This window comes from Prunus mume, linkage group LG2 (genome assembly GCF_029339155.1).
Source record: "Prunus mume cultivar Tortuosa linkage group LG2, ASM2933915v1, whole genome shotgun sequence".
Lineage (NCBI taxonomy): Eukaryota > Viridiplantae > Streptophyta > Magnoliopsida > Rosales > Rosaceae > Prunus > Prunus mume.
The window spans coordinates 36,826,758-36,898,846 of NC_142699.1; the positions used below are offsets into that span (position 1 = coordinate 36,826,758).

General features: G+C 35.7%; 3 long non-coding RNA genes and 2 pseudogenes across 13 annotated transcripts; 3 read left to right on the plus strand and 2 right to left on the minus strand.

Moving 5' to 3' along the window:
• Positions 1 to 4,377: 4,377 nt before the first annotated feature.
• On the plus strand, positions 4,378 to 19,801 carry LOC148920200 (uncharacterized). 8 transcript variants are annotated; one of them, XR_016124400.1, is made up of 6 exons: positions 4,380 to 4,863; positions 5,624 to 5,670; positions 5,814 to 6,155; positions 8,749 to 8,875; positions 8,943 to 9,005; positions 19,787 to 19,801. It is a non-coding gene; the product is annotated as an uncharacterized LOC148920200 (long non-coding RNA). The 8 variants fall into 8 exon arrangements; XR_016124399.1 differs by lacking the exon at positions 19,787 to 19,801 and adding an exon at positions 13,789 to 13,935; XR_016124398.1 differs by lacking the exon at positions 19,787 to 19,801 and adding an exon at positions 13,493 to 13,749.
• Positions 19,802 to 21,277: 1,476 nt separating this feature from the next.
• LOC103336953 (uncharacterized) lies at positions 21,278 to 24,183 on the minus strand (annotated as a pseudogene).
• A 5,050-nt stretch (positions 24,184 to 29,233) lies between these two features.
• Positions 29,234 to 33,746, plus strand: LOC148920201 (uncharacterized). 4 transcript variants are annotated; one of them, XR_016124616.1, is made up of 5 exons: positions 29,234 to 29,719; positions 30,480 to 30,526; positions 30,670 to 31,011; positions 33,172 to 33,247; positions 33,594 to 33,608. It is a non-coding gene; the product is annotated as an uncharacterized LOC148920201 (long non-coding RNA). The 4 variants fall into 4 exon arrangements; XR_016124614.1 differs by lacking the exon at positions 33,172 to 33,247 and having other exon boundaries at positions 29,238 to 29,719; positions 33,594 to 33,746; XR_016124617.1 differs by lacking the exons at positions 33,172 to 33,247; positions 33,594 to 33,608 and adding an exon at positions 33,620 to 33,725 and having other exon boundaries at positions 29,238 to 29,719.
• Positions 33,747 to 38,057: 4,311 nt separating this feature from the next.
• LOC148920202 (uncharacterized) lies at positions 38,058 to 38,933 on the minus strand. Its single transcript, XR_016124476.1, has 3 exons — positions 38,756 to 38,933; positions 38,239 to 38,670; positions 38,058 to 38,095 (listed from the first exon to the last, which is right to left on the minus strand). It is a non-coding gene; the product is annotated as an uncharacterized LOC148920202 (long non-coding RNA).
• An 18,467-nt stretch (positions 38,934 to 57,400) lies between these two features.
• Positions 57,401 to 59,179, plus strand: LOC103340283 (AAA-ATPase At2g18193-like; annotated as a pseudogene).
• The last annotated feature ends 12,910 nt before the right edge of the window (positions 59,180 to 72,089 follow it).

The window sequence follows — 72,089 nt, forward strand, 5'->3', positions numbered from 1 at the left end:
ACCCGTAATTGCATTTAGGTCATTGAACTCAATTATTAGTTGCAGAGATCACTCAACTATGTGTTTCGTTGCACCAACAGTCCTTCCGTCAAGTCCGTTAGTTTTTTCCGTTTAAAATGATGACGTGGCAAGATCTATCCAATTATTGATGGGCAAATGTGATTTTTCGGTTAGGATTATTTGTAGCAATGATCCCTCAACTATACTCGGAGTTACATTTTGATCACTTAACTCCAAAAAATAGTTATAGAGGGCACTCAATTAGGTGTTGTGTTGCACCATTAGTCCCTTCCGTTAGAGAGACTTGACGGTAGGGACTAACGGTGCAACGAAACACATAGTTGAGTGACCTCTGCAACTAATAATTGAGTTCAGTGACCCAAATGCAATTACGGGTATAGTTGAGGGACCATAGCTGCGAAAAACACAATAAATTGGCTACTTCGAAGTTGGGCCACACTAGGTAATTGGAAGTTGGCCCACACAAGGCAATTGAAGTTGGGCCAAGTGGAAGCTAATTGGGCTTCAAATTCAACTTGAGCATTGGATATATAATATTTCATATTTAATTATCAAGAAGATCGCCTTGGGACTTTGGGCACTTGGGCATTTAAGATTTAAATAAATTATTTAGTTTCGAATTAATAAATCATTTTTTTCTTTTTTCATGTTTAATACACGTGTTCTTACAAAATTGTCAAAAATACACGCAAAATACGCATTATACACACAATTTTACATATTATTGAATAAAAATAATATATATCGAAATATTATATAGTGGCCGAACTTTTTGACCGTTAATTCATACGGTAGGTAGTAAGGTAAATTAGCCTTAGGAAAAAGAAGAAATCGATTCATACCCACTCTTGCAGGAGTTTTTTAAAATTTTCTTTTACAAATAGTATAGCCGGATGGCAACACCATTGAATATAACATATTTCAAGGGTATAGCCGGCCGGCTATACTGTATATATATAACCTTTTTGTTTTTCCGAAACCGTAATCTTGCAAATTTTATTATAATAAATAGTATAGCCACACGGCTATACTGGGTTTTCTGAAAATTTCTTTGAAAAATAGTACTGCCGCATGGCTATACTATTAAAATAAATTGGCTACTTGGGAGTTGGGTCACACTAGGTAATTGGAAATTGGCCCGCACAAGGCAATTGGAAGTTAAGTGGAAGCCAATTGGGCTTCAAATTCAACTTGGGCATGGGATATATAATATATAATATTTAATATTTAATTATCAAAAAGATGGCCTTGGGCCTTTGGGCACTTAGGCGTTTAAGATTTAAATAAATTATTTAGTTTCGAATTAATAAATCATTTTTTTCTTTTTTCAAGTTTAATACACGTGTTCTTACAAAATTGTCAAAAATACACGCAAAATTTACGTATTATACACACAATTTTATAAATTATTGAATAAAAATAATATATATAGAAATATTATATACTGGCCGGACATTATGATCACTCATATGGTTGGTAGTAAGGTAAGTTAGCCTTAGGAAAAAGAAGAAATCGATTCATACCCACTCTGGCAGGGGTTTTTTTAAAATTTCCATTTACAAATAGTATAGCCGGACGGCTATACTATTGAATATAACATATTTCAAGCGTATAGCCGGCAGGCTATACTGTATATATATATATATTTTGAACTTTTTGCTTTTCCGAAACAGTACTCTTGCTAATTTTATTTTAATAAATAGTGTAGCCGCATGGCTATACTGGGTTTTCTAAAAATTTCTTTGCAAAATAGTATAGCCGCGCGGCTATACTATTAAAATAAATTGGCTACTTGGAAGTTGGCCCACACAAGGCAATTGGAAGTTGGGCAAGTGGAAGCCAATTGGGCTTCAAATTCAACTTGGGTATGGGATATATAATATATAATATTTAATTATCAAAAAGATGCCCTTAAGCCTTTGGGCACTTGGGCGTTTAAGATTTAAACAAATTATTTAGTTTCGAATTAATAAATCATTTTTTTTATTTTTTCTTGTTTAATACACGTGTTCTTACAAAATTGTCAACAATACACACAAAATTCAAGTATTATACACACAATTTTACATATTATCGAATAAAAATAATATATATCGAAATATTATATAGTGGCCGTACTTTATGATAATTCATATGGTAGGTAGTAAGGTAAGTTAGCCTTAGGAAAAAGAAGAAATCGATTCATACCCACTCTTGCAGGGGTTTTTTTCAAATTTCATTTTACAAATAGTATAGCCGGTCGGCTATACTGTATACATATATTTTTTAACCTTTTTGTTTTTCTGGAACAGTAATCATGCTAATTTTATTTTAATAAATAGTGCAGCCGCACGGCTATACTGGATTTTCTGAAAATTTCTTTGAAAATATATAACAAGATGCTATTAAAATAAAATGACTACTTGGAAGTTACCACACAAGGCAATTGGAAGTTAAGCCAATTGGGCTTCAAATTCAACTTGGGCATTGGATATATAATATTTAATATTTAATTATCAAAAAGATGGTCTTGGGCCTTTGGGCACTTGGGCATTTAAGATTTAAATAAATTATTTAGTTTCGAATTAATAAATTATTTTTTTCTTTTTTCGTGTTTAATACACGTGTTCTTACAAAATTGTCAACAATACACACAAAATTCACGTATTATACACACAATTTTACATATTCTTGAATAAAAATAATATATATCGAAATATTATATAGTGGCCGAACTTTAGTAAGGTAAGTTAGCCTTAGAAAAAAGAAGAAATCGATTCATACCCACTCCTGCAGTGGTTTTTTTAAAATTTTCTTTTAGAAATAGTATAGCCGGACGGCTATACTATTGAATATAACATAGTACACTATATTTTGTATATATATATATATATATTTTTTTTCACCTTTTATTTTTCCAAACAGTAGTCTTGCTAATTTTATTTTAATAAATAGTATACCCACGGCTATACTAGGTTTTCTGAAAATTTCTTTGAAAAATAGTATAGCCGCACACTATTAAAATAAATTGGCTACTTGGAAGTTGGGCCACACTATGTAATTGGAAGTTGGCTCACACCAGAAATTGGAAGTTGAGCCAAGTGGAAGCCAATTGGGCTTTAAATTCAACTGGGCAATACAATGACAACAATAAGACAATAAAAAACTTATGAATTTCATATTTATTCCATGTATATTGCAATAAACATGCTCAGCAAGCTAACTGTAATACAATCTCTCTCCCTTCATGTACATTGCTTGTCTATTGTGTATGTATTGCTTGTTTATTGTGTATATATTGCTTGTATATGTATATATATATATATATATATATATTTTTTCACCTTTTGTTTTTCCGAAACAAGATTTTGCAATTTTATTTTAATAAATAGTGTTGCCGCACGACTATACTAGGTTTTCTGAAAATTTTTTGAAAAATAGTATAGCCATACTATTAAAATAAATTGGCTACAACACAAGGCAATTGGAAGTTTCAAATTCAACTTGGGCATTGGATATATAATATATAATACTTAATTATCAAAAAGATGGCCTTGGGCCTTTGGGCATTTAAGATTTAAATAAATTATTTAGTTTTGAATTAATAAATCATTTTTTTCTTTTTTCATGTTTAATACACGTGTTCTTACAAAATTGTCAACAATACACACAAAATTCACGTATTATACTCACAATTTTACATATTATTGAATAAAAATAATATATATCGAAATATTAAGGTAAGTTAGCCTTAGGAAAAAGAAGAAATCGATTCATACCCACTCACGCAGGGGTTTTTTCAAAATTTTCTTTTACAAATAGTATAGTCGGACGGCTATACTATTGAATATAACATATTTCAAGAGTATAGGCAGCCATCTATACTGTATATATATATATATATATATATATATATTTGACCTTTTTGTTTTTCCGAAACAGTACTCTTGCTAATTTTATTATAATAAATAGTATAGCCGAACGGCTATACTGGGTTTTGAATTGTGAGAGAGAGAGAGAGAGAGAGAGAGAGAGAGAGAGAGGAGGAGGAGGAGGAGAGATCGACGCAGAAATACTGAAAAGGAGTTTCAAAGGAGAGAGGGAGCGTGAAAAGTGAACAAGTTGAACAAATTGTTTAGGAAGGAGGGAGGAGAGAGAACAAGTTGAGGGACTCATTCTAGTACAACCTAGTACAACTGTTTCATTTACAATTGCTTTTCATGGAGTCGTTGGATTATATTCAACGGTGTTCTCACATAAGCGTTCTCACTAGATAATCGCCATTTCTAAAGTACTTAGCCCAATTCTACTTAACCCAAGAAAATAGCCCAACTTCGAAGCCCGTTAATGCTGTTTCCTTCGACAGAACCTTACACCTCTCCCATCTCTCACTTTTCATCATATTCTCAAGTCGCCTCTTCTTTTCTCTCTTATCCCTTCTCTCTCTCATTATCTGCGTTCATCGCTCATCGCCCCTCTCTCCTCTCTTCTTCTCTCATTATCTTTCAGTTGGTTTAATTGCTGAGTTTTTTTTTGAACTTTTCATCATTCTCCTCCTAAAATTCTTTACTTTTACCCTTTTAACTCTTTCGTTTTCTCTTCGTAACACTTTTTCAGGGCACCTTTCTTCTTCATCCACAATCTTTTTTTTTTCTCCTTTCACAAAGTGACTTCCTCTCTGCCTTTTTTCTGTGTCCACATTGTCTCACGGTTCAAAATGGCCTCTTTTGCTCCCTCTTCTTCTCTGAATCCAAAAAACCCATTTCAGCTCCATCATTTTCTTCTCCGGATATTATTGATGACAGCTATGAAGACTCCTGCAGCATCTGCCTTGAGCCTTTCAACTGCGATGACCCAGCCACTGTATGATCCTGTAAAAACTGAGAAGTTTTTGTATTTTTGTAGTACTCAGTATTTTATGCATACCCAACTGACAGTCTTACTGGATCAGTCTTATAATGTTGAAATTTAAATTACATGTGGTACTGGTACAGTGGAAAACACTCTGATTTTATGTTCTTATAGCTGTTTTTGGATTATTGATTGTTTGCGTCTTTCTGGTAGCCGAAATAAACTGTGATCGATCTATTGTTAGTTTTGGTGGATGCGTTTTTAAATAGAAATTTAAGCTCCATCGGTTTCTCTAGAGAATGTTTCATGGGGTAATCTGTAATATTGTGTTTCATTGAAATTCTTTTCTGGATGCATGGATTATGATAAAGCATTTGAAATTTAGTCTTCACCTCCCCTGCTTGAGTAAAATAGATTAATTTTTAACGCAATCTTTAGAATGCTTTCGTGGGATTAAAGGGAAATGAACGGGTGGGGATGCACTTAGTTTTGGAATGTGTTTTTGAGAACCCAATTGCACTTTCATCTTTTCGCTAATTGTTTGGCAACGATATGAAAATGTGCTCTGATGATTGTGATAATTCTATTTCGCAAAAACTGGATATCGTGTATGGGATCACTGAAGCATAGGATGGATTTTTTTCTTGTTTGGTTGAGATATGCCTTGTTGCAAAATATTTGCTTTGTCTGCTAGTTTTGTAGCTAGCTTGAACTGACTGTAGGTTCAGACGTTAAACCGAGTATTAACTCTTAGAATTTCTTCTTGTTTCAGATTACCAGCTGCAAACACGAATACCATCTTCACTGTATTTTAGAATGGTAACCCCAATTTACTCTATGTGTGGGTTATGCTTTATTTATCTTGCAGTAATACATCAATTCTGTCATCTAACCTCGAAATGTGATTCAGTATTTCTTTAGTGAGAATGATATTTTTCTTATTGATCTTGATCTTCATTTAGGTAACAAAGGAGTAAAGGATGACTCTTTCTCAGATGACTCTTATTTGGATGAGCGTATTATTCAGCATCTGGCTGCTGCTTCAAGTAGAGCTTGTTACATTCGCACAAAGGAAAAACAGAGATTTTCTGGCCTAGGTCCTTCCCATGTTTTTGCTTTCTCCCCTCATGGAAATGCGAGTGGTATGCAGCAAACATACCCAACTTCACCAGAAGAATGCCAAAGTCTAGGTTATGGGTCGCCGGCGGGGATTCACCAACTTCTCAAAGACCGCATGTTATTGAACCTCCATCGTCCTTCATCTGCAGCACCACTGTCAATAGTGATGCCCCTTACAAACCAAGGTATGCACCTAGGGCCAAAAATATATCCCCCACGTGGAAGTGCATGAATTGTTTTTATTTTTCTGCCACATACTCTAGAAGTGGATATATGTTCCACAAAGCTCGCGAACTTAAAATTAATAGTCACAGCAATAAACTGCTTTGTCTTGATCACCTGGAAGGCTTTTTGCACCAGTAAAGGCGTTCTTGCTTATGGCACACGTATATGATTTAAACGCGTTTCGTCTTCTTCATTGTCTACAGCATTCATTTCTTCTTTTTATCTTCCTGTGGCTGACCACTTCTTGGTCATTCCAGAGTGCTTTGTTGCTTAGTATTAAAGGGATTCTGGGGGAATTCCCTTCTGCCCCAGTTGCCTCAGACGCTCAACTTATTAAAACTTATTTTTATTATAATATGGGTTAATTTCAGTTCGGCACCCTACAGTTGTGCTCTTGAGGCATGTTTGTCCTGGCACGTTCACATTTGTTTAAGGTCGGTCACATAAAACCAGGAAAGGGTCACTGTCTTTCATTGCTGAGTTCATCTTTGCATGTGCGGATTGTCTTTTCAATTTTTAAGTGGAAATTGTAGTAATAAATTGCTTTATCGTTCTTATATTTTTAGATGGAACATTTTCATGCTCTACTATTACATAGATATTTTTAGATGAAACTATAAACTGCATAAAATATGTCTTTTCATTTTGTATTTCTTGCTAGATTTAATTTTGTAGCTATGACATATTAGATCAGGCATTTTCAAACAATTTATGCCAGAATAATGCTTTGTTTGCTCAATGGAGCCTGAATTATCTGGGAGTTCAATAGTATATACTGCATGCATGTGTTCAGCTGGACATATGTAAGGTAGTGCACTGTTAAATTTATGCTTGTGTTTAGATTGATCTGTGTAAGTAGCATGCACACTAGACTATTAAATAGGAGAGTACTCCCTAATGGAGTTGAGCAAGCTCGGATAGCTCGGGTGTGGCACGAATGACACGTTCCAAACAATTTGGCACCAAATCCAATTGGCACACGCGTGCCAAGGGGCTAGTTTATTTAAAAATATTAGTATAAACGGACACTTATATGTTTATGTTCAATAATAAGTTATCAATGTCATCCTCTCAATGATTTCTAAAAGATACTAATGTAATCCAACCTAGGTAATTATATGTTGGGAGCTTCACTATTATGCCAAATATAAGGGCTAAAATTTAAATAATAAAAAAACCTACATGAAATGAACTTTAGAAACATAAGGGCCTCAATATCCAGAGGCATTAATAGTGATTAGTGATGGGATCAACTAAGAAGCCTGTGATTTACTTTTGAATACTTTGTTCCTACCAAAATGAAAGGTAGGTAAGTCCCCAATGGGTTCCCACCACTGTGCGGTGGATTCTCCCTCCCCCATGGCACCGAGATTCGAAACCCCAACGGTTTCTTTGCTCCAATGTAACTAAAAATAAAAGGGTCGGTAAGCCCATGCCTCAATCTTAATCTAAATGGGAGCTTAAAATGACACGCACTATATTACAAATAGGTAAGAGCCCAACAATATTTCTATGTTATATATGGGCCAGCGGCTCAGGTGGGAACTCCTTTTTGCAAACCAGTGATCTCAACGGCTGGAGAGAAAAAGAAAGCTTACAATAGAAATGGGTACACTGCACTTCCCTTAAGGCACATATCCTGGCAAGCCTTTTCTAATCCCGCCTATGTTTTTCAGACTTCCTCTTTTTCCTCTCAAACAAATTCTCCTCTCTCTCTCTCTCTCTCACCTGTTTATTCTCTGTGTTAGTGGCGATTAGGTTAGGGTTGATAATAGTTACTGTTCACGTTTTTCTCATCTCCTTCACCTCCTCCACGCACATAGTTCCCAAACACCGACATCGCCTCCCTTAGACATCTATGAATCCCAAGAAAATCTTTTAAGTTTTTCGAATTCTGACCTTCAAATACCTTTCTTCTTCATCCTAATTTTAATTTTTAATTATTTTAATTTTTTGTGTTCATTCTCTCTCACGACTGCCTTCCTTGCCCGCCAGTGTAGGAGGTGGAGTGAGGGGCCTTGGCTCTGTCTTGGGCCTGTTTCCCTGTTACTTGGATCTGTTACTCTATTTTGCTGTTTCAGTGTTTCAGCTTTTGTTGTTGTTTGGGATCGTGATATGTTTTTCCGTAGACTAGTTTTGGCCTTGACGGCTTTCTCTCTCGCCGGCGCTCTCTCTCTGGTTCGCTCGGTCTCGTGCTCTCTCTCTGTGAGTGCCTCCCTTCCTCCATGGATCCATAGGAAACAACTGTCCTTCCTTCTCTTATTATTATTTTCTATGTTTTTTGAGAAATCAATTTCTATGTCCCTAATTTGATTTAGGGTTAAAATGTTTGGGTATTTAATTGTAAATTATCTGTGAAAATCATTATTTTTTTTGTGTATATATTTTCGGTATTTAATTGTATAATTATCTGTAAATTATGACTGTCAAATTCCCTTGAAGTTCCATTTTTTGGGCCAAATTTTTGATCAAATTAGGCACTTTTCAATTCAGTTGTTGGTTTTTTACTGCGAACCTACACTGAGTTTTGCCCGTGCTTTCCATTCTGGTGAGGTTTATGCTAGAGGTTGCAAATGCAGAGCTCGAGGAAGCCATGCGCAGCAAGGAAACTACTGAGCAAGATCTTAAAGATACGAAGTTGAATTGGCTATGAATGAAGCTACGATTCAAACGCTAAGAGGTTTGTTATTTTTGCACAATATTTATGTTCTTAATTTGCTTAGGCTTTAATTGAATCTTCAATGCAGTCAAGGATTTCTCTGACTCAAGATGAGATTTCCACAGTCGGATTGGATTTGGATGCTCTTAAGGTATTTTTACTTTATGTTTCTAGTAATTTAATTAAATATTTGTATACTGATCCTCATTTTATGTTATTTTTGCTTGGCCCTTGAAAAAGAACAAAAAATGGGCTTCACGGTACTAAATTTTCATCTCAATCGTTTGTTAATTATTTTCAATTGCTGGCCTTTTAATTATTTGCCATAATTTTCTATGCAAAGATGAGTTTATTAGCCAAATGGTTGAGATCAACACTCAGATATGGTTAGCCTCATTTGAAAAGCATTTTTTGTTCAGCTTAGAGATTTTATTGAGAGCAACTTTCTGACTGAGCAGGTGAAAAGCATTTTTTGTTCAGCTTTAGACATACATAATATCTGTTGTGCGGAAGCATCAACCAACTGTGAGTGAAAAATAAAACATCTCGCAAGAGATAAAAAAACAACAAAAAATAACACCAACAAGAACACCAAGACTTATACTGGTTCGGCAATGCCTACATCCTGTTTGGAGACGACGGAGTATTCCACTATAATCAAATGAGATAATACAATATTGTTTAACACTCATAACCTAGATAATTCTCTCCTTAATTACTTATTGCTGTTAGCAAACTGTCACAGCAACCTGGGTCTTCTCCAAATCCCCTGATAAAAAACTCTTGCAACCTTCAGACGATGATAAAAAGCCTTATCTATAAAAATTCACCAAAATTTCATAAAAATTAAAAAACATACCCTGAAATTTCTACAAACTCCTTGCTATATTATCTTCGAATATATAGTCCGAAAATCTAAATTTGAGTTTGGGAAATTTAAAGCAATAATTGGAGGACATGAATCATTTATACCCGTTTCCGTTCTGCGAGTATCACCCCACCAAAACAAGTTTCATAAAAGTGTCATTTACAAATGCACTAGACATCCCTGGTGCATCATTCTAGGTAATAGAATAAATATTACTACACTGTACATTTTGTAATACATATACAAATTAAAAGAATTCTCAAAATTTTGTAGGAACCCTTTACGATGTTTTCTTTGTACATAAAGCTCCACAAATGTCATTTTTCTTGTCAAAATATGCTTCTTAAAAGCATCACGAAGATGTCATTAGCGCTTCAATACTTATTAAAATTTGAGAAAGTTAATAAGAAAATTTGTACAAAAGAATGCAGGCTATGCAAAAATGAAGCGCAAAACCAAAATATTATAATAATTGGAATTCTTATTGAACCCAAAACTTAAATTTGAATAAAAACAAGAATTAAAGACCCAAACTAAGAATTTCAAATGAAACCCACTCGTTGGATGGCAGGCTTCAACAATATGAATATAAGAATTCAATCAAACACCTGAACAAGAATATCAAAATGAACCCATAGCAACTCTAAGCAGCACTAAACCTTTCATTTTGAAGTATTTACAAAGCATATTTTGGTGATAAATACAATATATTTCAATATCTACATCAGAATAGCCAGCAAGTAGAATACTAAAATATAAAAACTACAAGATAATTAAATGTTGGTTCAAATTCAGATTCGTGATGATTTCCTGCATTTGACAAACTGGTCATAAAGAAATAGTGGACATTCTAGGCAATTAGCATCATGCATACCACATCTGTCAATGAGAACATATGATGATATATCCTCCAAGCAACTTCGAATGGAATATCCAACTTTTACTACCTTGTCATATACTTCTTTACAAACAAAAAGAATTAGTTCGAAAGCAAGCTTTATGATTCTACAAAAGGGAAGGAAATTGCATTGAAAAGGAAAAACTTCCAACTTTTAAGGCAATGAAATATGCTAAAAGAGATAATCATTCAAATTGGTAAAAACCAAAAGGTCAACTAAAAACCTATGTACCTGACCATCGTACCAACCAGAGTCTTCACCTATAAACAGAAAGAAGAAGAGCAGAAAATTAATTACATGTTTAGGATGATGAAACTTACAAGAAGTGCTAAATTTGCAAGTCCCTCTCCTCATATAATACTACCACCAAAGAATCACAGCACATCCTATCCCCAAAAAAAAATAAATTCACAACATAGTCAAACAAAGGAGATTCACAAACTTTCAAGGACTATCAAGATCTGCTACTTTTTCTACCATTAATCTATACAATTACCCTGCTTAGGATGGTTGAAAATGTATCAAAACCGAGAACTAGATAGAATGAACCAACAACAAAATACCCATTTTTTTCAGAACCAATACAGAAAAATTAATTAGGAAACATATTTAAAGAAAAAACAAATTGGCGTTTAGGAATTGATACAAAACTCTGCCATGTGTCAATCTAATATATTTCATATTATTTATCTATAATTTAATTTCTAAAATTCATAATAAATAAATTAAAAATCATAAAAATACACAGAAAATTCCTATGAATATCTTGTGATATTCCTATGTATTAGTGTGACAAGTACGTAGGTATTGTTTTGTTATTGTATTTTTCTCATGCAATTAATTATTTCTTTTTACTTCACACCTTATTTAAAATTTGTTCATAATTCAAACAATTCCAAAAAAAAATAGTGTCGGGATCGGTATGACATTTCCTTCGATCACATGCTTCAAATTTTGATCCCGTCCTTATGTGATCAAACAAACAATTGCTTAGGGGTTACAAAGTGTGGTTATGTTTTCATTTGCATCATTCACATTTAGGGATGCCCTCCAAATTGTAATTTTAAAACAATTGTAAACCACTTTTTGGACTTGGGATACGATGTATTGGTGCTAAGAAATACGTATATATTATAGGGTGCGGCATAGAGGAATGCTATTCACAATCGCTCAAAAGCGATTGTCCCATTACTTGTTAGCCCAATGGAGGAATGCTATTTATATTAGGGATGAGTCCCTAATTCTAATTTTTAAGGTAAATAACTATATAATAATAATTTAAGGTGAATAACAATATAATAAACAAAATGACATGTGGTGCAAACACACAACGCCACCTTTCGAAAACAATGACTGCTCTCCTTTCAGTTGCACCACGTGTGATTCTCTATAATTTAATATTATTTTTCTTCTATTTCACTTCTAAAATTCATTAAAAAAATACTTAAAAATCAAGAAAATACATCGAAAATTGATACAAACTCCTTACAACATTGTCTTTGACTGTGGAGGTCTAAAATCATGATTCCACATATTTATGTTCACGGTTATTGTTGAATCAAAGAACATGAGTGTTATGTTATAAAACATAATTTAGTGTTTTGGTTTGTTTTGAAACAAAGTTGAGTTTTTGTTAAAAATTTCAAATTTTATAAGTCAAAATTATATTTTTGAAGTTTGAGGGCGTAGAGAATGTCACAAGAAGTTCGTACCAGTTTTCAGTGTATTTTTTGGATTTGTATTTAATTTATTATCAATTTTATAAGTTAAATCCTAGAAAAATAATATTAAATCATATGGGGCGACACATGGCGGAAGCTGAATGGGGCGTAGTCATGTGTCGATGACTGTCCTCCTGTCATTGCGCCACGTGTCAGTTTGTTAGTTTTATCAAATTTATGTTTAAAAATTCATAAAAAATTAATTAAATATCAGAAAAATACACCGAAAATTGCTACAAACTCCTGATAACATTATCTTTGATTATAAAGGTCTAAAATCATGATTCCACATATTTGAGCTCGTGGTAAGCGTTAAAATCAAAGAACACAAGTGTTACGTTATATAACATAATTTAGTGTTTTCGTTTGTTTTGAAACAAAGTTGAGTTTTTGTTATCATTTTCAAATTTTATAAGTCAAAATTATATTTTTGGAGTTTGAGGGCGTAGAGAATGTCACAAGAAGTTCGTACCAATTTTCGGTGTATTTTTTGGATATGTATTTAATTTATTATCAATTTTATAAGTTAAATCCTAGAAAAATAGTATTAAATTGTATGGGGCGACACATGGCGGAAGCTGAATGGGGCACAGTAAATGTGTCTATTGCTGTCCTCCTATCATTGCATCACGTGTCAGTTTTGATACTTTTATCAAATTTATGTTTAAAATTCATAAAAAATTAATTAAATATCAGAAAAATACACTGAAAATTGCTACACCGAAAATGGGTCATTTATGTATCATCATGCACCCTACGGCACATATGCAAAATCTCTGTTGAATTTACTTTTGAATATCAGCTTTGTTCTTTATATGTATTTTTTAATGCCCCTTCCGATTTGGTTTAAAATTCAGGACCTTGATAAACCACCTCTTACGTGAGAAACTTTTTTCTATCCTGACATCATTGTGTATCATGCTTGTTGCATATTTCAAGCTGTCTATGGGGATAATGGGTCATTTATGTATCATCATGGATATTGTTATGCACCCTACGACACATGCCACATCTCTATTAAATTTACTTTTGAATGTCAATGTCCCTTCCAATTTTGTTTAAAATCCAAGACCTTGAGATACCACCTCTTACGTGGGAAACTTTTTTCTATCCTGACATCATTGTGTATCATGTTTGTTGCATATTTCAGGCTGTCTATGGGGATAATGGGTTATTTATGTATCATTTCAAGTGTATATGGGGTAACTTTACTTCATCTTTCTTTTTTTCTTTTCCTGTTCCTCACTCCTCTGCCTCCCCTTTTATTCAAAACAAGGGCAACCATTATCCCATTTCCACCTCTCACAACTAGAGCTAAGCTAAAGCACAAGGGAATTTTGCAAGGAGATATATTTAATATGTGCAACATATTTTAATTTCAGCTATTTAATTTGGGAATTTTAGGAACTTAGTTTGATTTGTATTGTGTTTATTTAATTTGTGCAGCCTTCGTTTAAAGCTTTGGTTGCCTTTGCGATTAGACGAGGACTGATTTCGTGATTGCTGTGAAAGTAATCAAATATAGAAAGAAATAAGGTGCAAAAATTTAATGTGGCTTTCTCCGTGGGAGCCGCAGGTTAGTTTGGAATTTTAGCAGCTTGGTTTTATTTTTATTATGTTCATTTAATTTGTGCAGGCCCTTGTTTAAAGCTTTGGTTCCCTAGACAATTCAAATATGAAGAGTCGTTCCCAGGAACTTATAGTAATTTTACCTATATTTTTATAATAATAGAGAAATGACACAAGTCATAATTGCAATGCTGCATCATTACTTGTTTGCCATTAAAATATCTTTCGTAAACGCTTCAAAAGTTTTCATTAGTACTTTTATGAATGTTTTAAGATGAACTCAAAAGACATGGAAAGTGTCACATTGAGTTTGTAGAATTTTTTGGTGTGTATTTTTATGCTATTTAATGAATTATTATGATTTTTGGAAGAGTGCATCATTAGTGCCTCTGACAAACGTCATTTTGCATAGCGCCACGTGTCATCAGAGTTTTGTTGTGTCTGTTTATCTTTAAAAATTCACAAACATTTAATTACAATTCGAAAAAATACATCCTTATTTTCTACAAATTTCATGCGACATTATCTTCGACTATGATGCGTGAAAATCAAAATTTGACTTTGAAAAAGTTGAATTAATAATTGGAAGAAAAGTTATAGTGAGGAAGAGGAATGATCTTAAACTTTGTGTGTAATTACAATAGAAACAAACTTGAGTTTGAGAACTTATTTGAATTTTTTTATATCTCATAATAAATCTGAAAAATTCACTAGAAAAATACCCGAAATCATTGCAACATATCTAACATCTTTTAGGACTTAAAATTTAATTTTGACTAAAAGAAAAATTCAAATAATTTCACAAAGTCAAATTTGTTTCCATACTAACAATAATACTAAGTTGAAGATCACTAGTCTTCATCACTACAACTCTTTCTCCAATTATTACTTCAAATTTTTCCAAGTCAAATTTTGATTTTCAAGTATCATAGTCAAAGATAATGTCGCAAGGAATATGTAGAAATTTTCGGTGTATTTTTCTGATTTTTAATGAATTTTTGTGAATTTTTGAAGACAAAATCACAAAAATGAAATATTAACAAAACGTGGCGCTATGAGATAATGACACCCGTTGGAAAAGCTGACGATGCACCCATCAGGCGCTGCCATGTGTCATTTTCTTCCATTTATTACTATTTTCTAATATTTTAACTTCCAAAAATCTTAACAAATTCATAATAAATCTGAAAAATTCACCAAAAAATACCCCGGACTACTTGCGACATTTCCAACATCTTTTGAGACTTAAAATATAATTTTGACAAAGAGAAAAATTCAAATAATTTCACAAAGTCAAGTTTGCTTCCATACTACAACTTTTCCTCAAATTAATACTTCCAATTTTTTAACGTCAAAATTTTATTTTTGAGTATCATAGTCGAAGATAATGTCGCATGGAATATGTAGAAATTTTCGGTGTATTTTTCTGATTTTTTAATGATTTTTCGGGAACTTTTTAAGATAAACTCACAAAAATGAAACACCAATGACACGTGGCGCTATGAGATCCTCGACACCGTTGGAAAAGTGACGACGCACCCATCAGGCGCTGCCATGTGTCATTCTCTTCAATTTATTACTATTTTCCAATATTTTGACTTCCAAAAATCATAATAAATTCATAATAAATCTGAAAAATTAACCAAAAATTCCTCCGGACTCCTTGCGACATTTCCAACATCTTTTAGGACTTAAAATATTATTTTGACAAAGAGAAAAATTCAAATAATTTCACAAAATCAAGTTTGCTTCCATACTAACAATAACACTAAATTGAAGATCACTACTCTTCATCACTACAACTCTTCCTCCAATTAATACTTCAAATTTTTTAATGTCGAATTTTGATTTCCGTGTATCATAGTCGAAGATAATGTCACACGAAATATGTAGAAATTTTTTGTGTATTTTTCTGATTTTTCGTGAATTTTTAAGATAAACTCACAAAAATGAAACAATAATGACGCGTGGCGCTAGGAGATACTGACACCAATTGGAAAAGCGACGACCCATCAGGCGCTGCCATGTGTCATTCTCTTCCATTTATTACTATGTTCCAATATTTTGACTTCCAAAAATCATAATAAATTCATAATAAATCTGAAAAATTCACCAAAAAATACCTCGGACTCCTTGCGACAATTCCAACATCTTTTGAAACTTAAAATATAACTTTGACTAAGTGAAAAATTCAAATAATTTCACAAAGTCAAGTTTGCTTCCATACTAACAATAACACTAAGTTGAAGATTACTAGTCTTCGTCACTACAACTCTTCCTCAAATTAATACTTCAAATTTTTTAATGTCGAATTTTGATTTTCGAGTATCACAGTCGAAGATAATGTCTCAAGGAATATGTAGAAATTTTCGGTGTATTTTTCTGATTTTTTAATTGTTTTTCGTGAATTTTTGAAGATAAATTCACAAAAATGAAACATTAATGACACGTGGCGCTATGAGATATCGACACCCTTTGGAAAAGCTGACGACGCACCCATCAGGTGCTGCCATGTGTCATTCTCTTCAATTTATTACTATTTTCCAATATTTTGACTTCCAAAAATCATAATAAATTCATAATAAATCTGAAAAATTCACCAAAAAATATCCCCGGTATCCTTGCGACATTTCCAACATCTTTTGAGACTTAAAATATAATTTTGACTAAGAGAAAAATTCAAATAACTTCACAAAATCAAGTTTGCTTCCACACTAACAATAACACTAAGTTGAAGATCACTAGTCTTCAAGTGTACAACTCTTCCTCCAATTATTACTTCAAATTTTTCAAAGTCAAATTTTAATTTTTGAGTACCATAGTCGAAGATAATGTTTGCAAGGAATATGTAGAAATTTTCGGCGTATTTTTTTATTTTTTGAAATTTTTTGAAATTTTTGAAGATAAACTCACAAAAATGAGACATTAATGACACGTGGCGCTATGAGATACTGACACCCATTGGAAAGCTGGCGACACACCCATCAGGTGCTGCCATATGTCATTTTCTTTCATTTATTACTATTTCCCAATATTTTGACTTCCAAAAATCATAATAAATTCATAATAAGTCTGAAAATTTCACCAAAAAATACCCCGGACTCCTTGCGACATTTCCAACATATTTTGAGACTTAAAATATAATTTTGACTAAGAGAAAAATTCAAATAATTTCACAAAATCAAGTTTGCTTCCATACTAACAATAACACTAAGTTGAAGATCACTAGTATTCAGTAGTACAACTCTTCCTCCAATTATTACTTCAAATTTTTCAAATTCAAATTTTGATTTTCAAGTATCATAGTCGAAGATAATGTTGCAAGGAATATGTAGAAATTTTCGATGTATTTTTATGATTTTTTTATGATTTTTCATAATTTTTTAAAGATAAACTCACAAAAATGAAAATTAATGACACGTGGCGCTATGAGATACTGACACCCGTTGGAAAAACTGACGATGCATCCATCAGGCGCTGCCATGTGTCATTCTCTTCCATTTTTTACTATTTTACAATGTTTTGACTTCCAAAAATCATAGTTAATTCTTAAAAAATCTGAAAAAGTCACCGAAAATTGCCACAAACTTCTTGCGACATTTTCTTCATCTTTTCAGTTGTAAAATATAAATTTGACTTAGAGAAAAATTCAAATAATTTCTTAAACTCAAGTTTGCTTCCATACTAACAATAACACTAAGTTGAAAATCGCTGGTCTTCATTACTATAACTCTTTCTCCAATTATTCTTTCAAATTTTCCAAAGTCAATTTTCAATTTTCACACATCAGAGTCGAAGATCATCCAACAAGGAATTTTTAGAAATTTTTGGTGTATTTTTCTAATTTTTTAATGATTTTTCATGAATTTTTTAAATATAAACTCATAAAAATGAAACATTAATGACACGTGGAGCTATGGAATAATGATGCATGTTGGAAACTCTGATGATGCACTACACTCAAAAATCATAATAAATTCATAAAAATCTCAAATAATTTATCAAAGTCAATTTTACTTCGATAGTAACAATAACACTATGTTGGAGATCATTACTCTTATGTATTACAACTATCCCTCCAATTATTACTTTAAATTTCCCAAATTCAAGTTTGGATTTGTCTTGCATGATAGTCAAAGATAATGTCACAAGAAGCTTGTTGTTGGTGTAATTTTTTGACTTTTTTTTTGGGTCAATTTTTTAAGGTAAAGACATAAAAATGAACATCTCATGACACATGGCGCTACGCGAGAATGACACTCGTTAGAAGCACTAACGATGCATTATTCAAGTGCTGCCACTTGTCAATCTCTTTCGTTTATTACTATTTTTAAATGCTTTAACTTTCAAAAATCATAATAATTCATTAAATAGCATAAAAATACACACCAAAAAAATTCTACAAACTCAACCTGATGCCAAAAATAAGAAAGTAAACCAAATTGAGAATTTGTTTTCTCTAAACTCATGAGTAAACAGAGAATATTAGTTTATTACGATGTAGAAATAACAAAGGAAAATTGTGACAAATGTCAACATTACATTGGAAGACCAAGTAGCATGTATGTACATTGTATACCTCCTCCAAGTAATAGAATTTGGATAAAAATAAAAATTTCAAAATTTTTTTTATACATCAAGAAGTTGAAACAAGGCAATAAAGAACTTAAAATTCAAGAGAAGAATTGAACTCAAAATAAACATAATCAACGAACTTCATTCTTAAAAACAATAAACTCAAACATTTGTTCTCAGCTTAATAATTTTGCAATGCAAATTGGAGGGGAAAAACAACCTGCATAGAGAACGAAGGAAAGCATTAGAAAGCCAAATAGTAGGCAAAAATCCATAATTAAAAAACCAATTGGGTGGGGTTATCTATTTTCTCATTTACTAGCCAAAGACATTTAGTTGCACATATTTTTTCAGCAATCACAGCAACCATAGCAATTAAGGCAATCACAACAACCAATACCAATCATAATCATCCATTTGAACCATACCAAACAGACCAAATTAATTAATGAAGAAAAGAAATTGAAAAACAAGTAATCAAAAATGAAAAAAACAAGTCATAATTAAAGATATTGATGCAGATAGAGAACGGCAGGAACAACCAGATGGGTAGCAGTAAAAATCCAATCTTTGAGCACCAGCATGACTTTGCGAGATTACTACCTTTTCCTCCATCACCACGACAAGAGAGGGACACAACGAAGAGGAAAATGAAAGAGATATCAAATGAGAGTAGTAAATAGGGCTTTTGGGCCTCGATTTTTGAATTGTGAGAGAGAGAGAGAGAGAGAGAGAGAGATGAGGAGGAGGAGGAGGGAGATCGACGCAGAGAAACTGAGAGAGAAATACAGAAAATGAGTTTGAAAGGAGAGAAACTGAGAGGGCAGAGAAAGAAGAGAGGGAGCGTGAAAAAATTGGGAGGGAGTGAAAAAGTTGAACAGCTGTTTAGGAAGGAGGGAGGAGAGAGAACAAGTTGAGGGACTCATTCTAGTACAACCTAGTACAACTGTTTCATTTACAATTGCTTTTCACGGAGTCGTTGGATTATATCCAACGGTGTTCTCACATAAGATTCTCACATAAGCGTTCTCACTAGATAACCCCCCAAAGAGAACAAAATATCATTATTGGTAATTAAAAAATTGACACACACAGTTTTGGATAAAAGCCCAACTTCTGAAAAATGCAGACCACTTGATCTCTACCCCAAAAAAGGCAAGTCAGTAGATCTTTTTCTCAAGAGAGCCCTCACGTGACTTTCTAACTTTGGAAAAGTCAAAATTTTCAACTATCACAGAGGAGGTGATAGGGAGTTAATGAAGGTAGGTCTCACATGATGACTTTTCCATTTTTTTTGCAGCCAAGGAAAGAAGATCAAATCCCATTTTCACATATAGAGAAGCTCTGCACCAAAGAAGGTTACCTTCCCAAGAGATAAGCAGACTACGTTTTCAAGAGATAAGAAGGGAGCAAGGAGTTGTTCATCAAGAAAAGCAAACTGACCATCATGCCAGATTGTGTTTTTGTTTACAAGGAACAACAAAGAACAAAAGGAGTTGGTTCTCTTTCAAAAAAAGCAAGGAAAAGACCACCATGAAAATTGACTGTTGATGGTTCTTCTCTGCTAAAATAACAAACTTCCCTTTTTGTGGCATTTGAAAGGAAAAATCTTTTTGAAAGATCTGCCTCCCATTATTAAAAATTAAAAAGCGCACTACAGTATTTCCTATAAATATGATAGGAGATGAACAGGTCAAAGGACAGCCAAAAAATCAATCAAGACAAAGACACTCAAAGTCACAATTAACAAACTAAAAAAGATCAACTAATCTCAAAAACCTTCAGACACTGAAGCAACCAAAGCTCTTTGATCCACCAAAAACAAATCAGTCAATCCAAATCTATGATTTCATTCGATTCAGAGAAGCGATTTTACAAAGCGAGATTTCTCTCGTTACAATTTGGTTCAGCATAAGTCAAGCCAAGTCAAGCAGAGTCTGGGTTTTTACAATATGAAAACCTCAACAAATTTATAGAAAGCCTTGATCAAGCAGAACATGTACTATAGCGCAGCTCCTGCTCAATAATTATCAATCCAGCCACTTCTACCCGTTTCAAACTAAAGAGGCTTCAATTCTGCCCGTTCAACAAGCCTTCCATGGCTCGAAATAAATTGAAGCTCTGCCAAACTCAAACGTTGGTATCAATTTTCAGTTCAAACTCATCAGTTGAAGGTGTTGACGATTCAATCCAACATAGACATATCCAGTTCGAGGCAGCTATCCGACAAATCGAAGTCCAACGTCTGTTGTCTTTTTCGAAGTTGGCACTTCTCTTTTGAGTCCTGTAATAAGCAGTTCTGCTTAAAACAGTTTGCTTTTCTTTTCATTTATTTTGGCCAGAACTACCAATTTGCACTTTGAAAAATTGTAAAAGTTCTCACCAGTCTAAGGCAAGAAAAGAACTTATTTGAGAGATATTTTTCACCCAAATTCACAATTGCTTGTTTAGAATCAGTAACTTGGGGCGCAAGTTATCTATTTTTTTAGAAGTCTACTAGGGTTTTAAATTACTAACAGTGGCACGCTCACGCACAAAAGAAAGTTGACTTGTTGACCAACAGTGGTTTTCAGGCCAATGGGGAACTTTGTCGTACCATCACAGGATTAAATCAAAACGGGTGAACACAAACCTAACCCTAAAATGAATGAAATTTTTTGGCCTTTATTAGGAAAATAAACCATTGGAAACACCCTCCCTGATTCTAAACCTCACTCATTTCAAAGTTTTTTGTTAAATTGTGGTCTGATTCAACTTCATCCAATCTAATATTTGAAACAGACCTTGAAATTCAAAATGGATTCGGATGCTCATAAACCTGAAAAAGACCACAGTAAGTATCTCTCTTGAAAATGAAGTTTCCATTGCTTGCAATTTTTTCAGTGTCTTCTTCCTCCGTTTCCAAAGGCCGAAAGAGAGAAATTGAAGGAATATTGAACAAAGTGCTAAGAAACCGGATAAAGTACGAGCCAACATCATTCGGCTCAAGGGAATTTGGCAAAGCACGAGGCCCTCTCCTTTCTGAGCTTTTGCCAACAATAGGTGGGGCTACTCAATACAAATCCTGCAAAGAGCACTCAAGGTGGCTGCTTTCGGACACCTAAATTTCTCTTGTAAGTCAAAGGATGTCAGTTCAGTGCCAAGAGATGCAGTGAACAATCCCTGAACTGCTAGAAACTTCAAAATTTATTTTTGAACCCGAAACTTTGCTTCTGTATCCAGCTTCGAATTTTTCAATATACCGGGAGGGATTCCACAATCCATGTTATTAATAAATAAAAAAAATTAGAATTTCCCATGGTTCCATGTGAATCCTTGTCTTCAACAGAACCTATTCTGAATTGTCATCTGTTGTTTGGCTTTAATCTGAAGGTTCCTCAGAAGCATGACTTTCATCCACAAACATGTTCAACAAGTTCTGAATAAACAGCATGCAACCAGATTCAGTTCTGAAATCTGCCATTAAATCCTTGACTGTTTTGGTTAGTGTAATGCAATCAAATTTACCATTGCTGTGCTTCTGTAAAGCCACAATGACAGAGACCCTTCTCACATCATTGTTCCCAACCCAATCAGATAAATTTTAAGAAAATGTTGCACCACTTTATAGAGCCAAGAATCCTTCGTAGAAAGTACATCAATCATGCACTGAACAAGTTTGGCAGACAGACTAATCGGAATAAAAGATGCAGGCAGGCAAGGAAGGAGAAGAAGCAGAACATCAAAGGCCAAGTGTTGCGGTCATGAGATGATGGGAGAAGGGATCCCTCAATAATCACCTCGCAGAAGCACTGGAAGTTCTTTGCAATCTCTTCGACAGAAAAGCTAGACTTCCAATTCTTTTTATGCTTCTTTAAGGAATTTGAAACTGACATTGCATTTTCAGCCTGCAAAACTCTATCAGGTAAAAGAATGTTTACCAGAACAGGCCACACATTGTGTACACGAGGCTGACAAAAAGTTAATTCCTGCCATTAAAAAAAAAACAATGATCAGGACTTGTTTTTGTTAAAAGTTATAATTTCCCCAATAGTGATATCTACACCATGCACGTGTATGGATCACAGCAACAAAACCCACACCACCTTCAAGCAATTAGGAAGAGAAGCCAGATGGTCAGCAGCGAAAAGCTTGTTGGGACTGAATGGATCTGGCAAAAGTTTCCCAAATCTTGCACTGTCAGCAGAAACTTTTTCTCTGATTTTCAGAGCCAGAAGCAATGCATCAGGATTTCCAACTTCAATAGCTCCAAGTCCATGGTTCAGCAAGACTTCTGAGTGCAACTGTAAAAATAGAATACGCAAAACTAAAAGTATTAGGACATGATGATGACTTAATGACCTATCTATTTAAAATCCAATATAATATGTTAAAAAAATTAAAGGGAAGGAGCCAAAATTAAGCAATGGAAACAGAACCAAGAACGCCATATCTATGCACATAGAAAGACACATTCCAGAAGGAGAAAAGCTTCAATCCCTCAAAATGATGGCATGATACAAGTGCAACAATTTTTCACAGGAAATTTTGCGTACAGAGATTTATTTCTCTCTGACTTTTTTTTTTTTTTTTTTGGGGTGAGATAGGGGCCAAAAAGGCCAGAACAAAAACAACTAAACAACCACCACTCTAGGCTCTCTCTGACTATATTTGAATAAAGAATGGTTTCCTTTTTCTGGGAAGCCTTCTAGTTCTTATCATTTACAAGAGTTGAACTTTATTAAGCTACAAGCATAAAAGTCCAGCTAGAGAGGACAAAGAACAGAGATTCACAATCAAGCTGTACAATCTAGACTTCATAACATAGAACACACCAGTTGAAACCAGTGCTGCAGATGCTGTCTAAATTCTACAATATTAACCAATCCTCGTACCAAAGCATGATTTATAGCCAAGTACCAAATTTTGGTACAAAATTGTCTTGAGAAGGTGTTGTACAAAGGAAGGCCATATTTAGAAGTACATAATCACAAGAAATACAATTTATTTTACAGTTAATACTATCAGTGGTGAATATTTTAATAAACCAACGTAGGTGCTGTTATAAATAATGCAACTAACATATAAAGTCTGCAATTGTGATTGAAAGCAAATGAGGACGACCTTCAACACCAATAATGATAAGAAATAAGAAGACACAATTTTAATTGCTTCTTCTCTCTTCTAAAATAATTGGATATAAAGAAACAGTAGACTAGTCTACAAACATGTGCCATAAACAACATGGCACTCAGTGATTAAGTGCCCAAGTCCAAGAGGAATTAATCAAGGAGCAAGTACCTGTGCTGATAAATTCAAACCCAGAGAATTGATGCAAAGTTATCTGCAGACCAACTAAATTCATGGATTGGTTGGCAATAAGTTGAAATCATCATTGTTATCTGACAAGGCTTTAATAAAGAGTAGAAACTTTCCCACAAGCAAACCAAGATTTTATTTATCAGGGAAATATACCTTTTCAATCAAGTCTAAAATAACCCACTCTTCAGCTAGTGAATTCCTTTATGATGCAAGGGCAATGAGAAGCCTAGTGAATTCCTTTATGAGCGGAGTATTTCCATCAGAAACCCACTCTTCAGCTAGCCGTCCTGATCGGGCAAGAGCACCATAAGCAAATAAGTGACCCAAAAAAAGATGATTCCTTTGTTCCTGCCATGTCACAAGGAAACAACTCACTTCAACACCTGAGGATGCCATGCTCATATGGTATAAACAAAACAAGACCACTAGATAATATGTTTTCGCTTGTAAGTTTTCTTAACAGGGGTTTTGATTATATAGGCAAAACATCCATTAAGGGAGGCCCTTGGGGCACTTGGGCGTTTAAGATTTAAATAAATTATTTAGTTTCGAATTAATAAATCGTTTTTTTCCTTTTTCATGTTTAATACACGTGTTCGTACAAAATTGTCAAAAATTCACGTATTATACACACAATTTTATATATTATTGAATAAAAATAATATATATCGAAATATTATATACTGGCCGAACTTTATGATAACTCATATGGTTGGTAGTAAGGTAAGTTAGCCTTAGGAAAAAGAAGAAATCGATTCATACCCACTCTTGCCGGTTTTTTTTTAAATTTTCTTTTACAAATAGTATAGCCATTGAATATAACATATTTCAAGAGTATAGACCATTTTGTTTTTCCGAAACAGTACTCTTGCTAATTTTATTTTAAGCAATGGTATAGCCGCACGGCTATACTGGGTTTTCTGAAAATTTCTTTGAAAAATAGTATAGGCCCGCGCTATACGATTAAAATAAATTGGGGATTTTTCGCATCTATGGTCCCTCAACTATACCCGTAATTGCATTTAGGTCATTGAACTCAATTCTTAGTTGCAGAGATCACTCAACTATGTGTTTCGTTGCACCAACAGTCCTTCCGTCAAGTCCGTTAGTTTTTTCCGTTTAAAATGATGACGTGGCAAGATCTATCCAATTATTGATGGGCAAATGTGATTTTTCGGTTAGGATTATTTGTAGCAATGATCCCTCAACTATACTCGGAGTTACATTTTGATCACTTAACTCCAAAAAATAGTTATAGAGGGCACTCAATTAGGTGTTGTGTTGCACCATTAGTCCCTTCCGTTAGAGAGACTTGACGGTAGGGACTAACGGTGCAACGAAACACATAGTTGAGTGACCTCTGCAACTAATAATTGAGTTCAGTGACCCAAATGCAATTACGGGTATAGTTGAGGGACCATAGCTAAAAACACAATAAATTGGCTACTTCGAAGTTGGGCCACACTAGGTAATTGGAAGTTGGCCCACACAAGGCAATTGAAGTTGGGCCAAGTGGAAGCCAATTGGGCTTCAAATTCAACTTGAGCATTGGATATATAATATTTAATATTTAATTATCAAGAAGATCGCCTTGGGACTTTGGGCACTTGGGCATTTAAGATTTAAATAAATTATTTAGTTTCGAATTAATAAATCATTTTTTTCTTTTTTCATGTTTAATACACGTGTTCTTACAAAATTGTCAAAAATACACGCAAAATTCACGCATTATACACACAATTTTACATATTATTGAATAAAAATAATATATATCGAAATATTATATAGTGGCCGAACTTTTTGACCATTAATTCATAGGGTAGGTAGTAAGGTAAGTTAGCCTTAGGAAAAAGAAGAAATCGATTCATACCCACTCTTGCAGGGGTTTTTTTAAAATTTTCTTTTACAAATAGTATAGCCGGATGGCAACACCATTGAATATAACGTATTTCAAGGGTATAGCCGGCCGGCTATACTGTATATATTGACCTTTTTGTTTTTCCGAAACCGTAATCTTGCAAATTTTATTATAATAAATAGTATAGCCACACGGCTATACTGGGTTTTCTGAAAATTTCTTTGAAAAATAGTACTGCCGCACAGCTATACTATTAAAATAAATTGGCTACTTGGGAGTTGGGTCACACTAGGTAATTGGAAATTGGCCCGCACAAGGCAATTGGAAGTTGGGCCAAGTGGAAGCCAATTGGGCTTCAAATTCAACTTGGGCATGGGATATATAATATATAATATTTAATATTTAATTATCAAAAAGATGGCCTTGGGCCTTTGGGCACTTAGGCGTTTAAGATTTAAATAAATTATTTAGTTTCGAATTAATAAATCATTTTTTTCCTTTTTTCAAGTTTAATACACGTGTTCTTACAAAATTGTCAAAAATGCACGCAAAATTTACGTATTATACACACAATTTTATAAATTATTGAATAAAAATAATATATATAGAAATATTATATACTGGCCGGACATTATGATCACTCATATGGTTGGTAGTAAGGTAAGTTAGCCTTAGGAAAAAGAAGGAATCGATTCATACCCACTCTGGCAGGGGTTTTTTTAAAATTTCCATTTACAAATAGTATAGCCGGACGGCTATACTATTGAATATAACATATTTCAAGCGTATAGCCGGCAGGCTATACTGTATATATATATGTATTTTGAACTTTTTGCTTTTCCGAAACAGTACTCTTGCTAATTTTATTTTAATAAATAGTGTAGCCGCATGGCTATACTGGGTTTTCTAAAAATTTCTTTGCAAAATAGTATAGCCGCTCGGCTATACTATTAAAATAAATTGGCTACTTGGAAGTTGGCCCACACAAGGCAATTGGAAGTTGGGCAAGTGGAAGCCAATTGGGCTTCAAATTCAACTTGGGTATGGGATATATAATATTTAATATTTAATTATCAAAAAGATGCCCTTAAGCCTTTGGGCACTTGGGCGTTTAAGATTTAAACAAATTATTTAGTTTCGAATTAATAAATCATTTTTTTTATTTTTCTTGTTTAATACACGTGTTCTTACAAAATTGTCAACAATACACACAAAATTCAAGTATTATACACACAATTTTACATATTATCGAATAAAAATAATATATATCGAAATATTATATAGTGGCCGTACTTTATGATAATTCATATGGTAGGTAGTAAGGTAAGTTAGCCTTAGGAAAAAGAAGAAATCGATTCATACCCACTCTTGCAGGGGTTTTTTTCAAATTTCATTTTACAAATAGTATAGCCGGTCGGCTATACTGTATACATATATTTTTTAACCTTTTTGTTTTTCTGGAACAGTAATCATGCTAATTTTATTTTAATAAATAGTGCAGCCGCACGGCTATACTGGATTTTCTGAAAATTTCTTTGAAAAACAGTATAACCGCGCGGCGATGCTATTAAAATAAAATGACTAATTGGAAGTTGGCCCACACAAGGCAATTGGAAGTTCGGCCAAGTGGAAGCCAATTGGGATTCAAATTCAACTTGGGCATTGGATATATAATATTTAATATTTAATTATCAAAAAGATGGTCTTGGGCCTTTGGGCACTTGGGCATTTAAGATTTAAATAAATTATTTAGTTTCGAATTAATAAATTATTTTTTTCTTTTTTCGTGTTTAATACACGTGTTCTTACAAAATTGTCAACAATACACACAAAATTCACGTATTATACACACAATTTTACATATTCTTGAATAAAAATAATATATATCGAAATATTTTATAGTGGCCGAACTTTAGTAAGGTAAGTTAGCCTTAGAAAAAAGAAGAAATCGATTCATACCCACTCCTGCAGTGGTTTTTTTAAAATTTTCTTTTAGAAATAGTATAGCCGGACGGCTATACTATTGAATATAACATAGTACAGCCGGACGACTATACTGTATATATATATATTTTTTTCACCTTTTTATTTTTCCGAAACAGTAGTCTTGCTAATTTTATTTTAATAAATAGTATACCCACACGGCTATACTAGGTTTTCTGAAAATTTCTTTGAAAAATAGTATAGCCGCACAACTACACTATTAAAATAAATTGGCTACTTGGAAGTTGGGCCACACTGTAATTGGAAGTTGGCCCACACCAGAAATTGGAAGTTGAGCCAAGTGGAAGCCAATTGGGCTTTAAATTCAACTTGGGCAATACAATGACAACAATAAGACAATAAAAAACTTATGAATTTCATATTTATTCCATGTATATTGCAATAAACATGCTCAGCAAGCTAACTGTAATACAATCTCTCTCCCTTCATGTACATTGCTTGTCTATTGTGTATGTATTGCTTGTTTATTGTGTATATATTGCTTGTATACTGTATATATATATATATATATTTTTCACCTTTTTGTTTTTCCGAAACAGTACTCTTGCCAATTTTATTTTAATAAATAGTGTTGCCGCACGACTATACTAGGTTTTCTGAAAATTTCTTTGAAAAATAGTATAGCCATACTATTAAAATAAATTGGCTACTTGGAAGTTGGTCAACACAAGGCAATTGGATGTTGGGCCAAGTGGAAGCCAATTGGGCTTCAAATTCAACTTGGGCATTGGATATATAATATATAATACTTAATTATCAAAAAGATGGCCTTGGGCCTTTGGGCATTTAAGATTTAAATAAATTATTTAGTTTTGAATTAATAAATCATTTTTTTTCCTTTTTTCATGTTTAATACACGTGTTCTTACAAAATTGTCAACAATACACACAAAATTCACGTATTATACTCACAATTTTACATATTATAGAATAAAAATAATATATATCGAAATATTAAGGTAAGTTAGCCTTAGGAAAAAGAAGAAATCGATTCATACCCACTCACGCAGGGGTTTTTTCAAAATTTTCTTTTACAAATAGTATAGTCGGACGGCTATACTATTGAATATAACATATTTCAAGAGTATAGGCAGCCATCTATACTGTATATATATATATATATATATATTTGACCTTTTTGTTTTTCCGAAACAGTACTCTTGCTAATTTTATTATAATAAATAGTATAGCCGAACGGCTATACTGGGTTTTGAATTGAGAGAGAGAGAGAGAGAGAGAGAGAGAGATGAGGAGGAGGAGGAGGGAGATCGACGCAGAGAAATACAGAAAAGGAGTTTGAAAGGAGAGAGGGAGCGTGAAAAGTGAACAAGTTGAACAGTTGTTTAGGAAGGAGGGAGGAGAGAGAACAAGTTGAGGGACTCATTCTAGTACAACCTAGTACAACTGTTTCATTTACAATTGCTTTTCATGGAGTCGTTGGATTATATTCAACGGTGTTCTCACATAAGCGTTCTCACTAGATAATCGCCATTTCTAAAGTACTTAGCCCAATTCTACTTAACCCAAGAAAATAGCCCAACTTCGAAGCCCGTTAATGCTGTTTCCTTCGACAGAACCTTACACCTCTCCCATCTCTCACTTTTCATCATATTCTCAAGTCGCCTCTTCTTTTCTCTCTTATCCCTTCTCTCTCTCATTATCTGCGTTCATCGCTCATCGCCCCTCTCTCCTCTCTTCTTCTCTCATTATCTTTCAGTTGGTTTAATTGCTGAGTTTTTTTTTGAACTTTTCATCATTCTCCTCCTAAAATTCTTTACTTTTACCCTTTTAACTCTTTCGTTTTCTCTTCGTAACACTTTTTCAGGGCACCTTTCTTCTTCATCCACAATCTTTTTTTTTTCTCCTTTCACAAAGTGACTTCCTCTCTGCCTTTTTTCTGTGTCCACATTGTCTCACGGTTCAAAATGGCCTCTTTTGCTCCCTCTTCTTCTCTGAATCCAAAAAACCCATTTCAGCTCCATCATTTTCTTCTCCGGATATTATTGATGACAGCTATGAAGACTCCTGCAGCATCTGCCTTGAGCCTTTCAACTGCGATGACCCAGCCACTGTATGATCCTGTAAAAACTGAGAAGTTTTTGTATTTTTGTAGTACTCAGTATTTTATGCATACCCAACTGACAGTCTTACTGGATCAGTCTTATAATGTTGAAATTTAAATTACATGTGGTACTGGTACAGTGGAAAACACTCTGATTTTATGTTCTTATAGCTGTTTTTGGATTATTGATTGTTTGCGTCTTTCTGGTAGCCGAAATAAACTGTGATCGATCTATTGTTAGTTTTGGTGGATGCGTTTTTAAATAGAAATTTAAGCTCCATCGGTTTCTCTAGAGAATGTTTCATGGGGTAATCTGTAATATTGTGTTTCATTGAAATTCTTTTCTGGATGCATGGATTATGATAAAGCATTTGAAATTTAGTCTTCACCTCCCCTGCTTGAGTAAAATAGATTAATTTTTAACGCAATCTTTAGAATGCTTTCGTGGGATTAAAGGGAAATGAACGGGTGGGGATGCACTTAGTTTTGGAATGTGTTTTTGAGAACCCAATTGCACTTTCATCTTTTCGCTAATTGTTTGGCAACGATATGAAAATGTGCTCTGATGATTGTGATAATTCTATTTCGCAAAAACTGGATATCGTGTATGGGATCACTGAAGCATAGGATGGATTTTTTTCTTGTTTGGTTGAGATATGCCTTGTTGCAAAATATTTGCTTTGTCTGCTAGTTTTGTAGCTAGCTTGAACTGACTGTAGGTTCAGACGTTAAACCGAGTATTAACTCTTAGAATTTCTTCTTGTTTCAGATTACCAGCTGCAAACACGAATACCATCTTCACTGTATTTTAGAATGGTAACCCCAATTTACTCTATGTGTGGGTTATGATTTATTTATCTTGCAGTAATACATCAATTCTGTCATCTAACCTCGAAATGTGATTCAGTATTTCTTTAGTGAGAATGATATTTTTCTTATTGATCTTGATCTTCATTTAGGTAACAAAGGAGTAAAGGATGACTCTTTCTCAGATGACTCTTATTTGGATGAGCGTATTATTCAGCATCTGGCTGCTGCTTCAAGTAGAGCTTGTTACATTCGCACAAAGGAAAAACAGAGATTTTCTGGCCTAGGTCCTTCCCATGTTTTTGCTTTCTCCCCTCATGGAAATGCGAGTGGTATGCAGCAAACATACCCAACTTCACCAGAAGAATGCCAAAGTCTAGGTTATGGGTCGCCGGCGGGGATTCACCAACTTCTCAAAGACCGCATGTTATTGAACCTCCATCGTCCTTCATCTGCAGCACCACTGTCAATAGTGATGCCCCTTACAAACCAAGGTATGCACCTAGGGCCAAAAATATATCCCCCACGTGGAAGTGCATGAATTGTTTTTATTTTTCTGCCACATACTCTAGAAGTGGATATATGTTCCACAAAGCTCGCGAACTTAAAATTAATAGTCACAGCAATAAACTGCTTTGTCTTGATCACCTGGAAGGCTTTTTGCACCAGTAAAGGCGTTCTTGCTTATGGCACACGTATATGATTTAAACGCGTTTCGTCTTCTTCATTGTCTACAGCATTCATTTCTTCTTTTTATCTTCCTGTGGCTGACCACTTCTTGGTCATTCCAGAGTGCTTTGTTGCTTAGTATTAAAGGGATTCTGGGGGAATTCCCTTCTGCCCCAGTTGCCTCAGACGCTCAACTTATTAAAACTTATTTTTATTATAATATGGGTTAATTTCAGTTCGGCACCCTACAGTTGTGCTCTTGAGGCATGTTTGTCCTGGCACGTTCACATTTGTTTAAGGTCGGTCACATAAAACCAGGAAAGGGTCACTGTCTTTCATTGCTGAGTTCATCTTTGCATGTGCGGATTGTCTTTTCAATTTTTAAGTGGAAATTGTAGTAATAAATTGCTTTATCGTTCTTATATTTTTAGATGGAACATTTTCATGCTCTACTATTACATAGATATTTTTAGATGAAACTATAAACTGCATAAAATATGTCTTTTCATTTTGTATTTCTTGCTAGATTTAATTTTGTAGCTATGACATATTAGATCAGGCATTTTCAAACAATTTATGCCAGAATAATGCTTTGTTTGCTCAATGGAGCCTGAATTATCTGGGAGTTCAATAGTATATACTGCATGCATGTGTTCAGCTGGACATATGTAAGGTAGTGCACTGTTAAATTTATGCTTGTGTTTAGATTGATCTGTGTAAGTAGCATGCACACTAGACTATTAAATAGGAGAGTACTCCCTAATGGAGTTGAGCAAGCTCGGATAGCTCGGGTGTGGCACGAATGACACGTTCCAAACAATTTGGCACCAAATCCAATTGGCACACGCGTGCCAAGGGGCTAGTTTATTTAAAAATATTAGTATAAACGACACTTATATGTTTATGTTCAATAATAAGTTATCAATGTCATCCTCTCAATGATTTCTAAAAGATACTAATGTAATCCAACCTAGGTAATTATATGTTGGGAGCTTCACTATTATGCCAAATATAAGGGCTAAAATTTAAATAATAAAAAAACCTACATGAAATGAACTTTAGAAACATAAGGGCCTCAATATCCAGAGGCATTAATAGTGATTAGTGATGGGATCAACTAAGAAGCCTGTGATTTACTTTTGAATACTTTGTTCCTACCAAAATGAAAGGTAGGTAAGTCCCCAATGGGTTCCCACCACTGTGCGGTGGATTCTCCCTCCCCCATGGCACCGAGATTCGAAACCCCAACGGTTTCTTTGCTCCAATGTAACTAAAAATAAAAGGGTCGGTAAGCCCATGCCTCAATCTTAATCTAAATGGGAGCTTAAAATGACACGCACTATATTACAAATAGATAAGAGCCCAACAATATTTCTATGTTATATATGGGCCAGCGGCTCAGGTGGGAACTCCTTTTGCAAACCAGTGATCTCAACGGCTGGAGAGAAAAAGAAAGCTTACAATAGAAATGGGTACACTGCACTTCCCTTAAGGCACATATCCTGGCAAGCCTTTTCTAATCCCGCCTATGTTTTTCAGACTTCCTCTTTTTCCTCTCAAACAAATTCTCCTCTCTCTCTCTCTCTCTCACCTGTTTATTCTCTGTGTTAGTGGCGATTAGGTTAGGGTTGATAATAGTTACTGTTCACGTTTTTCTCATCTCCTTCACCTCCTCCACGCACATAGTTCCCAAACACCGACATCGCCTCCCTTAGACATCTATGAATCCCAAGAAAATCTTTTAAGTTTTTCGAATTCTGACCTTCAAATACCTTTCTTCTTCATCCTAATTTTAATTTTTAATTATTTTAATTTTTTGTGTTCATTCTCTCTCACGACGCCTTCCTTGCCCGCCATGTAGGAGGTGGAGTGAGGGGCCTTGGCTGTCTTGGGCCTGTTTCCTGTACTTGGATCTGTTACTCTATTTTGCTGTTTCAGTGTTTCACTTTTGTTGTTGTTTGGGATCGTGATATGTTTTTCCGTAGACTAGTTTTGGCCTTGACGGCTTTCTCTCTCGCCGGCGCTCTCTCTCTGGTTCGCTCGGTCTCGTGCTCTCTCTCTGTGAGTGCCTCCCTTCCTCCATGGATCCATAGGAAACAACTGTCCTTCCTTCTCTTATTATTATTTTCTATGTTTTTTGAGAAATCAATTTCTATGTCCCTAATTTGATTTAGGGTTAAAATGTTTGGGTATTTAATTGTAAATTATCTGTGAAAATCATTATTTTTTTTGTGTATATATTTTCGGTATTTAATTGTATAATTATCTATAAATTATGACTGTCAAATTCCCTTGAAGTTCCATTTTTTGGGCCAAATTTTTGATCAAATTAGGCACTTTTCAATTCAGTTGTTGGTTTTTCTGCGAACCTACACCGAGTTTTGCCCGTGCTTTCCATTCTGGTGAGGTTTATGCTAGAGGTTGCAAATGCAGAGCTCGAGGAAGCCATGCGCAGCAAGGAAACTACTGCGAATTACTAATTTACCCTTGTTTATACCATATTTGACCAAGCAACTAGAAGCAACTCTAGGCAAAGCAAAGAGTCCCACATTGGAATATTACAAGAAGTGAAGGCTCCCCCTCACCTATAAAAAGGAGACCACTCTCCCCTTAGAAAAGGATCTTTGGGCTGGGCTTGATCTTTAGTCATGACCTTCCCCTTTCTTACATTTAAATTTGGGTCCAACCCCATGTACAAATGTAAATACATAATATTACAATAATGAGAATATACTTCTCCGTGGACGTAGCCCATTCATTAAGGGTGAACCACATATATCTTGTCCTCTGTAAGTTTATCGCTTGCTCAAATCCTCACACACTTGGTGAAGGTCCTCACCTTCACCCATCACCCATCACACCTCATCACTAAGTTGGCCTCAAAAGTGCCGAACTATTTTTGAGCGTCAACAGTTTGGCGCCGTCTGTGGGAATCGACACAAAAGCTTCATTCTCCCCTTGGCGAGGCCTTCGGCCATCCACCTTCGGCCATTCACCTTGGCCATCGACCTTGGCCATCGGTACCTTCCATCATTCGGCGCGTCGATGTCTTCACATCCCAACAATGATTTGGAATCGACCTTGACCTTAGGCCATCACCTTGCCATCGGTACCTTCCATTATTCGCGCGTTCGATGTCTTCACATCACCCCAATGATTCGGAATCGGCATTCACCTTGGCCATCGACCTTGGCCATCGGTACCTTCCATCATTCGCGCGTCGATGTCTTCACATCCCCCAATGATTGAATCGGCCTTGACCTTGGCACCCTTCCATCATTCGGCGCGTGCGATGTTTTCACATCCCCCAATGATTGAATCGACCTTGGCCTTGACCTTGACCTTGACCTTGGCCATCACCTTGGCCATTGGTACCTTCCATCATTCAGCGTGTGAGATGCCTTCACATCTCCCCAATGATTCGGAATCGGCCTTCCGCCTTCGGCCATTAGTCATCGCCTTCGGCACTCCGTCATCATACTACATGGAAGAAGACTAAGGTGTTGCTTGGTGAATGCATTGAAAATTGCAAGTCCTCAACCAATGAGTACCTCCTTGCTTGAGAACTTGGGAGACTTCTGTTTATACCATATTTGACCAAGCAACTAGAAGCAACTCTAGGCAAAGCAAAGAGTCCCACATTGGAATATTACAAGAAGTGAAGGCTCCCCCTCACCTATAAAAAGGAGACCACTCTCCCCTTAGAAAAGGATCTTTGGGCTGGGCTTGATCTTTAGTCATGACCTTCCCCTTTCTTACATTTAAATTTGGGTCCAACCCCATGTACAAATGTAAATACACAGTATTACAATAATGAGAATATACTTCTCCGTGAAAGTAGCCCATTCATTAAGGGTGAACCACGTATATCTTGTCCTTTGTAAGTTTATCGCTTGCTCAAATCCTCACACACTTGGTGAAGGTCCTTACCTTCACCCATCACCCATCACACCTCATCACTAAGTTGGCCTCAAAAGTGCCGAACCATTTTTGAGCGTCAACAACCCTAATATAAAACGTCCAAAAAGGATATATTGAATTGTGAAACAAATGTAATTTTAATAAGTACACCCTACTCACTATCTTCAATCCTAATCAAACGTAAGCGAAAAATCATACTTTCAAAAACCTTAGAATTAACTCCAACAATTTGTTTCATCGTTTAACTCCAACAATTTGTTTCATCATTATTTAGCAAATACAATTTGTATCCTATATGCGGACCAAAGCACTAATTATGCAAATTTGTTACAAAATCAATTACGTTCCTTGTACCACCTAATTTGTAGGCAATGATAGTTTGCATAATATTTCATGCCAAGATATGAACACACGCTTGTAAATTATAATCTTTAGACACCCAAAGGAAATATCTTCCCAAGTTACATAGCAGCTCATAAATATCTTCAATTGCTGGCCTTTTAATTTATTATCAATTTTATAAGTTAAATCCTAGGAAAATAGTATTAAATTGTATGGGGCGACACATGGCGGAAGCCGAATGGGGCGCAGTCAGTTTGTCTGATGGCTGTCCTCATGTCATTATGCCACGTGTCAATTTGATACTTTTATCAAGTTTATGTTTAAAAATTCATAAAAATTTAATTAAATTTCAGAAAAATACACCGAAAATTGCTACAAACTCCTGAGCGTTAAAATCAAAGAACACGAATGTTATGTTATATAACATAATTTAGTGTTTTCGTTTGTTTTGAAACAAAGTTGAGTTTTTGTTATTATTTTCAAAATTTTCAAGTCAAAATTATATTTTTGGAGTTTGAGGGCGAAGAGAATGTCACAAGAAGTTCTAACCAATTTTCGGTGTAATTTTTGGATATTTATTTAATTTATTATCAATTTTATAAGTTAAATCCTAGAGAAATAGTATTAAATTGTATGAGGCGACATATGGCGGAAGCTGAATGGGGCGTAGCTTTGTGTGATGGCAGTCCTCCTGTCATTGGGCCACGAGCAGTTTGATACTTTTATCAAGTTTATGTTTAAAAATTCATAAAAAATTAATTAAATATCAGAAAAATACACCGAAAATTGCTAAAAACTCCTGATAACATTATCTTCGATTATAAAGGTCTAAAATCATGATTCCACATATTTGAGTTCATGGTAAGCGTTAAAATCAAAGAACACGAGTGTTATGTTATATAACATAATTTAGTGTTCTGGTTTGTTTTGAAACAAAGTTGAGTTTTTGTTATCATTTTCAAATTTTATAAGTCAAAATTGTAGTTTTGGAGTTTGAGGGCGTACAAAATGTCACAAGAAGTTCGTACCAATTTTCGGTGTATTTTTTGGATTTGTATTTAATTTATTATCAATTCTATAAGTTAAATCCTAGAAAAATGGTATTAAATCGTATGTGGCGACACATGGCGGAACTTGAATGGGGCGCACTCAGTGTGTCTGATGGCTGTCCTCCTGTCATTGCGTCACGTGTTAGTTTTGATACTTTTATCAAATTTATGTTTAAAAATTCATAAAAAATTAATCAAATATCATAAAAATACAACGAAAATTTCTACAAACTCCTGATAACATTATCTTCGATTATTAAGGTCTACAATCATGATTCCACATATTCGAGTTCATGGTAAACGTTCAAATCAAATAACACGAGTGTTATGTTATAGAACATAATTTAGTGTTTTGGTTTGTTTTGTAATAAAGTTGAGTTTTTGTTATCATTTTCAAATTTTATGATTCAAAATTATATTTTTGGAGTTTGATGGCGTAGAGAATGTCACAAGAAGTTTGTACCAATTTTCGGTTTATTTTTTGGATTTGTATTTAATTTATTATCAATTTATAAGTTAAATCCTAGAAAAATAGTATTAAATCGTATGGGGCGACACATGGCGGAACCTGAATGGGGCGCATCGTGTGTCTGATGGCTGTCCTCCTGTCATTGCATCACGTGTCAGTTTTGATACTTTTATCAAATTTATGTTTAAAAATTCATAAAAAATTAATTAAATATCAGAAAAATACACCGAAAATTGCTACAAACTCCTGATAACATTATCTTCGATTAAAAAGGTCTAAAATCATGATTCCACATATTTGAGTTCATGGTAAGCATTAAAATCAAAGAACGTCAGTGTTATGTTATAGAACATAATTTAATGTTTTGGTTTGTTTTGAAACAAAGTTGAGTTTTTGTTATCATTTTCAATTTTTATGAGTAAAAATTAGATTTTTAGGGCTTAGATAATGTGACAAGGATTTCATACCAATTTTCGGTATATTTTTTTGATTATTTATTTATTATCAATTTTATAAGTTAAATCCAAAAAAATAATATTAAATCGTATGAGGCGACACATGGCGGAAGCTGAATGGGGCATAGTCAGTGTGTGTGACGGCAGTCCTCCTGTCATTGGGCCACATGGCAGTTTGATACTTTTATCAAGTTTAGGTTTAAAAATTCATAAAAAAAATAATTATAAATCAGAAAAATACAACGAAAATTGCTACAAACTCCTGATAAAATTATCGTTGATTATAAAGGTCTAAAATCATGATTCCACATATTTGAGTTCGTGGTAAGCGTTAAAATCAAAGAACAAGAGCATTATGTTATAGAACATAATTTAATATTTTGGTTTGTTTTGAAACAAATTGAGTTTTTATAATCATTTTCAATTTTTATGAGTGAAAATTGTATTTTTGGATTTTTAGCGTAAAGAATGTCACAAGGAGTTCCTACCATTTTCGGTGAATTTTTTGGATTTTTATTTCATTTATTACGAATTTTGTAAATTAAATCCTAGAAAATTATTATTAAATGGTGGAGCGACACGTGGGGGAAGCTGAATGGGCGCCGTTAGTGTGTCTGAAGGCTGTCCTCCAATGATTGAGTTTTCACAATATCTTCCACACGAATTTTCCCATCTGTCACACAAGGATAACAACATTCATCATCATCATCATCATCTTCATGAATCAATCAATCAAATTAACTTCAAGGAAAAATCATCATCATCATATTAGATTTAGATTCCTATACGTATACGGTGCAAACAAAATTCACTCACCTTTATCTTTGGAAAGGTTGCCTATGAGTTCTTGGATGCCCTCCTTGCTTAAAGTATAATTCAAGTAGTTCGCAGTAATTGCAACCTCATCAGGAGTTACTTTCCCATCAGAATCCCTGCACACATATTGTAAACCTCATACCTTTAACTACATGGACAAAATTCCAAAGCGGTACCATCCATCAAAGTTTAACATTACTAGTATCCCTCAAAATGAGTTTAATAACAACTCAAACTAACTACAGATTGAAAGAAAAGAAAAGAAGGATTGCTTCCATTCAGTAGGAAGTATGATTTCTAACAGAACTCATAGGAAAATAAAACCAAAGACGAAACAAGACGAGTTCACCTGTCAAGTAATTGCCAGCGATCACCAATATGCGCATATATATAATCAATTTCCGTCTCAAGGTTTTGAAGCATTGCATCCACCTGATACACAGAAGAAACGATAATCCATCAAAGTGAACAAGGGTAAGTACGTTAAAAGTAGATAATTCGGAATTTAATATATAACCTTGTCTATAAGCGCTGATGAAACCTCGTCACCTTCAGCCTCAACAGAAGTAGTGTCACTTTCATCCTGACCAACTTTATATGCCTTCAAGGCATCCTTTTCACCATCTGTACCCTCTTTCTCCACCATGCCATTGTAAAGTTCAATCTGGAAAGATCAAAAGAATCAACTTAAGCAAAATATTGGGCCAAAAATATATCCCCCACGTGGAAGTGCATGAATTTTTTTTATTTTTCTGCCACAAACTCTAGAAGTGGATATATGTTCCACAACGCTCGCGAACTTAAAATTAATAGTCACAACAATAAACTGCTTTGTCTTGATCACCTGGAAGGCTTTTTGCACCAGTGAAGGCGTTCTTGCTTATGGCACATGTGTATGATTTAAACGCTTTTCGTCTTCTTCATTGTCTACATTCATCTCTTCTTTTTATCTTCCTGTGGCTGACCACTTCTTGCTCGTTCAGAGTGCTTTGTTGCTTAGTATTAAAGGGATTCTTGGGAATTCCCTTCGCTGATTGCCTCAGACGCTCAACTTATTAAAACTTATTTTTATTATAATATGGGTTAATTTCAGTTCGGCACCCTACTGATTGTGCTCTTAAGGCATGTTTGTACTTGCACGTTCGCATTTGTTTAAGGTCGGTCACATAAAACCAGGAAAGGGTCACTGTCTTTCATTGCCGAGTTCATTTTTTCATGTGCGGATTGTCTTTTCAAATTTTAAGTGGAAACTGTAGTAATAAATTGCATTATCGTTCTTATATTTTTAGATGTAACATTTTCATGCTCTACTATTACATAGATATTTTTAAATTTACATGTTTTTCCAGAAAGTACTCGATTAATTCAGTGACACTGACATTGCTTGTTATTTGTTTGCCTCCTGTCTAGAAAGATAAATAAAAAATTAAATAAAATACAAGTACCACTACAACAAAAAAGGCAAAAGACGACGGCAATTCACCGTCGTGTATTCGGTTTTCAAATCGTCGTGAAATCGATCGACATCTATTTGATGTCAAACTACGACGGCTTTTCACCGTCGTTGTTTATCTATAACGACGACAGTTTTTAAAGAAAATCGTCGTTGTTTAGAGATAAAGATCATTAATTATAGGAGAAAAGACGACTATTTTTTAATAAAACCGTTGTGTATTGTATGTAAAGAGGATGATTTTTTATGAAAACCGTCGTGGATTGTTTATAACGACGACGGTTGTTTTATAAAAACCGTCATCTTTATATATAATAGACGACGGTTTTTATAAAAAGCGTCATCTTTACATATAATAGACGACGGTTTTTTTATAAAAATGGTATCTTTACATATAATAGACGACGGTTTTTATAAAAAGCGTCATCTTTACTTCATAATAGACGACGGTTTTTATAAAAGCGTCATCTTTACTTCATAATAGACGATGGTTTTTATAAAAAGCGTCATCTTTACATATAATAGACGACGGTTTTTATAAAAAGCGTCATCTTTACATATAATAGACGGCGGTTTTTATAAAAAGCGTCATCTTTACATATAATAGACGGCGGTTTTTATAAAAAGGGTATCTTTACATATAATAGACGACGGTTTTTATAAAAAGCGTCATCTTTACTTCATAATAGACGACGGTTTTTATAAAAAGCGTCATCTTTACTTCATAATAGACGATGGTTTTTATAAAAAGCGTCATCTTTACATATAATAGACGACGTTTTTTTATAAAAAGCGTCATCTTTACATATAATAGACGACGGTTTTATAAAAGTGTCATCTTTACATATAATAGACGACGGTTTGTATAAAAATCGTCATCTTTACATATAATAGACGACGGTTTTTTTTATAAAAAGCGTCATCTTTACATATAATAGACGACGGTTTTATAAAAGCGTCATCTTTACATATAATAAACGACCTTTTTTTATAAAAATCGTCGTTAACTATCTGTAAAGACCATGATTTATTATAAAAACCGTGGTCTAATAAGTTTCCAAACTGCTACATTTTAGTTCTTTTTTATTTCCAATGATGCTATACAACGATTTTAACTAGAAAACCAACCATAATGCTTTATTAATGAATATATAAACTCAAAAATAGTTTCTTTCATAAAACTTGAAGATTCAATAGTTATTACATAGTTAACCAATCTTTATTCTACAACAAACATAATTCCTAACAAGACCTACATACTCCTAATCCAAGCATTCCTCATCCAAACATACAAATGATGCACAACTGAAGTCTCCTCCATCATCCCTGTAAATAAATCAAAATGACAAAGAGAGAAAAAGAAAAAGAAAACTAAGATTATAAACATAAAAAATTAGGTGGAAGAGAAATTTTACCATTGGTCCATATTTTCATAGAAAACTTGTAAAATGAGCATAAAAAAGACCATCGAGAACCTGCAAATTTTCAACAACAAAAAAACATACGACTCACATAGAAAACCTGCAAAAGAAAAAGTTATAAGTCTGCAAGCTTCCTCCTCATCTCCTGATAACCAAATTAGAAAATCTAAAAATAAACTAGAAATATAAAAAAATATGTAAACAAACCAGACAAATCAAGAGAGACAAAATCTGAAATTAGGGAGACAAAGAACATACCAAAAACGCAAAGAGACTAATCTAGAATTCACTAGCAAGATATAGAAGGGTATTAAGAGATTAGGTGACTTTCAAATCAAACCTTTCAACCAACTTTGATTCTCAAATACAGAACATCCCTCTACATCTTATGGATCTGCGAAGACCTCAATCTCTCAACTCCTTCATTGATATCGATTTTTTGATCATTTTGTAGAGAGTTTCATGAGGGTGTTTTAGAGAGTGCATGAGGGTTTCAAGGAGGGAGAGATAAGGTTTTCAGAGACGGGGGAAAATATGAAAATTTGTCGAGCGCAAATTCACTTAAGTAGCCTTTTTTTAGAGTGTTTTAAAAGACGACACTTGTTAATGAGAGATAAGATTTTCAAAGACGGGTGAAAATTTGAAAATTTGTCGAGCACGACTTCACTTAAGCACCCATTTTTTAGCGTGTTTTAAAAGACGACGCTTCTTGTAAAAAAAAAATTGTCATCTTTACACATAATAGACGACGGTTTTTTATAAACAGCGTCATGTTTACATATAATAGACGACGGTTGTTTTATAAAAAAACGTCATCTTTACATATAATAGACGACGGTTTGTATAAAAATCGTCATCTTTACATATAATAGACGACGGTTTTTATAAAAATCGTCATCTTTACATAATAGACGACGATTTTTTTATTTATAAAAAGCATTATCTTTATTTCAAAATAGACGACCCTTTTTTAAACAAACCATCATCTTTACATATAATAGACGCCACTAGTGGATACCACAAAATCTTATGTTATATTTAACGAAAGTATAAATAAACTCTTAATTGTTAGTGAATATATTGTTTTGATGGCATACGCATTTTAAGAAACTAGTTTCAACGATCCAACCGTCAAACTTGTTTGTTTATACTTCGAGATCATATACACCAAAAATCGGAAAAAATAAACATTCAGAGATCAAGTAATGGGACAAAAAATTTTGACGGTTATAAATGAAAAATCATGATTTAATGGTTATTTTAACTCCGATTTTGATGATTTTTTACCGCTACACTCCTTGACCCTATATGAATACAATGATTGAATTTGATCTTCAATTTAAAATATTTACACTAGTGGATACCACAAAATCTTATGTTATATTTAACGAAAATATAAATAAACTCTTAATTGTTAGTGAATATATTGTTTTGATGGCATACGCATTCTAAGAAACTAGTTTCAATGATCCAACCGTCAAACTTGTTTGTTTATACTTCGAGATCATATACGCCAAAAATCGAAAAAAATAAACATTCAGAGATCAAGTAATAGGACAAAAAATTTTGATGGTTACAAATGAAAAATCATGATTTAACGGTTATTTTAACTCCGATTTTGATGATTTTTTACCGCTACACTCCTTGACCCTATATGAATACAATGACTGAATTTGATCTTCAATTTAAAATATTTACACTAGTGGATACCACAAAATCTTATGTTATATTTAACGAAAGTATAAATAAACTCTTAATTATTAGTGAATATTTTTTTTGATGGCATACGCATTTTAAGAAACTAGTTTCAATGATCCAACCGTCAAACTTGTTTGTTTATACTTCGAGATCATATACGCAAAAAATCGGAAAAAATAAACATTCAGAGATCAAGTAACGAGACAAAAATTTTGGACGGTTATAAATGAAAATTCATGATTTAACGGTTATTTTAACTCCGATTTTGATGATTTTTAACCGCTACACTCCTTGACCCTATATGAATACAATGATTGAATTTGATCTTCAATTTAAAATATTTACACTAGTGGATACCACAAATCTTATATTATATTTAACGAAAGTATAAATAAACTCTTAATTGTTAGTGAATATATTGTTTTGATGGCATACGCATTCTAAGAAACTAGTTTCAACGATCCAACCGTCAAACTTGTTTGTTTATACTTCGAGACCATATACGCCAAAAATCGGAAAAAATAAACATTCAGAGATCAAGTAACGGGACAAAAAATTTCGACGGTTATAAATGAAATATCATGATTTAACGGTTATTTTAACTCCGATTTTGATGATTTTTTACCGCTACACTCCTTGACCCTATATGAATACAATGACTGAATTTGATCTTCAATTTAAAATATTTACACTAGTGGATATCACAAAATCTTATGTTATATTTAACAAAAGTAAAAATAAATTCTTAATTGTTAGTGAATATTTTGTTTTGATGGCATACGCATTCTAAGAAACTAGTTTCAACGATCCAACCGTCAAACTTATTTATTTATACTTTGAGATCATATACACCAAAAATCGAAAAAAATTAAACATTCAGAGATCAAGTAACGGGACAAAAAATTTCGACGGTTATAAATGAAAAATCATGATTTAACGGTTATTTTAACAAACCATCATCTTTACATATAATAGACGACCCTTTTTTTTATATAAAAAGCGTCATTTTTACATATAATAGACGACCATTTTTTATAAAAATATGTCATCTTTATATATAATAGACGACCATTTTTAAAAAAAAACCGTCATCTTTACTTCATAATAGACGACGGTTTTTATAAAAATCGTCATCTTTACATATAATAGACGACGGTTTTTTTTATAAAAGCGTCATCTATTATATTTAATAACGACGGTTTTTATAAAAAGCGTCATCTATTATATATAATAGACGGTTTTTATGCAAAATCGTTATCTTTACATATAATAGAGCGGTTTTTATAAAAACGTCATTTTTACATATAATAGACGACGGTTTTTTATAAAAGCGTCATCTTTACATATAAGAGCCTTTCCACGCTGCAGCCCAGCCCGAGGCTAGGGAAAAAAATGGCGTTCAAAGAGCGGCCCGGGGTGTGGGACCCACCTCCTGGGCCGCCCAAAGGCAAGTCTTACCCGAGGTCCAAAACGCGGGTCGACGCCATGTCGACGTCGGTAACGCCGACACGCGGTAATCAAAATTTTTACCGTTGGCGCGTGCATTGACGTCCGCGAGCCCAACGGCCGGAAGCCACGTGGCACGCCTCGATTTGATTCCACACCTTCATCCAACGGTGGCGATTTTCCAGCAATAAAATTATGAAAAAATCGAAATTTTTTATAAAAAATACTAAAAAATACTTTCAAATTCTGATTTTTTTTTTTCCTATAAATACCTATAAACACCCTTCACTTTCAACACCAATTCTCATACATTTTATTCTACTTCTACAATTCTTCAACATTTTTTCACTCTTCACTTAACATTTTCATCTTTTTCACATTGTATTTTTATTTCTTATTTTTATGGCTTCTTCTATTGAAACCAGAGGGGCGTGGAGCACCATGGAAGATGTTTCTTTGTGTGAGGCTTGGCTCCGAGTTTGTCATTGTCCCGTGACAGGCAATGAGATGAAATTTTTCCATATGTGGAAAAAATTCATGCCGAATTTTGAAAAAAATTCGAACTCGCCTCGTACGGAAATGGCATTGTCGAGTAGGTGGAAACTTCTCCACAAAGAGATGGCAAAATGGAGAGATGCCTTGGCAAAAGCGATGAACTTGTATAGAAGTGGGGAAAATCGTACTAACGAGGTAAGTATTTTGTAATTTTCGTTTTATTAAGTTTAATGTCCTAATATATATATGTTGTTAATATTTATTGCATTTTCAATATTTTGTTAATATTTCTTGCATTTTCAATATGTTGTTAATATTTCTTGCATTTCCAATTGTTTCTTCATATTTCTTGCATTTTCAATATGTTGTTAATATTTATTGCATTTCCAATTGTTTCTTCATATTTCTTGCACTTCCAATTTATTTGTAAGGTTAATTGCATTTCCATTATTTTTATTTTGTTACTTGCATATCCAATATATTTTAAATATTTATTGCATTGCCATTTTTTTGTTAAATAGCTCATTCAAGCACAGATGTGGTTCGGTGCAACCGGGGTGGCAAAAAAAGGTTCACCCATCATGAATGTTGGGAGGTGGTGAAATATTGTAAACGGTTCATAATTATTCCCACGGGTCCCGACGTTGTGTTAAACGAGACGCCTCTCCGTGATTCAACGACATCGGATTCACCTCTCGATTCCCCTATGAGTGAAGACTCACCCATCCAAAAGAACCGAGGCCCATTGGCCAAAAGGCTGCGAAGGCAAAGAAAGCGGGTAATTCAAGCAATTTTAATTCAAAGTTTTTGGAGGAAATTGCAAGGCAAAACTCCATAAGAATTGAAATGGAGCAGAAACGCCAAGATATGGAGGTGGCAATTCAAGCCGAGTGTGCACGAGAAAAGGAGTATTTGGGCAAAAAAGATATGCAGAAGACGGATCGGGAAACCATGGCAATGGATACAAGTCATATGTCCCCCGAAACAAAACAATATTGGAAGCTAGAACGGAGGGATGTTATGAGAAGAAGACTTTTCCAAGACGATGGGCCTAGCAACACGGATTGGTTAAATGATCAAAACCATTAAATTAGTTGGCATACCTTTTATGTATTTTTATTTTTCATGTTTTGTATTAAAGTTGGTGTACTTCATGTATTTTATTTTAGTAGTAGTAATTCTTAATGACTTGTATTGGATTTCTTTATTTAATAAACAAAGCATTCAATAAAAGACCATTTTATTCAACATATTCCATACATCAAACATAACATAATTAAAATGAAAACAAAAACTACAAACAAGGCACAATAATAAATAAAAAAACAACACAACCAAACCATAAGCAATAGTAAACAACACAACCAAACCATAAGTAAATAAAACATAACCAAAGCATCTATGCTCCATCATTCATCTTCATTCCCTTTCACCGCCCATATATGCTCTATCAAGTCAAGTTGACGGCTTTCATGAATATACGAAGATTGCATCTCTGTATATCGATCTATCATCCGGGTCATCATACGATTGTCCCTCAACAACGGTTCCGGCTCAAACGGTTCTCCATTTGGCCCCATGGGCATTTCATAAATCCGGGTCATCGCCGTGTTTATTGGATCCGGCTCATAGACCTCTCCAGCATCATAATCGTACTCATCCTCCACAATCATATTATGGAGGATGATGCAAGTCATCATAATGCTTCAAGGATCTCCTCATCAAACATACGGGCCGCACCTCGAACAATCAACCATCGAGCTTGAAGGATGCCAAAACACCTTTCGACATCTTTCCTGTATCCTTCTTGATAGGTAGCAAATAATTTTTGCTTATGGGATCGGGGATTCGGAATGGATTTGACAAATGTGGTCCACCTTGGGTAGATACCGTCAGCTAGATAATACCCCGTCTGGTAGACTGTATTGTTGACTTGATAGGTAATATTGGGGCCTTGGCCGCTCAAAACATCTTTGAAGATCGGAGATTGACCCAGAACGTTGAGGTCATTTTGGGCTCCGGCAACTCCGAAGAAAGCATGCCAAACCCATGTGTCGAAGCCAGCAACGGCTTCCAGGATGATACTTTTTGTGCCTTTTCTATTTCCGTAATCACCTTGCTAGGCAGTTGGGCAATTCTTCCATTGCCAATGCATGCAGTCGATGCTACCAATCATTCCTGGAAATCCTCGAGCTTCGGCTTTTTGTAGAAGCCGTTGGAGGTCCCGGGAGTAGGTCTACGCAGGTAGTCCCTAGTGTACAGATTTTCAACTGCATCACAAAATCTTACCAAAGCCTCCAACGTAGTAGACTTCCCCATTCGGGCAACCTCATCCACCTGATCAGCAGATGCTCCATACGCCAACATTCATATAACATGTAAGCTTTTGCTCGGAAGAAGGCCCAAAACCCCAGTAGCATCACACTTTTGAACAAAGTATGCATCATAATTGCAAATATCATGCATGACTTTATTGAACAAATGAGGTTGCATTCTAAATCGCCTTCGAAAATCAACATCAGAGTACAAAGCAGTTGGGATAAAATAATCTTCCAAAAGATTCTTACCCCGAGAATGCCTATGTCTGTCCACATTCCGGCGACGCCGACTTGTGAACCACGGCGGCGACCTTGGTTCTCTTCCTCTTCCATTGCCACTGCTATGAGAACTTGTTCATCGACTTGCCTCTGCAACTCATTGATTTCATCGGCTCTACGGTTTCTCTCCTTTCTTTCTCTCTCGTGCCTCTCCAAGCATCTCCTATATTCTTCCATTGAGAATGAATGGAGTATGAATTCTAAACTCTAAGAAATGAAAATATTGAAAGATGTGGTGTGAGAGGTATGATGTGAGCCTCTGGTTTTATAGAAAAATTTGGCAAGATAGAGATGCCACGTGGCTTGATTTGATTGGATGAAAATCTTATCTGAAATTTGAAATTCATCCGAAATTTGAACCCAAATTTATCTGAAATTTGAATTTTGAAATTCATCAGAAATTTGAACCCAAATTCATCTGAATTTTGAATTTTGAAATTCATCCGAAATTTGAATTTTGAAATTCATTCGAAATTTGAACCCAAAAATTTATCTGAAATTTGAATTTTGAAATTCATCCGAAATTTGAACCCAAAAATCTTATCTCGAAATTTTATCCGATTATGAATAGTGTTGACACGTAGGAACCCGTAAATCTTATCCGAAAATATTATCCAAATTAATTATTGAGGTAAAAAAAATTGTGAATAAAACAAAAAAATGAATAGTAACTGCCCTTAGCTAGGGCAACGGGTGGAAACACAAAATTCTGATTTTGCAAGGGCAACCACTATTCACGTGAATAGTGGCTGCCCTAGCTCCCCCCCTTGCCATGGCTAAGGGCAAATGGGTGGAGTTGCTCTAATAGACGACGGTTTTATAAAAGCGTCATATTTACATATAATAGACGACGGTTTTTATAAAAAGCATCATCTTTACAAATAATAGACGACGGTTTGTATAAAAAGCGTCATCTTTACATATAATAGACGACGGTTCTTTCAAAACAACCATGTCTTTACCAAAAAAAGGACACTTGATTTTTAAAAGACGACACTTGTCATACCTACTGTCGTTGTTTTTTGGTCAGATTTTAACTCTGAAGAAAACCTTTTTAATAAGACGACGCTTTTTATTTGTGTGCGTCGTTATAAAAAAAATTCAACAGACCTCAGTTTTTTTGTTGTTTAAGTCACTTATCTACGACGGTTTTTGTTACCGTCGTTTTTAAATACAACGACGGTTTTTTCTTCTACCGTCGTCTTTTTCACTTTTTGTAGTAGTGTACCTCAAAGTTCTCTCCGCAGAGTTGGGTTTGGGAATTTTCTGGAGAAATTGGCTTCTAGTATAGCAGGTGATGTTGTCCAATTGCTTGATCCCAGTCCACAAAACACAGTGAAAAAAGTACGCAGGCAGTTTGTTGCCCTGGATTACTTTGCTCAAGGGAGAAATGGGGTAAGAAGCTGATGGTTTTATATGTAGCGATATTGGGTACGTCAAGAAGCTCAAAAAGATGAACATTCCTGGAGCCAAGAAGCTACTTGAGAGATTGGAGAGAGGGAAATTGACAAGTTTCTTCACAAGAAAATAGAGGGAAGAAATGCAACTGTACCTTCTGTAAGCCTTTCTTTTTCTCTGCTTATATGTAGTTGTTTCATTGTCCATAAGAAACGAAGTAGTTTATCATATTGAACTTGAATGCGCAAGCCTGGTGGTATATGTCATGTTGTCTATGTTCTGTTACGAGTCTATTATACTATGTTCTATTATTTGTAAATGTTTCTGGGATGCCATAACTACATTAGCCCTTACATCAAAGCTTCCCTTGTCAATCAAGTGAGCTTTTGCAGAACGATTCATAGTTCAAATTAGGTTCTCTCTTACTCTATCATTATCATTATTATTTATTTATTTATTTATTCTCATTTAATCAAATTAATCTTTACAGGGTTATTGCTAGTTATCTTGAATTCCTCAAGATTGTAGAGGTAGAGCTTAGATAGATATCCCTGCATGAATGTTGATCTCATTTTTTGGAGATGGTCGCAGACTATATACCTGTTTATAGTCATCTGCAGGACTTTAAAGTAAAGTTCTGAGTCCAAGCTTCATATCCCTTGTATAAAATCTTCAAGCAGTCATGTGATCCATATGGAAGTATGCTTCATTGATGGCAACAAGTCCATATTGTAGATGGTAGAGCCCAATTGGGTTTTTTGGGAAGCAAGACTCTTTCTGTGTTGGCAGATTTTGCTTTTAGTTTGACCTTTTCTTCACTCGTCCACCGACTGAAACTATAAACTGCATAAAATGTGTCTTTTCATTTTGTATTTCTTGCTGGATTTAATTTTGTAGCTATGGCATATTGGATCAGGCATTTTCGAACAATTTATACCAGAATAATGTTTTGTTTGCTCAATGGAGCCTGAATTATCCGGGAGTTCAATAGTATGTACTGCATGCATCACTACAAGAAAAAAGGTCAGTAGTGACCAATTTCTCAGTGACTACACATTGATAGTCACTAATTCTTTGTGTTGTAGTGACCAATACTTGAGAATGGTTACTAAATAGAATTTGTGACGAGCTTCTAGTGACCACCCAGTGACCACCAATATTTGGACACTAATTGCATTCAGTGACCAAAAACGGTATTTTCTGTGACCAAGTGGCTGGCCACTAATACCTGTTTTTCTTGTAGTGCATGTGTTCAGTTGGACATATATAAGGTAGTGCACTATTAGATTTATGCTTGTGTTTAGATTGATCTGTGTAAATAGCATGCACACTAGACTATTAAATAGGAGAGTACTCCCTAAAAGAGAGTTAAGCAAGCTGGGATAGCACGAGTGTGGTACAAATATGACATGTTTCAAACAATTTGGCACCAAAACCAATTGGCACACGCATGCCAAGGGGCTAGTTTATTTAAAATATTAGTATAAACGACACTTATATGTTTTTGTTCAATAATAAGTTATCAATGTCATCCTCTCAATGATTTTTAAAATGTATTCCAACCTAGGTAATTATATGTTGGGAGCTTCACTATTATGCCAAATATAAGGGCCTAAATTATAAATAAATAAAAACTACATGAACAGAAGTGAAATCGCAAAGCTTTCGTATTTAGAAATAAAAGCAAAAATAGAAAACTTGTTTCAAGGACATTCCAACTAGGATTCAGATTGCTTACCTGGAATTAGATGGTATTTCCCTGTGCTTGTCTTGCATAAGCTTAGATAATTCAATGGCTGCCACAAGTTGTGCATCTCATCGAGTAAATGCTGAGCTCGTAGCAAACAGGAATATAAACGTCTATGAATAAAAATGGGATTTAAACTGCTATTAACTTTTAATTCTATAAAGAAAAAAGAATGGTGGCTGAGTCATAAAGCAACCTTCTCAGCTTGAGCAAAATTTCCATTTTCCCTCTGACTGAAAGTTCTGGTAACAACTAGTTTCATAAGCAAGGTATAAAAAAGTTTATCTCACATTTCTCAACATATTGAAAAGATCTCACACTTGTCAAAGAAAGAAAAGACAAGCTTACGTTGAACTGCATTGATTCACATCACAAAACGTTAAAAGAAAATTTCACTCAATCTCACAAAGACACAATCATGTTCTTAAAGAAATATCTCTTCCAAACATAGAAATAAATTATTTTGGTTTACCAGGATTGTGTCCTCAACAAGCGCATTTTATTTATTTCATAAGCAAATTATATTTGTAGACATTAACATGGGCAAACTTACTCGAATAATTTCCAATGCCAAGAAAATTGCCAAAGTTGCAAGAAACTTTGGCTGGAAAAGAATCATACAGTGAGCATATCTACTACCCAGAAACTTAAGCCAATTTATGTTTTTGCAAACACAACTACTACCGATAAAGAGGAAGGAGCCCATAAGTGGGAACCCATAAAATCAAAGCCCTAAAATCCAAAAAAAATAGAACATTAAGTGAATGCAATAGAAAATGCAAAACATATTTTGAAAATTTATAAGAGATCTCAGATATTAGGGTGGGTGTTCTAGTGACATGGGGATTTTGGGCTTCCAACTGAGAGAACGGCAGGAGGGACAACACAGGTAGAGGGACACAACGAATAGAAAAATGAAAGATATACCAAATGAGAGCAGTAATAGGGCTTTTGGACCTCGATTTTCGATAGGGAAAGGAAAGAGAGAGAGATGACGGCGGGGAGGGATATCGATGCAGAGAAACTAAGAGAGCAAGACAGAGATGGAGTTTGAGAGGAGAGAAACTGAGCGGGCGGAGAAAGAGAGGGGGAGTTCGAGAGAAAGGTACCCATTCTGACCAAAGAAAATAGAAGACGTTTTGAGAGGAGAATGTATTTGAGAGGAACAAGATGGAGTCTGAAAAGAAGTGCGGGAGCGTGAAAAATTTGGAGGGAGTAGGCCTCCTTCCACCGCAACAATTTCACACAGTTTCGCTTAGGACTACTTTTTCTGAGCCGTGAGATTAGATCTAACGGTGTTCTCACGTAGAGGTTCTCAAATAGAAATCCTCACGAGAGACCAGCCTGTGTAGTTTACATGTGAATGGGCCAATGAGTGTGGTTTGTGGAAGTGGGCTTTGTCCTCTCAATCCTAATTTATCCGGGGCCTAGCAAGCCAATAAAATTCAGAGCAAAGTAACAGGTTGATAATCGTGTGTGAGACTATAATGGTGGGTTACAATAAAGAATTATAATGAGAGAGTCCTTAATAGCCATTCGATCAATGAAAGCTTTTGTTGGAAATTTAGAAAACTCAAATAACCTGAGATAGAAAGCTTTTGTTGAACTGAAGTAAATTCTGATTGACTGAAACACAGCTTAAATAACACGTACAAGATAACTGACTCAGATAATGGAATGAACAACTAAACATCCCACTACAACCAATACTAACAGCCTTATCCCACAACTAGAACACTCCTATTGAATAGGTAAACCACAACTGATTTCCTAAAACATAGGAACCAACGTTTATTGAATTACAAATAACATAAATAATTTCTAACACCCTCCCTTAAACTGAACGTTCTTCAGACTTCAGTTTAGAAAGAGTCTCCAAGTAACTTTGTTGTTGCTGCTGCTGCTTCACCATTAAAAAGATCCTTCCTGGAACACACCCCTAACGAATTCCTCAAATTCACAAACACGGGTAACTTGAGTGGCTTGGTCATAATGTCTGCAATCTGATCTTCACTCTTGCAATAATTCAAATCAATGATTCCATCTTTGCAAAGATCACGCACTCACATGGATGTGCTTAGTTCTTCCATGTAGAACAGGATTCTTCCCAACTTTGATTGCTGAGATGTTGTCACAGTAAATAAGAGTAGGACCTTGCTGCTGGAAGTATAATTCTTCAAGTAACCTTCTCAACCATATGGCTTGACAAGCACATGTAGTTGAAGCCACAAATTCAGCTTCTGTGGTTGAGAGAGTAACAATTTGCTGCTTCTTGGAAGACCATGATATTGCTCCTGTCCCCATCATAAACACATAGCCTGATGTACTTTTACTATCATCTGGATCACCTGCATAATCACTATTAGTGTAACCCAACAAATTAGATATCTTCTCCTTCTTGTAGAAAATTCCGTACTCCTTAGTCCCTTGCAAATATCTGAATATCCTTTTTGCAGCCATAAGGTGAGACTCCATTGGACTTTCCATGTACTGACTAATAAGACTTACAGCATGCATTATGTCAGGTCTGGTTGCTGTGAGGTACATGAGGTTGCCAACAATTTGCTTGAAAAGCGTACCATCAACTTTCTTTCCTCCGGGATTCTTAGTCAGCTTCAATCCCAGTTCAGTTGGAGTACCAACTGAGTTGCAATTCTGCATTTCAAACCTGTCCAAAATACTCTGGACATATTTTTTCTGTGAAATGAAAATACCACCAACAGATTGTACCACTTCAATGCCAAGAAAGTAATGCATCAGTCCTAAATCTGACATGTCAAATTCATTCATCATAGAATGCTTAAAATCATCAAACATGGCCTCATGGTTTCCTGTGTAGATCAAATCATCTACATATAAGCATACAATGAGTATCTTCCCCTCATCTCCAATTTTTATGAACAGTGTATGCTCATATGGGCATTTTTGAAAACCTTTCCTCAAAAAATAAGCATCTATACGACTGTACCAAGCTCGGGGTGCTTGTTTCAGTCCATATAATGCCTTTTTTAACTTATATACCTTATTTTCATGCCCTTGCTTCACATAACCAGGGGGTTGGTCTACATATACCTGCTCATGCAGATCGCCATGAAGGAAGGCGAACTTCACATCTAACTGAAAGATGGGCCAAGCATTCTGTGCAGCAAGTGAAAGAACCAAACGAATGGTATCAAGTCTCACAACTGGAGCAAAGACTTCTTTGTAATCAACACCATACTCTTGCTTGTAGCCTTTTGCAACTAGGCTTGCTTTGTACTTATCAACTTCTCCATTTTCATTGAACTTCGTCTTGTAAACCCACTTGACACCAATGGTTTTCTGTCCTTTGGGAAGATCTGTCAATTCCCACGTTTTATTTTTCTCAATTGCTTTGATATCCTCAGCCATGGCTTTCTGCCATTTTGATTCTTGGACAGCATCTTGGAATGACACAGGATCACAATCTGAAAATAAGGTATAATGACTAAGTTCTTCTTCAGAATCACAATTAATTCCACTGACCTCATAATCTTGCATCCATGCAGGTCTTTTCCTTGTGCGTGATGGTCGTGGACTAAATGATTGCACCTCATTTAGTTCAGTGGCTGGAACTTTAGAGGATTGCAGTGGCTCTGCAATCCCTGAAGCATCATTTTCTTCATCAAAGCTTACAGGAATTTGCTTGTGTCTTGTGCCATTTTCAGTCCAATTCCACGCATTTTCTTCATCAAACACCACATCTCGACTGATGATGATCTTCTTTGTGACAGGATTTATCAACTTATAGGCCTTTGAGTGGTCACTGACCCCAAGAAATACACACTTCTCACCCTTGTCATCCAATTTCTTCCTCTTCTTGTCAGGGACATGAGCACAGGCTATGCAGCCAAAGATTTTAAAATGATCCACTGCTGGTTTGTGTCCCTTCCACGCTTCCTCAGGTGTCATATTCTTGACAACTAGTGTGGGACTTCGATTCAACACGTGAATGCTCCAATTCACCGCCTCTGGCCAGAAAAGTTTTGGAATGTTTCTCTTGGCCAACATGCAGCGAACCATGTTTAGAATTGTGCGATTCTTCCTCTCACATACACCATTTTGTTGTGGTGTGTACGCTGCAGTGAGCTGTCTTCGAATGCCATTGACATCACAAAAACAGAAAACTCTTGTGAGTTGAACTCTCTACCACGATCTGTTCGAAACACTTTGATAGGCTTTCCCACATCATGCTCAACACAAGCTTTGAAGCTTTTGAATGTTGAAAATGCTTCTGATTTTTCTTGCAAGAAATATACCCACGTCTTCCGACTGTAGTCATCAATAAATGTTATGAAATACCTATTTTTCCCATTTGATGCAGGATTTATGGGTCCACATATGTCGGAATGAACCAGCTCCAAAGGTTGCTGAGCTCTCCAAGCCTTCTCTTTTGGAAAGGACTCACGATGCTGCTTTCCGATCATACATTCTTCACAAATTTGAGCAGGATAATCAATTTCTGGGAGACCAGTTACCATATTCTTCTTGTGCAATGTCTTCAGACCATTAAAATTGAGATGACCATATCGGAAATGCCAAAGCCACGCCATATTTTCAACCTTGGCAGTCAGACAAGCTTGAACATCTTTTTGGATTGACAAAGGAAACAATCGATTCTTTGTCATCTTCACTTGAGCAATCGTTCCTCTTCTTGGATCATTGATCTCACAAGTGCCTTCTTTGATGGTGATCACATAACCCTTCTCTTGCAGCTGGCCAATGCTAAGCAAATTGGTTTTTAAGGCAGGAGCATAATACACATTAGAAATGGTTTGAAGAGAGTTATCCTTTGCTTTGATTTGGATATCACCCTTCCCCATCACTGAAATCACAGAATCATCACCAAATTTCACAATAGTATGAAATGAATCATCTAAATGATGAAAATCATACTTACTCCCACACATATGATTGCTACACCCTGAGTCAATGTACCACCAATTGGAACGGGATTCCTTCTTTGTATCGCAAGCCATAAGAAGAGTTTCTTCATCTCCTTGAGTAAAGTTTGATGCCTCACCCTTTTCTTTAGACATGTTAGTGTAGCATTCAGAGCGATAGTGACTGTACTTGCCACACCTATAGCACTCAATCTATGATTTGTCGTGTTTAGACTCATGATGGCTTTGTTGTCTATATTGACCTCTGCCTCTGCCTCTGGAATCGGAATTTCCTTTACTGCTGGAATCGGAATTTCCTCTACTGCCAAAATCATGATTTCCTCTGCCTCTTCCTCTTCCTCGACCTCTACCTCGACCACGACCGGAACCTCTCCATGATGAGGATTCATTGCTGGTGCAGCTTTTCAAAGCTTTTTCCTCTGTTGTAGTATCTTGACTTTTAAATTTCTGCTCATGCACCAACAGTGAACTATGGAATTCATCAATTGACATTGTTTCAATGTCATTTGCTTCCTCAATTGCACAAACAACATAGTTAAACTTTGGCGACATTGAACACAAAATTTTTTCAATGATTGTGACATCATCCATCTTGTCACCATGAAGCCGCATCTTACTTGCAATTGCCATCGCCTTTGAGAAGTATTCATCAACAGAATCTTCTAGTTTCATGTGAAGAGTTTCAAAATCTCTTCGAAGTGCTTGAAGTTGTGCACGCTTCACCTTAGTGGAACCTTGATACTTTTTCTTCATAGACTCCCATATTTGCTTGGAAGTGTCCTTCTGGAGAATAGTCTCCAAAATGGATCGATCAATCGCTTGGAAGAGGTAGTTTTTCAATTTCAGGTCCTTCAATTTCTGTTCATCAAGTCTTTTCTATTGCGCTTCTGTCAACACCACTCCTTCTGCTAGTTCAGCAATTCCATCTTCAATGAGAGTCCAATACTCTTTGGATCTCAGAAAATTCTCCATTAACATGCTCCAATGGTCATAATGACCATCAAAGCGAGGTATGGCTGGCTGCACGTAGTTCTCTTGAACCTTGTCGGATGCCATCAGTCCTTGCTGCTGCAAGACAAGAAAGCTGCTGCTTTTTGGAGAATATTAAGTCAGGCCTAGTGGGGCCTCTGATACCAGATGTTGGAAATTTAGAAAACTCAAATAACCTGAGATAGAAAGCTTTTGTTGAACTGAAGTAAATTCTGATTGACTGAAACACAGCTTAAATAACACGTACAAGATAACTGACTCAGATAATGGAATGAACAACTAAACATCCCACTACAACCAATACTAACAGACGTCTCCCACTACTACCAATACTAACAGCCTTATCCCACAACTAGAACACTCCTATTGAATAGGTAAACCACAACTGATTTCCTAAAACATAGGAACCAACGTTTATTGAATTACAAATAACATAAATAATTTCTAACAATCTCCCTGAGAAAGAAATGTGGTTCAAAGTTTTAAGTACAAATGAAGGTAAAGTCCATTAGAGTTTGAGAAACCCAAATCCAGGAGAAGTCCAAGATTGGGCTTCCTGTCTCTCGATGTGGTCCAATTCACATCTCCAATCTCTCTCCCTAACGAGGGAAGTTGCATAGCAGCAGAGTAAAACCTCTGTAATATTCTCTTCATGCAATTCAAAATATGTGTGACGAAAAATATCATGCTTTTTTGTTTCTTTTTGTTTTTGTGTTTATTTATTTTTTGAGGAAATGCAGTTGGTATGCTTGTAGTAGATAACTAAAACCAAGTACTAATTCTTCTTTTAGCAGCAAAAGGAGTGCATCTAACTACTCTCTGAAACTCTGCAACTCTGAAACAGAGATGGAAACTCTTCTTTAACTTCGCTCATTCATAAAAGAAAAATCATTACTTCTTACTTAGCCAACCGATGCCCCAAACCCATATTTTTGAAACTAAAACTACACACTGTTTTCTCTGAACCATCTTATCCAACAACACCATCCTCTTTAATGGCCGAAGAACTCATTCCGGAGCCTTTCCGCTCCTACATATTCTCCTCCATCAATTATCTGCTTACCCCTTTTGTCTCCACCAAGCTCACTCTCATCGTCGATGAGCACTCCGGCATGATACGCAACCAAGTTTACGACGCCGTCGAGGTCTACCTCCACACCAAGATGGGCCCCTCCACTGAGCGCCTCCACGTCAGCAAAACGCCCCCGGGGAAGGCCATCTCCGTCGCCATGACGAAAGGCGATGACGAGGTGATCGCCGACACCTTCGACAACGTCAAGCTCTGGTGGCGTTTCTCGTCGGAGAGCAAGAAGGTCGGCACGAAAGACAAGACTGTTGAGAAGCGCTCCTTTGAGCTGACCTTCTGCAAGAAACATAAAGACAAGGTTCTGAGCTCCTACCTGCCCTTTGTGCTTGCTCGAGCCGATGCCATCAGAGCAGAGCAAAAGGTTGTCAAGCTTTACGGCCGCCATCTCTGGCCGAGCAACGACGACGACGAGGAAAATTCTTATTGGGGCTCTGTGAATCTGGAGCACCCATCAACGTTTGACACGATGGCCCTGGATGCAGAGCTCAAGAGAAGCCTTATGGAGGATTTGGAGAGGTATAAGAATGTGGGAGAGGATTGGAAAAGAGGCTACTTGTTGTATGGCCCTCCTGGTACAGGTAAATCGAGTCTGATAGCGGCCATGGCTAATTATCTTAAGTTCGATGTGTACGATTTGGAGCCTTGTGCTATTTACAACGACTCTCATTTGAGGAGGGTGCTGCTGTCCACCACCAGTCGTTCTATTTAGGTGATTGAGAATATTGATTGCTGGAGAGTTGATGCTGGAAACAGGGCGGCCGATTCTAAATCGAAATCGGATTCTGAAGACCAGGTTAGTACCTGTTTTGTCTCTTTTTTTATTTATTTTTTATTTTAATTTTTATATACTTACTTACATCTTATTTTTATGATCAAGTATTCAATCTTTTACAATATGTAAGGCCAAATTACAATTTTGATTCCACTAGTTTGAAGTTTGAATATTAGTCCTTTTAGTTTTATTTTGATAGTTTTATGTAATATGTGATTTGGTCATTTGTCCTGTAAATAATAACTAAATTAGATATGCATGGCCTCATGATCCAATTGCAGGTGACACTATCAGGCCTGCTAAACTTCATAGATGGTTTATGGTCAAGCTGTGGTGACAAGAGAATTATTGTGTTCACCACAAACCGCAAGGATCGGCTTGACCCTGCATTGCTGCGTCCTGGTTGAATCGATGTCCAAATTCAACTCCCATATTGCACCACAACCGGGTTCAGGACTTTAGCCTCTAACTACCTTGGCATTGGTGACGACAACCGTCACCGCCTTTGCGGAGAAATTGAAGGGTTGATAGAGAGCACGGAGGTCACCCCTGCAGAGGTTGCTGAGGAGTTCATGAGGAGTGATGATGCTTATTTGGCTCTTCAAGAACTTGTCAATTTGCTCAAGCGCAAGAAGCCCAAGGGAGAGAAGGAAAAATTGCCAATCAAGAAGCCAGGAGGCAGGAAATGGAAAACAAAGTTGCCGAGGTTTTAGATAAACCCTCCTAGTTCATGTTTTAAAATTAGATTTAACTTTAAACCCTTTTGAGATACATTCAGCTTTGAAGGTCCATTTTATGATATCTTATCTGATGTAATGATATGCATTTAGCTTTGAAACTCTCTTCTATGATATTTAAGTGATAAATTATGTAATTATTAATGAACTGTGGAAGCGAAAAGTGTTTCACTCTCAGTGATCAAATGGTTGTATACTTGCAGTTGACTTGCTCTATTTACAGCCTCAGTTTCTCTTGTAGAACTAAAAGTTTGATTGGTTGAGTTGAGTCCCTTCATAGGAAACTAAATCAGCTAACATACTTTGTGATATTTCTGCATTTTCTCAGTAACCAAACCATTGGATGTATTTGATTAATGTTCACTCTCACTGTTTTTAGCTTAATGTGGTTTCTCAGCAACCAAACGATTGGATGTATGGGTCAGCAAGGGCATGGGCATCCCACAACAATGGGAGTGGTGGGTAGTGCAGCTCAAGCATCATATGGTGTGAACCCGTATCAGTCTGGCCACATGATGGGGCTGTCTCCCACGGGATCAGTTGGATTGGTGCAATCTCGTACTCAGCTGGCGGTCCTCCCGCCTCTTCTCAGCTTGCACAACACCAACTAGCTTATCAGCACATCCACCAGCAACAACTCCAAAGTTTTTGGGCAGAGCAGTATCAAGAAATTGAGCAGGCACTACTACAAAAAGTGAAAAAGACGACCAAAAAAAGACGACAGTAGAAGAAAAAACCGTCGTTGTATTTAAAAAGACGATGGTAACAAAAAACCGTCGTGGATAAGTGACTTAAACACAAAAAAACGGAGGTACTGTTGAATTTTTTTTTATAACGACGCACACAAATAAAAACGTCGTCTTATTAAAAAGGTTTTCTTCAGAGTTAAAATATGACCAAAAAACGACGACAGTAGATATGACAACCGTTGTCTTTTAAAAATCAAGTGTCATTTTTTTGGTAAAGACATGGTTGTTTTGAAAGAACCGTCGTCTATTATATGTAAAGATGACGCTTTTTATACAAACCGTCGTCTATTATTTGTAAAGATGACGCTATTTATAAAAACAGTCGTCTATTATATGTAAAGATGACGCTTTTATAAAACCGTCGTCTATTATATATAAAGATGACGCCTTTTTATAAAAACCGTCGTCTATTATATGTAAAGATGACGCTTTTATAAAACCGTCGTCTATTATATATAAAGATGACGCCTTTTTATAAAAACCGTCGTCTATTATATGTAAAGATGATGCTTTTTCTAAAAAACCGTCTTCTATTATATCTAATAGATGACGCTTTTTATACAAAACGTCGTCTATTATATGTAAAGATGACGCTTTTTATAAAAACCGTCCTCTATTATATGTAAAGACGACGCTTTTTATAAAAAGCGTCGTCTATTATTTGTAAAGATGACGTTTTTTATAAAAAACAACCGTCGTCTATTATATGTAAAGATGACACTTTTTTATAAAAACCATCATCTATTATATGTACAGATGACGGTTTTTTTTTTAAAAATGGTCGTCTATTATATATAAAGATAACGCTTTTTATAAAAATGGTCGTCTATTATATGTAAAAATGAGGCTTTTTATAAAAATAAAAAATGGTCGTCTATTATATTTAAAGATGATGGTTTGTTAAAATAACCGTTAAATCATGATTTTTCATTTATAACCGTCGAAATTTTTTGTCCCGTTACTTGATCTCTGAATGTTTATTTTTTCCGATTTTTTGTGTATATGATCTCGAAGTATAAACAAACAAGTTTGACGGTTGGATCGTTGAAACTAGTTTCTTAGAATGCGTATGCCATCAAAACAATATATTCACTAACAATTAAGAGTTTATTTATACTTTCTAAGATTTTGTGGTATCCACTAGTGTAAATATTTTAAATTGAAGATCAAATTCAGTCATTGTATTCATATAGGGTCAAGGAGTGTAGCGGTAAAAAATCATCAAAATCAGAGTTAAAATAACCATTAAATCATGATTTTTCATTTGCAACTGTCGATATTTTTTGTCCTGTTACTTGATCTCTGAATGTTTATTTTTTTCGATTTTTGGCGTATATGATCTTGAAGTATAAACAAACAAGTTTGACGGTTGGATCATTGAAACTAGTTTCTTAGAATGTGTATGCCATCAAAACAATATATTCACTAACAATTAAGAGTTTATTTTTACTTTCGATAAGTATAACATAAGATTTTGTGGTATCCACTAGTGTAAATATTTTAAATTGAGGATCAAATTCAATCATTGTATTCATATAGGGTCAAGGAGTGTAGCGGTAAAAAATCATCAAAATCGGAGTTAAAATAACCGTTAAATCATGATTTTTCATTTATAACCGTCGAAAATTTTTGTCCCGTTACTTGATCTTTGAATGTTTATTTTTTCCGATTTTTAGTGTATATGATCTCGAAGTATAAACAAACAAGTTTGACGGTTGGATCGTTCAAACTAGTTTCTTAAAATGCGTATGCCATCAAAACAATATATTCACTAACAATTAAGAGTTTATTTATACTTTCGTTAAATATAACATAAGATTTTGTGGTATCCACTATTGTCGTCTATTATATATAAAGATGATGGTTTGTTTAAAAAAGGGTCGTCTATTATGAAATGAAGATAACGCTTTTTATAAATAAAAAAAACCGTCGTCTATTATGTAAAGATGACGTTTTTTATAAAAACCCTCGTCTATTATATGTAAAGATGACGTTTTTATAAAAAAACGTCGTCTATTATATGTAAAGATGACGCTGTTTATAAAAAACCGTCATCTATTATATGAAAATATGACGCTTTTTATAAAAACTGTCGTCTATTATGTGTAAAGATGACAAATTTTTTTTAAAGAAAAAGCGTCGTCTTTTAAAACACTCTAAAAATGGGCGCTTAAGTGAATTCGCGCTCGACAAATTTTCAAATTTTCACCCGTCTTTGAAAACCTTATCTCTCATTAACAAGCGTTGTCTTTTAAAACACGCTAAAAAAAGGCTACTTAAGTGAATTCGCGCTCAACAAATTTTCAGATTTTCCCCCGTCTCTGAAAACCTTATCTCTCCCTCCTTGAAACCCTCCTGCACTCTACAAAATCATCAAAAAATCGATATCAATGAAGAAGTTGAGAGATTGAGGTCTTCGCAGATCCATAAGATGTAGAGGGATGTTTTGTATTTGAGAATCAAAGCTGGTTGAAAGGTTTGATTTGAAAGTTACCTAATCTCTTAATACCCTTCTATATCTTGCTAGTGAATTCTAGATTAGTCTCTTTGCGTTTCTGGTATGTCCTTTGTCTCCCTAATTTTAGATTTTGTCTCTCTTGATTTGTCTGGTTTGTTTACATATTTTTTTATATTTCTAGTTTCTTTTTAGATTTTCTGATTTAGTTATCAGGAGATGAGGAGGAAGCTTGCAGATTTATAACTTTTCTTTTGCAGGTTTTCTATGTGAGTCGTATGTTTTTTTGTTGTTGAAAATTTGCAGGTTCTCGATGGTCTTTTTTATGCTCATTTTACAAGTTTTCTATGGAAATATGGACCAATGGTAAAATTTCTCTTCCACCTAATTTTTTATGTTTATAATCTTAGCTTCTTTTTTTTCTCTCTTTGTCATTTTGATTTATTTACAGGGATGATGGAGGAGACTTCAATTGTGCATCATTTGTATGTTTGGATGAGGAATGCTTGGATTAGGAGTGCGTAGGTCTTGTTAGGAATTATGTTTGTTGTAGAATAAAGATTGGTTAACTATGTAATACTATTGAATCTTCAAGTTTTATGAAAGAAACTATTTTTGAGTGTATATATTCATTAATAAAGCATTATGGTTGGTTTTCTAGTTAAAATCGTTGTATAGCATCATAGGAAATAAAAAAGAACTAAAATGTAGCAGTTTGGAAACTTATTAGATCGTTGTATAGCAGTTAAAATTGTTGTATAGCATCGTAATAAATCACGGTCTTTACAGATAATTAAAGACGATTTTTATAAAAAAGGGTCGTCTATTATATGTAAAGATGACGCTTTTATAAAACCGTCGTCTATTATATGTAAATATGACGCTTTTTATATAAAAAAAACCGGTCGTCTATTATATGTAAAGATGACGATTTTTATACAAACCGTCGTCTACTATATGTAAAGATGACGATTTTTATACAAACCGTCGTCTATATATGTAAAGATGATTCTTTTTATAAAAAACCGTCGTCTATTATATGTAAAGATGACGATTTTTATACAAACCGTCGTCTACTATATGTAAAGATGATTCTTTTTATACAAACTGTCGTCTATTATTTGTAAAGATGACGCTTTTTATTAAAAAAAACGTCGTCTATTATATGTAAAGATGACGCTTTTTATAAAAAATCGTCGTCTATTATATATAAAGATGACGGTTTTCATTAAAAATTCGTCCTCTTTACATACAATACACGACGGTTTTATTAAAAATAGTCGTCTTTTCTCCTATAATTATTGATCTTTATCTCTAAACAACGATGATTTTCTTTAAAAACTGTCGTCGTTACAGATAAACGACGGTGAAAAGCCGTCGTAGTTTGACACCCAAATAAATGTCGGTCGATTTCACGACGGTTTGAAAACCGAATACACGACGGTTAATTCTCGTCGTCTTTTGCCTTTTTTGTAGTAGTGAGGTTATGGATTTCAAGAACCATAGTTTGCCATTGGCCAGGATTAAAAAGATTATGAAAGGCTGATGAGGATGTGAGGATGATCTCTGCCGAAGCTCCAGTCTAGTCATATTTGGATTTCAAGAAAAATTGTGTTAGGTTTACTTGTTACTCTAACTTTTTAGTATGTGATGTTGTGAGAAGGAAACATAGACGTTGTATATAACATGAGGAAGCATATAATGGATTATATCGCGAGTGTTGGAGCAATAAATGCTTTTGCAATCACTGTCTTCCGTGACCCACCACTACCGTCATTGGTATTAACATGACGAGGAGCATATTGCTTAGGCTAGCTGTATATTTTTCTTCCTATTTTTTGTTTTGAAAGCTTCGAGAAGTGTTTGTGCAAATAATCTCGTGGGAGAATATTCGCTTCTAGATCCATCAACCTTCAATTTTCCTTCTCTCTCTTCCTCTATTCTTGTAAAAAAGATTGGAGTAAATAGACCACACCCAGGGGGTGTTGGCCAAAGGTCCTCCGATACTTAAGTTAGTTCGAGTGTTTGTAGGAAAACAATAGCTAATCAAAAGGTACGGAGTTTATGTATGGTGTGAACCAGGCAGCCGGAGCCGTGTAGAGAAAATATGGAGAGTAGAGAGTGGAGAGGGAGAGAGAGCTTCTGTATTTTTCTCGGGTATTAGGAGTAGGTTTAGATGTACCTTGAATTGACAGGACCACCCAATTTCCGGAACCCGAGAAACCTGTGGAATTCGACATCACCCGATGTCGGGCCCACTTCTGAAAACTATATCCTCTTTTCCCAAAAAGAGATAAGGATGCAAGACTTTCTACCAAAAATTCGGCAAAATCTCCCTTATAAATTGAACATTCCCCAAATTTCAACCTGCACAAAATTCACATTTTAATATCCCAACGGGCAGCATGCACAAGATAACAACATGCAATTCATCTAATTGGCCTCCGGCCTTCAATTACTTCAAAACAAAACTACCAACACATTCCTTAAGCCAAATAATATAATCCAACGCACTTATGTAAGCCAAAAGTAATTTATATCATTTAACTTTCCCGACCATTTAGCATACAAGGCTCCAACCTCCTAACACGACTGCATCTCACTTTCACCCAAATTTCAGGACTAACGACAAGGTCCGAACCAAACTTTATCCGGCGCTATCCCAGGCTGCCTACGTACCCTACTAAAGGATCAAGCCACACGTAGTTCTTTCCTAAAACCCTTTTTCTTTAAGTCACAACTCACTAAAACCTCCCCATACGCCGGAACATCCAAAGTCACGTATGGGGCCTGTCCGCACGCCGGATAAACCTACGACACGTGGGACCTCATTATCATATCACAATATCCCCCATATGCCGGTACTACCAACGCCGCATATGGGGTCTGTCAACACGCCGGCTACTCCTACGACACGTGCGACCTCACACAATCACATATCTCCGCCCATACGCCGGGACATCCACGGCCACGTATGGGGTCTGCAACACGCTGGCTACTCCTACGACACGTGCGACCTCACACAATATCACAATAACTCCCCATATGCGGTACTACTACCAACGCCGCATATGGGGTTTGTCCGCACGCCGGATAATCCTACGACACTTGGGACCTCACAATCACAGGACGGTACTTACAGCATCCTCAATATCCTGGGGTACAAAGGGTAGTGCGTATAACACTTCAAACTGACATTCTAAACTCTTTTTATACCTTTATATATACACATAACTATATAATTCTCCATTTCATAAACGTCAACCCTGATATAGCATCCGATAATCCCCCAATTTAAATAATATAATAATATTCTAAATTCACATAATCCACACACTCAAATCAAGACCTGTCGCTACGGTCATTTTAATCTTCCTAGGAAGGTAACACTACCTAGGAGATCTCACGGTCAACCCAGGGTCAAACTACCCAACCTTGGTCAGACAGGCCCGCGGGGCCCACGACCTCCAAATTCGATCCGACGTTTCTATGAGTGCTACATGGTTTAGGATACACGTCCTGCAAGCTTGGTCCAGATCGGACGGTCGGATCGCTCACGATCGTACAATCGGACGGTTACTATAAACCTAACCCTAGGGTTGGCATTTCCGGAGTATCCGGGACTTCGTTTTACGATCCGTTGAATCCTACACGATTCTAAGGATGTCTAGATTAACATATTATAATTTGGAGTCAATCAAACGGTCCAAACCTATTGAACCCGGATAACGCATAATAGGCGATATCCGTTTGAGACTCAAACGACGTCCGAATCGAGATCCGCGAACTCCTATGCACTCGTGACAACCTGAGGATCTCATCGGAAGGTATTGCAGCTCCACCACTCTTGCCCAAGCGCCGCCACACGCGCCGGCAGCGTGGGTGTGTCTGATAAATTCCAGACGGAAAATCTCCACATCTCTGCTCAAGACTCCTACCTAGGTGAATCACTATATTTCGAGTCACTTTTTTTCTTGGGCATACCCCAAAAACTGACCGGAAGTGGCTGGAATCTCATCCCAAAATTCAGCCGAAATCCAATTCGAAGATTAGACATCCTATGCTCAAAATCGATGCAATCCTACCCAACCATCAGCTAGATCATGAAAAATAGGTGAGAAAGCATACCTCAATCACCAGAAACGGTGGCGGAGGAGGGAGAACGAGCGGCTGGAAATTTCCTCCGAAACCGATCGGCTTTCGCAAAATCCAGCGTATCGCTTCCGACGCGTCGAGAACAGTGGGAAGGACGGCGAGTCGGGCCATTTTGGGACCGGTCCCAGCCCAAATGGGGTCGGATGTGGCGGTGGCGGCGGCGGCTGCAATCGGGGTTTTCACGAGAGAGAGAGAGAGAGAGAGATCTGAGGGCATTTTTGAATTTTAACAAAAATCCCTTTTCCAAATAATTACGATTGTGCCACTGAGTTTCATTCGATCGTAACTCTCTCGTTACAACTCCGATTTGAGCCCACTACATGTCTACGGACTCATCTCAGTACGACCTACGTAATGGTACAGCTGGAATTCCCAAATTCCTTTCGAATAATAAAATGACCAAAATACCCCCATCCCAAGGGTAAATTCGTAATTTCACTCAAATTAATTAAAATAGGCAATAAATTTGGAGTCGGGGTGTTACATGAATGATGAATGAGGTTGTCTATTTATAGGAGCCTCGGGGCTAGGGTTTCGTAGAGAATATGCTGAGTTTATTCTCTACCAAAATTCGTAGAGATCGAGTCGAACTTAGATAATATCTGATTTAATGATATTATCTCTTTTTATGAAGATAATATCTGAATTAAATGATATTATCGCTTTTTATGAAGATAATATCTAAATTAATGATATTATCTTCTCTTTATTAGGATAATATCTGAATTAATGATATTATCTTATTAAATAAAGATAATATCATATTAATAAAGATATTTATCCAAATTAATTAATTGGCCAGATATATTGGTTCAATTAATTAATTAAAAGGGATAATCTTTTTTTCCATGTGACGTGCTGTGATTGGAGACGAAAATATTTGCTCCCACAAGAAGAACATAAAGATAGAGTATAATCATATGGATCTGACTTTGCAAATATTAGGCATGTGTAATTTGTCATATTTCTACACAGATCCAATACCAATGGAGAGAAATAGGTAAATATGTACGTCGCAGGCTTCCCAATAAGCATTTCTAATTGGGCTATAGTTAAACCATGGGGGAACCACAAATAAACTTTAAGCCGTTGATATCAAAGTAATAGACAAAAGTTTGGATCAAAGTCATGCACATGGTCAAAATTTGACTGCCCGAACAATAATTCATAGGGTGGTGCTTCAATTTTATTATGCCGATAATATTAAGGGTGCTGCTATTTGTACTACTTTTACTGATCATCTTGCTCCCATATACACTGGTAGAGTCCATCTCTATTAGAGAGGTGGTCAATAAGATAGTACAAATTACATTATTAGTATAAATGGATATATTTCTGCAAGCTCCATCCCCGTTTTCAGCATTTATAACTGCGGCAAGCTTATCCAACACCAAGCATCCACCTTGGAAACTCCAAATTGTATATATATATTATTGGAAACTCACAATTCTTTTAGTTTACTCGGATAGCTTCATTACAATGTTATGAAAATAAAAATAAAAATCATTTGACCATTCAATTAGTGGTTGTAATTTTAATGCTTTGTTGAAGCACTGTATTCGTCTATTTTGTTGGTCACAACTAGATATTGAATTATTTTTTTTCAACATTTGTATAATTTTTTTTTGTAAAGATAATCTATGAATAAAGACTTAAAAAATAAACAGTTTGAATTGTTGAAAAAATCATTGTTGAAAAATATTTACCTGCCTACTAGGTAAATATGATATCATATACCTAATTATTAGGTAAGTATAAGATAATATACCTAAATATAAAATAATGTACCTAATATTACTAGGTAAATATAACATAATTTACCTAATACATAAGTAATATACTCTACTATACCTGATAAACATGTAGATTTTAGACAAAATGTGTGGATTTGAGTGATATAACCAATAATCGTAAGACGCCACAACAAAAACATAGAAAAAATAGGAAAAACTGGAAGATAATTAACTATCAGAAACAAAGGAATCGAAAATGACGTGGGAGGAGACACAAAACCCACTTGTGTTAATGATTAATTGCATCTTAATTAACGATATTAGGTGGGAATGAACTTTATAGCAACAAAACTGTTTTTAAAAAAAATGTGAGCTAAACAAAATCAAAAGTAAAACAATGAGGAATTGTATTATCAAAGAAGAAAACAAACAAACAAAATCAATGAATAACAAAAGCTGTGGCAAAGTGTAAAAGAATATTAATGTACCTTGTGTACAGGTTGCCACAGTGCAAGAATAAAAAGCCACAACAGAAAGAAAGCCAACGTTCATATAGAAGCATGACTAAAATATAATAGCTATTTCAAAAATGATAGGAGACATGATTTGTGGCAGTATTTTCCGTTTATATCGTTTTGACAATATCATAATTATTATGACAAAAATTAACTTCTTGCGTTATTTCATTTTTAGGGGTATGATGGGAATAACAAAGTAATTTAAAAATGAAAAAAATAATATGTAAATATCAAAAAAATCAATAAAAGGAATGTAATTATACGTGGCAAAAAAGTCAAAGGACTTGTATCAACAATTACAAATATGAGGATTGCATCCAACTTTTGTTTTCGATTTTGGACTTATACCGAATTTTCTATAGTCAGCCGACCTGCATAGACTCATAGACTATAGTCATGTAATTTTTTTTCTTCTTCTTCTTATAAATAAGGCAAAAGAGATAAAAGGCATGAATAGACCAAGTCCATGTGTGTTTACTTTCTTTGCCATCCACAGGTGGAAAATTGTGAAGTCCATGTTGTAAGCAACGCTAGAGTACCACGTAAATGAGTTTTGAATCTCTCAATCGATTTATATACTAGGTCATTATACTGGCTTTCTCTCCCTCTCTCTTTTTGGTGCTTAATTATTTTGACATCTTCAAGTTGTGAACATTAGAGCGTAATGCTATACAAGACAAAGTTTTGGAGATGCCGCCCTGCCTTTGTTTGGCTGACAATATATACATTGAAATGTCTAATGCTTTTCATTCCTTCATATATAGCTTATCAATTAATATATATATATATATATGTTATAATAAACTGGATACTCGGTTGCTCTCTCGTCTTTGCGAGGAGAGCCGTTATTAGGGTTTTAGGTTTCATCATAAGGTTTTTCTGTGTCGGCTCCTAAGGGTCGAGGGTTGCTTCAGGGATACAGCGGTGCATGTGTTGCAAGCGTCTCGTTGTGAAGTGTTTCTAGGGTTAGGGTTCTTGCTCTTGTGACTTGGGGGACATGTTCTGCATAACCCATTGAGGATCTTTGGGGCCTCCATGGCTGGAGGATTTTGAGAGTTCTTTCGAGCGGCAATTGGATCTGACTGATCGGGAGAGAGTTGGGGTTGTGATTGGCGATTTTGCAAGATGTCGATCGGTTTGTTGGTTTCCTGTATAGCCTGGTGGCTAAAATTATCTCGTAGCAAGAGGTTCATCGTGATAATTTTATTAAGACTTTCACCAGCCTATGGAAAGGTTCTGATGAGGTTTCGATCAAGGAGATAGCTCATAACCGGTTCTGGGTTCGTTTTGTCTGCGATCGGGATCGTCAAAGAGTTCTTGATATGGAGCCGTGGACGTTTTGACGGTCATTGCTTTTATTGGCTGCGGTGTCTGAGGAAGATTGTATTCATACGATGCCGCTAACCCATGGCACCTTTTGGGTCCAAATACATGGGGTCCCAGGTTTCTGTATGACGGTGGCCGTTGCCACCGCTATTGGGTCGACGGTGGGAGAGGTACTATGGGTAGACAACAGGGGACGGGCAAGACTGCGTTGGTCGTTTTATTCGGGTGCGGATTCGGTTAGATGTACGTGCCTGATGAGAAGGACTCGGTAACCTTTCCAGAAATTGGGGAGAAGATCATAGAATTTCGCTATGAATATTTACCTGAGTATTGCTTTGCTTGTGGTTGTTTAGGGCATCCTACTCAAGAATGCGTGAAGAAACATGAGGCCTTAAGCGGCAAGCTTAGCCCTAAGGACCTTGCCCACTTCACCTCTGTTTTTGAGGGTCCGGAAGGAGTCGTCAATTTGTGGGGCAAACCAATTGGGTCTTCGGCAAGGCGTCTCTCCTCTCAACAGCACGGATCATCACACACTAGTCAAAAGAATGTTGGGGAAGGGTCCGGTGGTCATTCCTGGCGAGCGTCTCGTCATGCATCCGAGGAAGCCATGGATACGGCCTCATCTCCTTTTAAACAAATCAGCACCACTAGGTCCTACCGAGCAGTCTGGGCTAGCTACCACGGCCAGATGTCATTTGACGGAGGAGGCTGCGATAGGGGCACTCCCATTCTTTGGAGTTGCAAATCTCACCTTGTGAAAGAAGTGACCTCCGTAATGGCCACCTTCGTGTCTCGGATATTGGTCAGCGTGGCACATGTAGGGTGGTCCCTATCGAGGACATGTCTCTGCTTTGATGGATTCGGTTCGAATTGTACATGCATCTGTTGTCCCCACGGGAGGATACGAATGCGATTATTGCACAAACTAGTGACCCCTTTAACTGTATGCCCATAATTGAGCGACGGCAGTAAGGTTAAGGGTCGTGGGCGTGGGAGACCAAGGCGGGTGGTTGATCCGACCGAACTGGTACATGGGTGGCTCGTTGTCTTCCCTTAAAAGAAAGCATTCGGCTCGGTTGTATGCGGAAGGTAGCGCGCAAGGAGGGTTTGGTGCCCCGGAAAATAGCGTTTATATGTCAATGTAATGCTGCAGCGAAGGATACCAGCCTTGAGGGTCTCCCGGTCTCAATGTTAGTGTTCGATTGGAACATTCGGGGCTTGGCAACCGGCGAGCGTTCCGTGACTGAAGAGCTTTCTTGATATAAGAGGCCAGATGTGATTTTCTTAAGCTCAAACGCGTATGACTGCGGTATAGATGGGAAAATTACATACAAGGTTAGGTGTTGGTGGTGTGGTTTGTGTGCCCCGTGTTGGTGTTGGTTTTTCAGGAGGGTTATGTCTACTCTGGCGGTTGGGCCGATGTTCATCCGCTTTCTTCCTCCCAGTCATATTGATGTTCGGGTTACTTTGGCCACTTCGAGTCTGTTAGAGTGACTAGATTCTATGGCCATCCTGATCAAACCCATCGCCGTCATTCATGGGAGTTGTTGAGGCGTTTGTGTAAGGTAGGTACTGGGCCCTGGCTGTGCTGTGGGGATTTCAATGAGGTCATGGGATGTCATGAGAAGAGTGGGAGCCGATTTAGAAGTGATGCGCAGATGGAGGACTTTAAACAAGCCATTGCAGATTGTTGTTTGTTTCAATTTGAGTTTACAGGTTACCCATTTACGTGGAGCAAGGAAGGATACAGCTAATGTTGAGGCTCGGTTGGATAGAGGTTTTGGAAATCTAGCACTGTTGCAACGCTAGGGCAATTTCACGGCCCATCATTTAGTTTCTTTCTCCTCTGACCACCATCCGATTCTTATTACACTTGACAGTCCACAGGGTGCCAATGATAGACTTCCTCGAGGTCGCCGTCGTTTTCAGTTTGAGGAGGTATGGACTACGAAGTTGGTGTAGTGAGGTTATTCATCAAACGTGGCAGAATGCAGTGTCTCCCATTCATAATATAGCTACTTGCGCAAGCAACTTGATGCGTTGGAGTGCCAGGAAGTTCGGCCAGGTCCCCAAGAAAGTGAAAGAGTTACGAGTTAGGTGGCAAATCTCGGTCGGAGGACCCATCGTCACGGACTTTTAATACTCGTACCAC